Below are 72,089 nucleotides of genomic sequence, written 5' to 3'. Positions count from 1 at the left end.
TTCTCCCTTCTCATTAATGGTCAGCCCAGTTCCTGGTTTACTTCCTCCCGGGGTATTAGACAAGGGGATCTCATTTCCTCCTACCTCTTCATTTTGGTCTCCCAAAATCTCACCTCCATGCTTAATTTTGCCCTTCATAGAAACTGGATTCAGGGCTTTGATTCTAAGTTAAATATTAATTTCAACCATCTGATGTATGCTGACGATCTTGTTCTTATTTCTTATGCAACCAGAAAGACTGCCAAATGTATCAAACTTTGCCTTGCTATATATGGTCGTCTTACCGGTTAGCACTCCAACCTTCTCAAATCTGCAGTCTACTTCCCATCCTGGTTTAATAATAGGGTTAGAAAAAGCATCTGCACCATTCTTAACTTCACTCAAGCTTCCTTTCCTTTTTCCTATTTAGGGGTGCTTATTTCACCTAAAAGGATTGCGTTGATGTCTTTTAATCACATGATCAACAAAATCCGTAACTTGTGCTCTAATTGAAAGCATTCCAAGCTTTCCCAATCAGCCAAGATAATTCTCATCAATTCATCTATTCTTTCAATTCCAACATACTACTTTTCTGTTTATACTATCCCGGATACTGTTCTCAAAAAAATTGACAAAATTGTTAGGGATTTTCTCTGGTATAAAGGTGGCAATGGAAAGGGCATCCGCGTTGTTGCTTGGGCAAATCTTTCTCTTCCCAAGCCTGAGGGGGCCTAGGTATTAGAAATCTTTCTCTTGCTAAAATTTCCCTGATGGCCAATAATGTTTTCAAGTTTTTAAACGGATGCGATGTTATTTGGGTTGATATCCTTGTGTCTAAATATGGTAAATTTAATTTTTGGAGGGACTCTATCCCTTCAGGCTGTTCTTGGTTTTTTAGAGGTCTCTGTCATATTGCCAATCGCCTGAAGCCTTACTGCTCTTTGAAGTCTGTGAATCCTAATTTGGCTTCTTTCCTGTTTGATCCTTGGTGTGATAATATCCCACTTGCCTTTAATCCTACTTTCTGCAGTATGGTTTTAGACTTGGAAAATTCTCAAATCTCTGACTTTATTTCGCATGGCGTTTGGTATTTTCAACAACTTTTTAATTTATTTGACACCAATGTGGATTGTTTTAGAGATAAACTTGGACATATTGACTTTCATTCTCCTTGTCACTGGTCGTGGACTCCTAAGTCTTGCAAGATTAAGATCTCTCCTAAGGTGTACCACTTTTTTAATCACTCTACCCATGACTTCAACTCCTGGAATGGGTGAAGAAATATCTGGAAACTCAATGTGGCTCCTCGCGCTCAATACTTTATTTGGATCTGTTTTAACGGTAAGCTGGCAACTTATGATTTTCTCCATTGAATTAATTCGGGTCCTCGTAACTTTTGTGTTCATTGTGGCTTGGACTTTGAAAGCAATGACCACCTCTTGGTTCACTGTCCTAAAGCTCAATCTATTTGGCATGATGTTAGCATTCTGATTGGAAACAATTTTGTCTTCACTGATGGTTTTCTTGAGGGTTCCTGGATCACCTGCAGTCAATATACTTTGTTTCATAAATCTATTATTGCTGCGGTTGCTTGGTATATTTGGAAACATAGGTGTGAAATTATTTTCAATCAAGTTGTTCCCAATTTTTCTGTCATCACTGCAAAAGCTATTGCACATGTCAAGAGTTATTCTTCTGTGAATACATCTCCTGTTGGTCAGAGGCTCTTACTGAATAACTTTTCGAATGCGGATGGTCCTTTTCTCTTCACTTCGGCGATGCATGCGACTAGTTCTGAGGTAAGTGGCTTTGGTTTTTTCATTTCTAATCATAATAAGGTTGTTATGTCTTCAGGTTGTGGACCCATTGTTGGGAACTCTGCTAACATTGATTGAGCTTCAAAAGTTTTCAAATTATCCTTCATGAAGTTTCCAGAGCACAAATCCGTTTGCATCACGTCTTCACATATAATCGTGAGGTTTATCAAGAACTACAGGGAAGTCTCCTGTCTACTGATGTACCTGCTCACATCGTCAATCAGTGGACTCGGGACATTAACCAGTTGCTACCCAGTGTTGGCTCTCCTCGCGTCCACCAAGTCTCTCCTGAATGGATCAGTCCTGCCAATAAATTGGCTTTGCTTGGCAGGAATCTTCACACGATTTCTCTCTATCATCTGGGTAGAGATCTTCCGAAGTGGATTATGAAGGGCTTCACTTGTGCAGGTTTCCAGTTTTAAATTTTAGCTATTTTGTTTGTTGTATTGTTTCTTTCTTTTGTTTCTGCTCTTTTGTTGTTCTTTTAATTTGGTTTGTAATCTTAAGACTCTTGTAGACCTTTTTATTTGTATTAATAAAATAGCTCTATGAGCTCCTTCCCCATATGACTTGAATTTTAATAAAGGAGCCATGCATCTTCCATAGGACAAAACTTAGACTGGCCAAAATGAATAGTTTCTCACATTTAAGTCAGATCTACTCTTTAATAAATTGAGATAATTTGATCATACCTATTATGTTGTGCGATCAGTGAGTTGGCTTAAGGATTACCGAGGAGGAAACTAATGTACTTATATAATTTAGCTTGATTTTGATTAGTGTTAGTGCAAATGCACTTTAATTGACATGATTTGACACAAACACAAAATGACGTGGCAACCTTTGTGATGTGGCATAATTGATGACATGGCAAGGCATAGTGACATGACAAGGAGTCTTGGCTTGGAGGCAAATATTTTAGAAGATCTTGGAGAACTATTTTTGGTAATATGTTACAACTTGAAGACAAGATTATATCAAGACCATATTTAGATGATTTGATTGAAGACTAAATATGGATGGGGCTTAATTGAAGAAATGTCTATTAATGGTATGAATGAAGGCTATTGAAGGTATGATTTGAAGAAATCTTAATATGTATGATTGAAGACTATTAAGGGTAAGATTTGAAGATATTCCTATTGTTGGCATGATTAAGATGATTGATTGAAGATCTATTCTTCGGAAGATTTGAAGGCCAAACTTGGGTGAATTGAAGATCAAGTTTGGTAAGTTTCATGAAGACACACAAAAGACATGCACCCCTTGCTAGGGGACTACGTGGCGAGGAACTGAGGAGGTATGCTAGTTGCCGGCAGTTGGGATTGGGAGATTGGGCTGCATTGACTCGGACTAAGCATGACCGGAAGGTTGATAGGTCTTGAGGTCATTCGCAACGTAACCAGAACTCAGTCAAGTCAGCAGTTAGGGCCATGTCGCAATTCATGTTACAACAGGAGTTGCAACAACTAATTTTGGAAGGTTTTTAAATTAGTAGCCGCGAAGATTCTAAAAGAGCTATGTGCTATATTTGGGATGTTGAGGCGTCTATATAAGCTACCTTGCTCTGAGATTGTGTGTGTCTCTTGTGAAGGATAGTGTGTGAGCATTAGACAATTTAGAGAGGGTAGTAATCTTTATTTGTGAGAAGTGAGTGACAAGAGTTTGTACTCAATTATTTTCATCTTTTTTAGTGGATTATTTTTCTCTGGGCTTGGCCTCCCAGGCGTAGGCGAGTGGACACCAAAATGGGGGACCAATCTTGTGTGTCTTCTTCTTGTTTGGTTTGTGTGAGCTTTCTATGAATGTTTGAGTGTTTTTTAAACCATAAATCACATCGGCGGAACTAACAATTAGGATTACAATTCTATATAGGGATAAGATCCATAGTGTATGTTCCTGGAAGTTAAAACTCCAAATCTTGAATTGATTGGGTGGAATTAAATTAACGAAGTTCTCCCATTCTATCACTATATCACAAAGACATGGACCTCCCATAATAGTTGATGAAAACTGTTGAGCAAGCAAGATTTTTCTCTCTAACACTTTGTAAATTACCACATTGTAATGATTATTTTTTGTTTTTGGTAAAACAGTATATCCCTTTTTTTTGTTTTATAAAAAAAATAATAAAAAAAATCTTTTTTTAACAAAATATGAATAAGCCGCATGTGAAGGCATGCACATGCGTGGGGGAAAAAAACTTGATCACGTCAACTAGTCTTCAATTTTTTGGACGAGCACATGAATATTAAACATTTACTTGTACAATAAGGTAGGGGCGTGTCTCTTTATTTTTTAATCTTTGGTGAAGTTCCGGACACCAAAGATATTAGGTTGGGAATATCTAATGGTCGGAGAATTCATGGTGGAGGTTAGAGGAGGGCACGGGCCGTCCGGCAACCCGGCCCGGAACCGGCCCGCCGGGAATCGGGTTTGACCAGGCCCGTTGGGTCCAACCGGGTTTTAACCCGACGGGTTAACCCGCCCGGTCACGGGTTGGGAAAGGCCCAACCCGTAACCAGCCCGTCTACAGGCAGGTTACAGGTTGGGCCTTTCCCAACCCGTGACCCGGCGGATTGACCCGCCGGGTTAAAACCCGGGTGGACCCAACGGGCCGGGTCAAACCCGGTTCCAAACCGGGCTCCAAATACAAAAGTTGAGTTTTTTTTTAGTTTTTTAATGTCATTGTTTTTTTTAACCATGTTGGTCATGGGATTTGAACCCATGACCTTAAATTTGAATAGAAAAAACTCAACTACTTGAGCTACAATTTGCTTTTAACATTTATTGGCAAAACTTATATATAGACAAATGTAGGATATGGATCAAAATATTTTACATATATATTTAATTTATAAAAAATTAAGAAACCATATAATAAATTAAAAGATTATATAAATCAATATGTAAAATATCAGAGTATCAAACAATATATTTTCATAAATATTTTTTTTAAATAATTATCTTGTTAATCGTCTTTTGGCTCATAAGTACTAGGTCCCCACACATGCACATTCTTAAATTCTCTTAAATAGGAGCACTCTTATTTGTCACATATATATTAGATTATTTTGTTTCAATTTATAAAATAAAAATAAAATTACAAAAAATTGTTTTTAAATTATGTATATCAATTTATACAAAAATATATTAGTAAAAAAAGAATATCTTTGAATAATGGGTGACCGGTTACAAAATGTAAAATAACTACATGGGCTTTGATTCCTATCACACCCAGGAGGATACGTAGGCAATTTGATTCGACAAGTAAACAGATTAAGTGCAAGCCATTTATTTTCAAATTTAGTGTAATTTAAAATTTTCTATATTTTCTGAATTTTTAGTAATTAATTATCATCTTTCCCCAACTCTTTATCTTAATCTCAATATTTCTCAACTCCTACTTTTATCTTAATCTCAATTTTTAGTTAATTTATTTTTTTTTAGAAATTTTTTTGATTTTTTTCTATTTTTCTGAATTTTCTGATTTTTGTTGATTTTTTTTTTAATTTTCAGAATTTTTTAGTTTTTTAATTATTTTATCCAGCTGGCCAACCTTGTCCGGCCTGCCGAGCCCAATCCGGCGGGTTGACCCACCAACCGGCCCAGCCCGCCGGTTCAACATGGAAGCCGGGCCGGTTCCGGGCCCGGCTTCCATTGACCTGGACCTGCCGTGTCAGACGGGCCAACCCGGCCAGGCGGGTTCTAGTTCAGCCAAGCCGGGTCCTGGTTGGTGGGCCGGTGAACCGCAACCCGGTGGGTCAAACCCGCTGGGCCGGTTAACAAGCCCGTGCCCACCTCTAGTGGAGATGTTCAGATAAAATTGAGCATTATTTCGTAAAGATGTAACCTTAAGATGGCCTACTAAACCACGAGCTTTATCCCGATCAGACAGTTGGCTTAGAAGCGAAATTGAAAAAAAAAGAAAATATAAAAGAAATGGAGAATGAATGAATTAGGAAAATGAAGTTTCAGTGGTTACAAGAATTTTTTTTATATAGTTCATTTTGAAAAACAATAAATTAGAGATTGATGGTAAGAAAAGTGCATCTAAACCGGCTCACTTTAGATAATGGCTTTGTCAGACTTCACCAAAGAGAGCAAAAGCATGAGATTTTTAAGAGAAAAAAAAAACAAGAAAAGAAAAATTGGTGTCAAGAGAAAAAAAATTGGTATGCTTGAGGCCATCTCCAACCCAAAACTTTATATTTAACGCTTCAGGACTGAAAAAATACAGCTTCTACAGTAAAAACTTCTTCAACAACCATCTTTATTTTTAACTCTAAAATAAAATATTCTAAAAATATTCTCCTCACTTAACAATTTATATATTCATCCTATCAACAAATTTAATAATCTTTAAATCTTTTTTCATTTTTAACCATTAAATTTAAGTATTATACTATTTAAAATATAGTTTTAATTTTATATTTATCATAAATATTTATTATAAATATTTATTAAATATAAAATAAAATTTGATTGATAAAAAAAATGAAACTACAAATACAATTTTACAGAAAAGAGATCATTTTCAACAGACATTCCCTTCTGGATCTAATATGTTTAATGACATATTCGACAATATTGGTGGAAGTGGTGATAACATGCTAGATTATTAGCCCCATCTACTTCAAACTTCATATTTATATTTTGGGTGTTGTCGTTTTTTTTATCGATGGTAATGTATGTTTTAGTATTTTTTCCCTATGTTTTTATTTTATTGTTCATGTAATTTTCATTAATTTTAATGAATTAATATTTTGCAAATTATTTTTCTTTAATTATATATTTCTTATTAATTAAAAATTTAAACTTAAATTATAAGTTATTAATTTAATTAAAATATAAATTTATAAATTTAAATTTAAGAAAAAAACATAATTTAAAAAAATAGAATTTAAAAAAAGAAAAGAAAATCAAATTAGAAAATCAAAATAAAAATAAAAAAATTTAACGCTGCTACAGTGGCGCCCAATATCCCACACGCCACTGTAGCAAAAATAAATTTGGCGCAGGGGAATTGCACCCGGTTGGTATGCCCCTGCTCCAGATCTAAAGATTTTCCTTCAAATTTAGTGGCCGGTTGGAGATGCCCTGATGTAAGCACCTTTTTTTAATAAAAATAGTAAAGCTCCAAAAATTATTCCGGTTTTTGAAATAGTGAAAATCTGCGGAATTTACCGTAGCAATGTTACTTTTAACATGAAGATGGTATGCAGACGCACACTTGCCCGTGAACTTCATTGGCAATCCTATGCGAACGCAAGCTTGCCCGTGAGGCTTTCTGTCTACCAGGGCACTGTAGCAAAGTGCTGTTCACAGGTACTGTTCATTGTAACTTAGTAAAATCACTGTTCACATGCGGGTCCCATGCGGTCGCAAAACACCCATGAACTTCACTGGCGACCTTGTGCGGCCATGCATCCCGCATAAGCTGCAAAAAAAACCTTGAACAAGGTCCTAGAGGCTTCAAAGCAACTTCCCAAGCATCTACAAGTCTTCACGGCTTCAAAACAAGCTCAAAACACATTCAAACCCCTCAATTCTTGTTAGAATGAGATGAACAAACATACAACGATTCAAGACAACGATTTTAGAATGAAAACCCTACAAATCGAGGGAAAAACCATGGGACTCCTTAGAGCCTCTTAAACATGCATCCACTAGGTCAATAATAAGTTACAATGGATCTTCTCTAGCTAACTAGAGGTTTACATGCACAAGGGCAAAAGCATTCATAAGAGAAGAGATCTCTTTGACAAACTTCACCATCATCATCAAGATGGCTAACAAACAACAAGTAGGAGCAAAAGGAAGGTTCAAACTTAATCAATAGGTAGTGTTTCTTGCAAGGAGTCTCCTCTAGGAGTTTGAGTAAGATCCGGCGAGGTTTGGCCGTCCGATCTCCTTGCCCTAGCCCTCTCTTCCTTTTCTCCCTCTTTTCTTCTCTCTCTTTCTTCAGGATGAACACCCACCTAAAAACACCCTACCAAGGATAACCCATTCTCATTCTCAAAGAATGAGAAAATTTGACCTTGTGAAGTTACCTCCTTGCCCTCCATCTTCTCCACTATTGACCTAGCTTCATTTTTTTTATTTATTTATTTTTCTCATCATGGGCTTGGAGCCCAATTATTCATCCAACCCAACAAATGGGCTGGACCCAACAAGTATTTCGATCCCTTCTGCTCAGTGAAATATGAATTTGATATCTTGCTCTTTCAAAAGTAAAGGTGTGTGACAATTGAACATGCTCATCATGGTAAAGCTAGAATTTCCAGAAAAACTCTTCATATACATGTTTGTGACTGCTGACTTAATAAAATTTAGAGTTATTTGTTAAAAGATAAAATAAAATCAAGTAGTTTCATAAGAAATAGTCGATAGAAGTCGTAATTCATATATCATTTGATGTTATTTTGGTGTGAATGAAATTTAATTTTGATGGCTAGCTATCTATTCAGGAGATGGCAAACTTGAAATTTGTCACTTTATACAAATAGGTTTATATATTTATTGGCCAACTCAACCCAACCCACTCAACCAAAGTTAACCCAATCTCTCCAACCCCTAACTAAAATCACCATTCTAATTTTGATGCTTTCTGATATCAGTTTCTGATTGGTGGGGAAATGAAAGTGGGAAAGGAGATGACAAAAGAGAGTGATAAAATAAAAGAAAAAAAAAATTTATTAGTCCTTATAATTTTTCAAATTCTCCTACAGTTCCTCTTACATTTCAATTTTCCAGACAGTTTTTTTTTTAGTTTACTTATCTTTTAGTCCTTGCAACTCATGCTGTCAGATTATTTTATTTAAAAAATATAATTTTGCCCGCTTACGAAATGTACTTTCCGTTTATTAAGTATATATTTTTATTTACTATTGTGTGTTTTCGTGTAACTATATAAGTTTTTATTTAATATGTAATATTTTTGTTTAATATTTGTTTTAAATGTTCAATATTTTAATTTCTTGTTTACTATTTTATGTGTTTGCTTAAAAACGCTGAGGGCATGTTAGTTAAAAGTTTTGAAAAATAAGCTGTCAGAGGGTGTCAGAAAAGGAAGGGCTTTTTTAGGGTTATGAAATAGTCCAAGGATTTTTTGATCAAATGAGAAATTTGGAGGATGATATGAACAATTTCTCTAAAGTTAAATACATTAATAAAAAAAAAAATTAAAAGTAGTGATTTAATAATAATAAAAAATAATGGTTTCATAATTCTTTCCCTATTCAAAGCCTAATTATTTTTTTTAATCAGGTAAAAATAGATAAAAAAAAATTTATTGAAAATAAAAAAAGTCTATTACATGACCTCACTTTTATAATAGGAGAATCATAGTTTATTTTTGGTTTGTCCATATATATATATGTGGACAAACCACAAACCTTTAGATATTATGTTCGGAGGGAGTCGAACTATCAATTTTTTACTTCAGAGAAAAATAAACTATGATTCTCCTATATATATATATATATATATAAAAGTTACAAACAATCTTTATATAAGAAACTACATGGAATGTGCACCAACATAGAAAAAAAACCCAAAATATATAAAAGTAGAATTGATAGTGTATTCAAAGAGAAAGTAATAGAGTAATAGTAGCTCTTGAGACCCCAAGGAATATGACCCTCTCGTGTTCGTATGAGAGGAATTTATTACTTAACAGTACACTAGCGGCTCTGGACAACGGTGTGTTCTACATAATGACACACGCCATTGCAACCGATCAATTATAGTTAGAGCTTATTTGAAGGATGTTATATATACCCCACAAGCACAAGAAGAACACAACATCATTGATGGTGTAAGCTAGAAGGATAACTGAACTCATCCACCAAGCCCATGTATATCATAAGTTTGATATTAGTAGATGCAAAGCAGAATATAATCTTAAACAGAAGATGTTGCCAAATTTAAAAATAAGCAAACTAGGTAGTAATCATCTAGCTTAATCTAAATGCAGTGGATCATTATCTAGAGTGGATGCAGGGCCGGCCTAAGCATATGCTACAAAGACATGTACAAGGGATCTTGATTTGTTAGGACTTGGCAATTCATTTTTTTTAAAAATATATTTAAAAAATTCATTTATTATTATTATTATTATTATTATTATTATTATTATTATTTCATAGCCATAATGTTAATAATCTTAACTATTTGTTTTTAAAAATAGATAACTTATCTTATTTAATTGATTTATGATAATTTTAAACTGTATTAATTTTTTCTTATGATCAAGTCTAGGCCCTATGATTTTTTTAGCCCCCACAATTCATAATTTTTTTTAAAAAATTATGTTTTAATTTTTTATTTAAGACAATATAAAACTTGATTTATCTTATATATTAAGATATATATTATTTATAATTTGTTGTTTAATAAAATTTATTTAATATATTTTATAATCTTTCTTATTGTCACATTTTCACTAAAATCGGCACGAAGTGGATGTGCATGTCAAGATTGATGCATGCCATGTTCAGTGTTCATAAAAAAGAATATACAACAAATTCCAATTTTAGATTTTGATTAAATATAAAAATTGAGAAAATTCAAGGTTCATGACAAATGGATTCAATATGCTATTACTACTATAGGATATTATCATAGGATATTGCTACAATAGAAATCCATACCAGCTTGATACCATGAACAACAAAAGGACATCAACCACTTGTGTGCTGCTTCCTTCTTTTTTAAGTGATTTGCCTTTGCTTTTCGTGATTTGGATTGCAATGCATCTATACCCCACAAATAACCAATGAGGGCATCCAACATATCTTTGGTGATCCACTCTCTTTCCATTCCTTTACATTTTTTAATGTTACTAACACCATTCTCTTTCATTGCCATCTACTTCTCATCTGCCAACATGCCCCTTAACCATATTTTACAGGTTTTATCAAATACATTTTTGATTTTATTGTTATGTTATGGGTTTCATTTACAATACTGCCAAGAAGAAATATTGTTAAAAAAAATTCATACTTTAAACAAATAATAAAATATAAACAAAACAATTATATAATAAAATTTATACTTGAAATGTCTTCCACATCAATTCATTCACATCACTAGGAACTTTTCTGCATGTTGGCCATGGACTTTTGCAATGTTTTTTATAATACAAGAAACTGTAGTTGTGCCTTGCTCTCAACAAAAACACTAACACATAATCAAAGAAATATGTTACATACTAAACTAAATAAAGGCTTACAATTACAAATACCAGTAATCTAAAAACATGTCTGATAAATTAAACCTTACTCTTCATTTATTGGAGTTAGATGCACTCTGTCAACCAAATTTAGAGTGTAGGATCATCCCACACTAGACCCCTTACTATATGACTTTGTACACCCATCGCTAGGGTCAAAGGCAGATGAAAAATTTATTGGGTCCTCAAGAGCTGAAAAAGGTGTCTTAGTGAATAAATGAATGGTGGGAGTCAATGCAAATGATGCCCTAGTAGTGCCTTGAGGCACTTAATGATTTAATGAAGTATTCCCTTCATATTTACCTTGCTCCTTGGTGCTTCTCATGTTGCCATGTTAAACCCTACATGTTGCCAAATATATATATATATATATATATATAAAGCATTTAATGCTTTAAAAAAAAAAAGAATACTGCATAAATGTAAGGGATTGAAAGCATTATTTCTATTTTATAAAGTTCACAAAAGAAGCAACCAATAAAAAAGATAGATATAATAATTTGACACGACCGAAAATGCGTGCAAACCACAAGTGCATGGGTGTCAAAGTAATAAATCCCAGGTGAGTGGGTATCGTATCCACAGGGAATAGTGAATAGAAACACAACGATTGCTATCTAACTATGATGAGAATAAATCGATGGTATGATCAATGGGATTTATATAAAAAGAGATAAAAGAAATAAGAACGAGAGGCATAATAAAATTGAGAGGAAAGGCAATCGATATAAATGGGGTACTCGGATAAAAGTTTCATGTGGGATCATCAGCTGCCCATCTTGACAAGAAATTATCTATATGTTAAGATATCTATGACAAGGGCTATAGCTCAATTAGGTAGAGCACCTCATTTACACGTGCGCCAATGCTTTTCAAAAGAAGTCAGTTATACAATGAATATAATTCATCTTATTGAGATGAAAAATCGATGTCTTACTCCATAGGTGCAAAACAGACTATTATGCCTCCTAACTAATGCATTAATGAGTCATGAAAATCCTTCAATACACGGTCCCAAATGTAAGGTCAACCGTGACTAACTCTATACCATGTCCCGGAGGAGAAATCGAATAATCTCAACACCTCGCACTTGGATAGAATGGCATGGAGTTCTAGGGATTCCAAGTGATAAACCCTCTTCCTAGATATAGACCTAACTCTTTGGTCCAGGTGAGAGGTCCCTAGTCACAATTAAGCCCTAAGTGCTAAAATCACTTCAATGCTTCACTCCATTGCCTTTGCAATTAAGCCCCAGAGAAAGGTCATCCCTTACCCCATTCACTCTACTATGACCGCAAAGAACTCAAGGAAATAGAGGTAGAGTAAATCATGTCGAAGGGGAAGGGGGATGTCCGCTACCTCTCGACTCACCCTCTCAACCCTCTCCATTCTAGCTTTGTCTAACTCTCGTGGTGTGTCACTCACTCACAAGGGTTACCAAGGTGACCTCTCAACCCTAGTGTCACTCTAAGGGAGCATTCAATCAATCAAACATTCAAGATTGGAACTCAATTAAAACATCAATTAAGGAAAGCATAATAAAAGGTTTAATGAAACAAATACATCCTAGGGTTCACAAATCCAAGTACCCACTAGGGGGTTTAGCTCTCCATGGAGCTAGTTATAATCAACAATGAAATCGAATGTCAAAACAAGTAATCCATAGAAAAACTCCCTCGGTAGTCCTGTCGATGGTTTTGTGGAGAGGCCTCGTCTCCTCCAAAGGTCCCTTTATCCGGCCTAGGATACACCTCGCCGGATCGGTGCCGACGAAAGCTCTCCCACTAACCTTCTTCCAAACGGAGCATGATGTCGGAGCCGTAGAACCTCTCTCAATCCCTAGCTAATACCTCTCCAAAGCCTAGCCGCCGCCCTCTCTCAAGTTGGGGAAAAGATGGAGAAAAGAATTCTGAAATCGGGGCTGAAATCGGCCTTAAATAGGGCTGGAATCGAGCATCCACACGGGCCTGTGGATATTCCACACGCCCCGTGGAATTTCCACACGGGCGTGTGGATTCTCTGGAATTCTGATTTTCGGCCGGCTGTGGACAGTAACTACTACAATAAATTGCTACAATGATTTGCTACAATACTTACTAAAGTACCCCCGCCAAAAACACTCCTGAATCCACTTTTCATCGAGGCAACATAAACGGGCACACCTTTATGCTGTAGATTGCGTCACTTCTTCAATAAACGGGTTCATTGATGAAGATCTTGCTATCATTGCACAAGTTAGGATACGCAAATATGACTGCCTTCGTGCCCCTCCAACTCACTGTAATGGCTTGAATACATGGAGGTTGGCACACATTCACGTATCTTAGAGCCCTACTTGTGTCCTCGCATTTGTTGCTTCCAAAATTCTACCAAATAGTGCGTTCACGATCTACTTTTGGCTTCTTTTATTAATACTTAGCTTGACAACCCTACATGTGCAAAAAAACACAAATACACATCTATTAACGCTTAAACCTGCTAAAAGTAATGCTCATCATAAGGAAAGAACACTTGGCATTCTTATCACACAAGCACTTATCATAATTCTAGGGCCATTGAGCATGAGTCATAGATAAAACACAACAACACAATACATAGTAAGAAAAATATAAGAAAATACATTATTATCCTCTAATTAGTTACCAAAATATTAATAATATGACATGTCTAAATGTTAATCATCATCAAAAGAATCGAACTCATGCTCATATTCAATTTTTTCTTTAGACCCATCATCTACATCATCTTCTTCATCTTCCAAGATTATTGAAGGATTCACTTCTTCAAATTCACTATCAACTAGAATTGTTGAGTTCTTGAGTTCTTTTGAAGGAGCAACACACCTTGGAAAAGATATGTTAGCTTCTTGATATATCCCACTATCAAGGTCATTCCCATTTTCTATATTATTTTCAATAGGAGTAAGATTAAATGTGCTCCTAGCCTTCGTTTTGAGCATTACCACCAATCTCATCATCCTTTTAAAGTTAAGGGATAACACCTATTATAAACTTGTGTAGCTTGTGCAATCAAAACAAACTTCTCATTACTACAAAGAATTGATGTGTATTTAATTTCAATAAGGCCATGAGTGGCACATATTCTAACTTCTCTTTCTATGTCAAACCAGTGGCATTTATAAAGTACAATCCTATTTAAAATACCAAAATATTCTAACTCAATGGCATCCATCAACATAAAATAATAGTCCTGCTTATAGTCTATAGCAACCCCCTTTCATAAGCATCCATTGTTCACCATTTTTTGTTTCTCCCATGTTCCTCTGTATGGAACTTGAAACTATTTACAAATTATCCTTTGTAACATTGTACCCTACACCTTGGGCCATAAGAAATCTCAACAAGATGATTATCAAATCATTTTTATGCATCTGAACCAACTGAAGTGAAATGCAAAAATCAGTGGGTATTCATCAGGGTATAAAGTACAAAAGTTTTGTTGATGTTACAAGATGACTTATATAATTTTTGAACCATTGTGCAAATCTTGTATTTCACACTTTCTTTAATTCACCTTTGGTAATATTGGTGAATCTCTTTTATCCATTTCATCAAATATACTATCATTATATAGAAACTATTGTTAGCTTAATTATCATAATTATCATAGAAACCATAAGCACTAAAACTTATAGCAAAGCTTATCCAGTGTAGGGGGTGACCTCCATGCAATTCATTAGAACATATAGTTCTACAGTATAGTACTCATAATCTTTTAGACATCGAAGTAAGGGTTTAGCGGTGAGAAATCACCCTGGATGTGAGAAAATTGATAGACGTCCCATTGGTTCCATGTTGCCACCATTGTCATTGCATCGAATCCAATTCATGTTTGTTTCCACAGTGGGTTCAAAATATTATAAGCAAAAGGATGAAATTTCTTCAATAATGTATGCCTCACTTATGGATCCCTTAGTACAAGTAAGATTGTTCACCTACTTCTTGATATGATATAAAAAATCTGAGCATCATATATCATAAAACAATTTCAGCTTTTACCTCAAAAATATATTAAGTATATGCTAACTACAAGGAAATATATTAAAGGTAGAAACATACTACACCTCTCAAATGGATATATCTAGAGGTATTGGACAAGCCCACCCACCTTAACCTCATAAGGTAGGCATATAAGTAAAGGCTCCATGCTATCAACAAATCTGGGAGGAAAGATCTACTTTATTTTACAAATTGTTTCAACAATATTGTCTTCCAATACTACCATATATATGATCAACACATACATTAGTTGAACAAATATCTCTAAAGAAATGAGATTGTATAGTAATCACATCCCAAATTGAAGTAGGCACAAGGCCCCAAAAAGTGATCGGGAGTAATCATTACAAGAAAATATGACAATCATAACTTTTCATTCCATGTAATTGGCTTTAAACCTCACTTAAACAATGTACAATGTTTGATCCAAAATTATTAGGAAGTCTCAATGTTCGGTCCCGTGAGTAGGGGGGCTAGGGTATCCTTGATCTGCTCAACTTTAATCGTGATCTCCTGGGCAAATGGTGGTGGAAGTTCACCAGGGACTATAGCTGGTGTGGGGCGAAGGTTATTCAATTTAATTATGGTCTGCCTCGTTGGAATTTTTTTCCCTTAGTGCCCGAGTCGGATCTCCTTTTTTTGGAAAGGGGTTGTAAGTTGTTTACCGGCGTTAAGGTTTGGGGTATCTCATATTGTCAAATCGGGTGATGAGACTCTTTTCTGGAAGGATAAGTGGTTCAATGGTCTTGCACCCATGAATGTGTGGCCAGAGGAATTTAGAGTGCCTCGCCAACCGAATGGTTCGGTGCGTGATCTCTGCCACCTGCTTGCGTCAGCTCCAGTCGTTGCGAATCAGGATACGGGACCTTTCTGGGTCCAAATTAGGGATCACGTCGGTGACCTGGGAGATGAGAAATGGTGGTGTCTCACGGGGAACGGGGTCTTCTCAGTGAAGTTTTTTTTTTATAACTTTCTAAATGATGGTGGGTTGAGATGCCCGTTGGCGAAATTCTTCTGGCGTAACGCATGCCCCAAGAAAATTAATTTGTTCAACTGGCTAGCATGGAAAAATAAAATTCTTACACTTGAAAATTTAGCTAATAGAAGGTGCAACAAACTCCCAACTGCGACCTGTGTTATGTGCAATGCGGGGATTGAATCGGTGGACCACCTTTTCTTTGAGTGCCCTTTTGCATAATGCATATGGGTTTACTTTATTAAGCTGCTTTGTGTGACTAATCCTCCCAGCTCCATGAGTAGTCTTTGGACCTCGTGGAGGCTCTCGATCAATCCTTCGCTTAGGAACCTGGGGGACCTAATTGTTAAAGCAATTCTTTGGAATGTGTGGCTTGCTAGAAATGATCTTGTTTTTAATGCCAATACTATATCTGCTTTTCATGTTGTCCTGAAGGTTGACCGTATGCTCTTGTTCTGGTTCTCTGCTGTTTCAGATGGAGCCAAACAGAAGATGGAGGGGTCCATGGCGCTCATTTGCAGAAGCCTGGATTTCTTAGGCTCCCGTGCTGAGTCCTCTGGAGAGGTTCCTTTGCCAGAGAAGGACTTTGACCTGATTGTGGGGTATTTTTTCTTTGTATAGAGGGGTGGTGGACATCTGTATCCTGGGAGGTTTTGTGTTTTGTTCTTCTCTCTTGTAGTTTTACAACATCTAGTGGTAAGCTTTTGGTCTTTGTAGTTACTTTCTGCTTTTGATAATAGTGGTTTATCCACCTTTTTTTTAAAAAATTATACTTGTTTGTTTAATATCTTTGTGCATTTTGATTTAAAAATTAATTTATTAATAAGCATATTATATTTTATATTTTTATTTATAACCAATCGGACCTTCCGAAATTGGCCCTTTGGTTTTCCGGGTTCAAAAGTCTGGGTCGGTTCTGGCTGCATTAGATTTTAGCGTTTGATTACCTTGACCCCTTTTGTTCCATCAAACACACCGAAAACCGGTTGGTGCTATGTTTAAAACATTGGGTTGGTGGAGTGAATACGATGGGCTGACACGGGTACCATGGGCCCTCTTCATGATAAAGCTCAAAAAGTTGTTTGCCACGTGAGACGGCGATGTTCCCCTAATCACTTTCTTTAAGTACCCATCCCCATCATCATCTGTTTTCCCCAACCAACCTTTCCTCTCTGAGTTCTCCTGATCTCTTTTTCTTCTCGTTGCTAGCAATCTTGTCTAAGATGTCTGCTTACTGTGGCAAATACCATGGTAATCTTTATGTTTCTCTTGTTTTAGATGACTGCTGTTTCTAGATCTAATCGTAAGTTTTTTGGTTTGTGAAGTTGTGCTAGTTCTTTCTATAGATCTAATCTTATCATCTGTTTCTTTGATGTTTGACTTATGTTTATGATGCTTTTTTTTTTTCTTTGATCTCTTATGGATATGCTAAAATTTACCCAATTTTTCTTTTATAATTAAGATTGGGTGAATTTCTTTTGATTTGATATCTATCTTGATTGTGTATTGTGACTGGTGAGCCCAATTCTTATGGAAGGATCTATGGAAAGATTTTGTTCGTTCATGTTTGTGGGTAAACAGATTTTTGTAACATGCTCTAACCAGGCTGATTGTTTTGTTTTATTTTATTTTATTTGTACATCTTTTTCATTGTAAATGAATTTGCGTTTTATTTTTTTATTTTTATTCGAAGATTATCGTTTGTAGAATACAAAATTGAGAATACAATATTATTGGCTTAAATTATGTTCTTTTACTGCCTAGTGTGAGTTATCTGAGAAATATGCTCTCTGATCAATTATTCTCTGTTGGTTCATGCTGTATTTTGGTTATATGCAATTGTCTTTCTTGTTAAGCATGAAGGTCAACATGTCTTCTTTTTGTGAATTGTGATTATATGTGAAAATTGGTCATGGCTCATTTTATGTTGTCTTCTTTGATTGAAAGGACATCTTGTGCGTGTTTTCTTTTAATTGTTGATTGATACAATATGCTGATTGAGTGTAATCGGCTTCTAGTTCATACTATTAATATTTGTTTAATAATATTTTTTGCTGATTTGATTTTTGATTTGGAAAATAGACAATAAGAGGGAAGTTTGGCATGAGTTGTAGAAGCATGTCTGTGTTGTCAAACTATAGTCACTCTTTAATGTTGTGTCTTTCCTCTGGTTTGGCATGGGTGTGATGGTGTTTGAGTGCCTGCTCCTAAATTTGCTTGAACATCTTAAGTAGATTTAGATTGCTGTCTGGTTTGTGTACGGTGCTCTTGCATTTATGTGATCATATACTCTGCACTACTGTTTAATTTATTCAACTATTCTTGGAGTTTGTTTGCAACATGAATGCCCATTTTCTTAGATAAAGTCTTGAATCATATTATGCAACATGAGTGCACCAACTTGCTGTGAATAAATTCATAACTGGCAATTTGATTTAGTATGTCAGATCTCTCATTTTCCCTGCACTCATCTTTACTTGGACCCTAAGTCTTCAAGGTGGATCTGATAATTCCCTTCTTTTGCAGATGAACTTATTGCCAATGCTGCTTACATTGGTACGCCAGGCAAGGGTATTCTTGCTGCCGATGAGTCTACTGGTACAATTGGCAAGCGCTTAGCCAGCATCAATGTGGAGAACGTCGAGTCCAATCGTCGTGCTCTACGTGAACTTCTCTTCTGCACTCCTGGGGCCCTCCAATACATCAGCGGTGTCATCCTCTTTGAGGAGACCCTTTATCAGAAAACAGCCAGCGGCAAACCATTTGTTGATGTCCTCAAGGAAGGTGGTGTTCTGCCAGGCATTAAGGTAGACAAGGGAACCATTGAGCTTGCTGGCACCAACGGGGAGACTACAACCCAAGGCCATGATGACCTTGGCAAACGCTGTGCTAAGTATTATGAGGCTGGTGCTCGCTTTGCCAAGTGGCGTTCTGTCCTCAAGATTGGCCCCACCGAGCCATCCCAGCTAGCGATCAACTTGAATGCTGATGGCCTAGCACGGTATGCCATCATCTGTCAGGAGAACGGTCTGGTTCCTATCGTAGAGCCTGAGATCCTTGTTGATGGTCCCCATGACATCAAGCGCTGCGCAGATGTCACTGAGCGGGTGGTTGCAGCTTGCTACAAGGCACTCAATGATCACCATGTCCTCCTGGAAGGAACTCTGCTGAAACCGAACATGGTGACTCCAGGCTCTGATGCTGCAAAGGTTGCACCTGAGGTGGTTGCTGAATACACTGTGCGGGCTCTCCTGAGGACTGTCCCAGCAGCAGTTCCAGCCATTGTTTTCCTTTCTGGGGGTCAGAGTGAGGAGGAAGCCACTTTGAACCTGAATGCGATGAACAAGCTCAAGGGGAAGAAGCCGTGGTCACTTTCCTTTTCATTTGGACGTGCATTGCAGCAGAGCACTCTCAAGACATGGCAAGGCAAAGAGGACAATGTGCAGAAGGCCCAGGCTGCTTTCCTAGCTCGGTGCAAGGCAAACTCAGAGGCAACCCTAGGGGCATACAAGGGCGATGCTGCTCAAGGGGGTCTTGCATCAGAGAGCCTCCATGAGAAGGATTACAAATACTAGGCCAAGTTTTCTTTAATGAGGATTTTAGTTCCTAGTTTTGTCATGTGTTTATTTTCTCCCGCAGTTTTAATCCTGTCTAAGGACGGTTTGTCAATAAGTTGGAACTGCAAATGCATCATGCATGCAGCGGCACTTTTAATTGGTCTGGATTTTTTTTTACTTTTGTGGGGGTTTGGTATTATTCTATCTTTGCTACAGGAACTATTGTGGAGACTTCAGTGCCTTGTTCCATCCAAAGGACATTTAAGACTACTAGGTGGCGAGCAATCTGTTATATTATCTGGATCTTGGATTTGTGCGAGTGCTAAACTACTGTTATTCTTGGTTAATGAATGGAATGATCATTTCATTTGCATCTCTTAAGACATGTGCTGAAGGAAGATGCCCTGCTCAAGTCCGGATATCTTAAGACGAGGGTTATTATTCAGCGGCGGGGCAGCGATTTGTTGTACAGTTGGAACTTTTGGAAAAGTATTTGGAAAAGTATTGGTGGTAGAAAATTATGCAAGGCATCCTTACAGAGACATTTTCCATAGTATACAGTGTAGGCAGCCTGAATGGTCAGTTGTCGGGGTTAATGAATGATTTCAATCATCAATCCAATAAACATCCTCACAAAACTCTCATTTTATATTTTTAAAATATTATTAAAAGAAATATTATTAAATTAACGCTTATAGCCAATGGCACCACCACAAGGAAGGAACCTGTGGTACATTTTGATGACTCATGCTCTTGGCTTGTTGACATTAGATGCAGGCACAGGTCATTTAACCGGGCCTGCTGGTTCATGGGTCACTTTAGAGTGACCCGGATCCGGCCCTGACCATGATTCAAAACTGGCGGCCCTGGCCAGAATCTGCCAGTTCACGGGCTGTCCCACGTGGTTTTATTATTTTTGATTTTATTATTTTTAAATAATTAATTTTAAATTTTAATTTAAAAATTAACTAAAATTCTTAAAAACAATTTAACAAAAGAATGAGTTGCCTATGGTTATTTTATATGTGGTTACCGTATTCACTTTCATGCTCTAGGCCATGTGGGACTAAATATGCATAGCATGCTTTATTTATTATTTATATTATTTAGTAAAAAATAACTATCAAGCTAATTGGCTAGGTTAGCGTTGTTATAACTAATTCATGATCATTTGAATTTTGTTACAGTTGATTTTTCCCCAAACAAAATCAAATATAAATTTTTAAAATAAAAAAATATTAAATTATCACAACAACTACAAACTTTTACACTTATAGGGTGGGCAGGATATAGACGTATATGATATAAGGACTGTACAGAAATAGGAAAAAAATATATGTATGATAAGCTATATCCTATCATTATTATTACATGTTCTTTTTTAAAATAGATTATAAAAAATAAGTAGATCACATCAAAATCAATTTGAAAAAAAAATCATTGGACTAGAGAAACTAAAAAATAAGATATTAAAAAAGAGATTTAGATGAAAAATAATCTGCTCAAGCATAAGATCGACAGAGAAACACTTTAATCACTCTAAGTGCGTAAAATCCTACTTAAATAGTGAAATTAGTATTCTATACAAGTTTCTTGTCCCAAACATCATGCTTAAAAGATCAAAAGAAGATATACAATAAAACCCTAGTTAAGGGAGAGTAACCAAATAATAGGGCAAAAAAGTAAATTTATTTTTTATTATATCTTCCCTAATTCTGTCCTGACTTCCCCCATAGGATTTATTATATGTGGTCGGCATGATAAAGTGGGCCAATAGGATAAGACTATCATATCCTATTGGCACACCAAATAAAGGATAGTAGCAGAATATGATAGTCTATCATATCCTATCGTTCTTATCATATCCACCAAATGGGCCCATAATTTATTTTGTTCTTAAATACTCATTATTTAATTTGTTTAACAATGTTTTCAAAACTATATATTTGTTGATATATGATTAAATTAAAATATCTTTGAAAATCATGATTAAAAATTAATCACTCACTCAATTAAGAGATTTTACTAAATAATAATTTATTTTCCATAAAAAAAAGTTAAATGTGGAAATGATATATATTGTACACTTTTAAAAGATTAAAGGCTTTTTATAATGATAAATTGTTGCAATCATCTCATAATGAATATTGTTATCCTAATTTAAATTTTTTTCTTTAAAATAAATTGTCAAATGAAGATAGATAAAAAATTATAACTAGAAGAATTTTTTGAAAATTATGTTGGAGTAAAATCTTTCTTATCAATTTAATAAAAATTTAAGTTAATTATTTATTAATAAATATTTAAAAAAAATATAATAATTTTACATTAATAATATGTTTAAAAGTACACAAAATTTTAGAAATTCTACCTAAAAAATACATAAAAGTATTATAGAAAGAATTATAATTTTCAATTAACATGTTTATATTATTTTACACCATTAAAATTATGGTGGTTTTTATAATAATTTTATGTATAAATAATTTGATTCAAGTTGAATATTAAATATAAGATAAGACAAGCTTGTTTTTTTTTTATAATATTTGGTAGTAATTGTGGACTCCTTTTTTTAACCCGGTCTTTAATCAGGATTGACCTATTAAAAATCATGGATCACAAATCAAATTTTCTTTATTTTCGTATTTCAGATGATTGCAGGTTCATGACTTCTATTAGCGGCAAGCCCTTAATATTAATTACCGCAAACAATGTCGTGGAAATCTCCGATTAAGGAACAAGTGTGAATAAAAAATGACTGAGCAAACATAAAATTAATTTTTCTATTAATTTCAAAGAGCACATGAGTACGTATCATGAGCGAGAATACAAAAGTATTAAGAGAACTATTTTTTTTATCACGCTCTTCAAACTATTTTTTTTTCTTTTGCATGACTTGGCTGACGTTCTTGACTCTTTTGCTAAAAGCATATTAGAAGACCCTTTTAGCTTGGTGACTGTGGTCTTCTTCTATTTTTTTTGTGTTTATATCTTGACGCATAGCATAACTCTCAAGCTACGACCACTCTACATTTATGAGTTACCTACTTGATCATCTTTGTTTCTTTTATTGCTGAAGACTTCGGCTCTTTATGCTTGTGAAATCTTCAGTTTTCTGACTTGTAAAACTCCTTAAGTCTTTGACTTCTCTGTGTCTTAAGACTTCGAGGTTACATTCATCATTTATATGAAATATTTAGGTCTTGACTTTTCGATGCTTTTGAGCCTTGACCATCGAATTTTCAAGTCGTGGCCTTCAACATGATTGGGTCATTAACTTGACAATTTTGACTTGCTTTTAAAATGGATCTCAAGCTGTAATTATGAACTTGATTTCCGTTAACTAAGTCATCAATTGAGTTCTCCAATTCATCTTTGCGAATGAGACCTCACAATGGGTTTTAAGAAAATTTTGTTAACACTTTTTTTGTTTTGACTCAGATGAGCGTCAAGAGACCTCAAAGTGTGTTCAAAGAGAAAATTTTCATTTATTTTTTTCACTCGAATGAGTGTCAAAATACTTCAAAGTGAGTTCAAAGAGAGATTTTCATAAATTTTCATTTACTCTTCTTTTCGCTCTAATGAGTGTCAAATGACATCAAAGTGAATTCAAAGAGAGATTTTCATAAATTTTTTTATTTACTCTTCCTTTCACTCCAATGAGTGTTAGAAGACCTCAAAGTGAGCTCAAAGAGAGATTTTTATAACATTTTTTTACTTGCTCTTCCTTTCACTCCAATGAGTGTCAAACGACCTCAAAGTGAGTTCAAAGAGAGATTTTAATAATTTTTTCATTTACTCTTCCTCCACTCCAATGAGTGTTAAAAGACCTCAAAGTGAGTTCAAACAATTTTTTATCTCTACCCCCAAGAGTGTCAAGACCTCAAGGGTGGTTTGAAGAAATTTTATAAATTTTTCTCTCTACCCCCAAGAGTTTCAAAACCTTAAGGTGGTTTTGAAGAAATTTTATAATTTGTTTCTCTCTACCCCAAGAGTGTCAAAACCTCAAGGTGGGTTTAGAGAAATTTTATAAATTTTTTCCTCTACCCTTAAGAGTGTTAAGGCCTCAAGGTGGGTTTTGGAGAAATTTATAAATTTTTCTCTCTACCTCCAAGAGTGTCAAGACCTCTAGGTGGGTTTTGGAGAAATTTTATAAATTTTTTCTCTCTACCCCCAAGAGTGTCAAAGACCCCAAGATAAGTTTTAAGGAAATACTCATAAAATTTTTCAAGAGAAGAACCTGTAAAAATGGTCCCATGTCATTTTTCACATCAACCCCTAATTTTTTTTCTTTTTTTTTTCTTCACAAAGTTCTAGATTTATTCAACCAAACCCCTTAAAGCTTCACTTTTCCATATTTCTTCTTTTTCTTTTTTTGTTTTGTTTTGTTTTGTTTTTGTTTTTTGTTTTGCAATCAAATCCTCCAATTTCTTCATTTTCACATCTTTGACCACTTTTGCTAATAAACCCAAATTTTCATATTTCTCCCACAATTTTGCAACTAAACCCCTAGATTTCTCCTTTTCACATTTCCGCTCAAACTTTTGCAAATGCCTCCTTTTTTTTTAATATCTTCCTAGGTTTTTTTTTTATTTACAATTAGGTGTAAGAACTCCTATATGTCCCATTTGTTTAGAAATTTTGCAGATGAGTCCTCGAATTTTCTATTTTAATATAATTGTTTTTGCATTTTCCCACAAACTTCACAAATAAATTCTTGAAATTTTACATGCTTCTACATTTTTCATAATTCTTGTGAATATTCCCCTTTTTTTTTTTAACTGATAGCTTAAAGAGGCGATCCTTACTAAATTAAGGCTTCATTCTAATCATGACATGCAAGCATCAATTTGTACAAAAACTCTTAGATATCTCATATCCTGACTATGACAATGCATACATCTAAGATGACAGAAACAAAAAAAAAATGTCTGATAGTAATGATTGAGCTTAAACATCATGTATGAGTGACATGCACATTTCACATGCATGGTAACAAGTAATGTTACAATGACAAAGGAGAGGATGGTGTGTGAAATGAGGAAATATGGACATGAATGGGATGAGATTGCAGAGAGAGTCAGCAAAAAACTTGTGAATCTATACATGCTGAACATACTATAGAAAGCAAGCTCTCATTGCACAAGACAAGGCATCATCTTAAGTATGTAAACATGTGAGGCCCATCATAGTTAATGGTTAGTAATTGGATCGTGAAATTTATTTTAAAGTAAATTCTGAAATTAGTAAATAATGCAAATTATTTATGAATTTATTGTTTGCAAGATTTGTGTTTAGACATATAACTAAAGCAAGAACATTGAAGAAGTGATACTTGGGTGTTTTGAGCAAGGAAATGATAATGCAGAAGTTGGATGTTCAAGTTATGAAATACATGCCAAAAAAAACCAGTAGATTTGGATTTAATTGAAAATATTGTGCTAGATGCTGGTATAACGCTTGATTCTGAAGAAGAAGTTTATAAATTGTATGTCCAGTATGCGCGGCGTAAAGGGTTTGGCATCACCAAAAAAAGTACGAGATTAGGTGATGATGGAAAATTGAAATATTACACGCTAGCATGTGCAAGAGGTGGCAAACGAATATCTACTTCAAAAAACTCCTTCAACCCAAGGCTATCCACCAAAGTAAATTGTCTGGCAAAGATTAATGTCATTGTTGGCAATGATGGGTGATTTACCATTTCTAGTGCTAATTTGGAGAATAATCATGCACTTAGCCCACAAAAAGCTCGTTTCCAAAAGTGCAATAGAAAATTTGATGCATATGTGAAAAGAAGGCTTGAATTAAATGACCAAGTAGGGATAAGCCTAAGCAAAAATTTTCATTCCCTAGCAGTTGAAAGTGCGGGTTATGAAAATTTAACATATAGTGAAAAAGTTTATAAGAATTATATTGTGAAAGCAAGGCAATTTAGGCTTGGCGTTGGAGATGCCGTGGTACTTGGAAAATATTTCTCTTGCATGCAACAAAGAAACACAAACTATTTCCATTTGATTGACATGGATGTGGAAGGTCATTTAAGAAATGTCTTCTGGGTTGATGTGAGGTCTATAGAGGCTTATGAAGCTTTTGGTGATGTAATTTCCTTTGATAAAACATACTTGACGAATAAGTATGACATGCCATTTGCTCCGTTTGTCGGTGTAAATCATCATAGACAGACAGTATTGTTTGGGCGTGGCTTATTGTCGAAGGAAGATACAGAAACATATGTTTGGCTCTTTAAAACTTGGCTGGAGTGTGTATGTCAGGAAAGGCTCCTAAAGCAATTATTACAGACCAATGTATGGCTATTCATGGTGCAGTTAGATTAGTTTTTCCAAATTCCGATCACCACCTTTGCCTTTGGCATATCATGAAGAAGGTTCCCGAGATGCTTGGAGGTTTAAATGAATACAAAGCAATCAAGAATATTTTGAAATGCATCACGTATGAAGCATTAGATATTCAGGAGTTTGAAGACACATACTTGAAGATGATGGCGGACTATAACATTGAGGAAAATGAATGGGTGAATTCTCTATTCAAAATTCGTGATCGTTGAGCTCATGTATATGTTAAATGCATATTTTGGGCTGGAATGTCTACCACTGAAAGAAGTGAAAGTGTAAATGCATTTTTTGATGGTTATGTTGGTCCGACGACTTCACTGAAGCAGTTTGTTGAGCAATATGATAATGCCTTGAAAAGCAAGATTGAGAAGGAGAACAAAACTGATTTTGCTTTATTTAACTTGTGTTTTCCATTGATCACTAATTGCTATTTTGAGAAGCAACTACAAGATGAGTAAATTGTGCTCTCATTTTACTAAAGCCGCAAAACTTGGAGCAGAGTTAAATGACAAATGCATCTTCTTGATGAAATATGTGGATGAAGCAATTGAGAAGTTGATGGGCAACACAACTTGCAAGGAAAAGTTTACACCTATGTTGTTGGAGGAGACAAATGTGTCATATTTCTGACTTCTTTGAATGTGCGGAGTAAGGGTCGTCCACCATAAAAAAGGAAGAAGTTAAAAGTTGAAGAAATAATAATCAGAAACAAGAAAAAAATATTTTTATATAGTAACATATTCATTACTGTTAGTGCAACCACACTATAATTGGCATGATTTGACACATAGTCAAGATGACATGGCAACCTGTGTGATGTGATATAATTGATGACATGGCAAGGCATGGTGACATGACAAGGAGTCTTGACTTGGAGGCAAATATCTTGAAGATCTTGGCGGAGTTATTTTTGCCAATGTATTACAACTTGAAGACAAGATCATATCAAGACCATATTTAGGGTGATTTGATTGAAGACTAAATATGGATGGAGCTTAATTGAAGAAATACCTATCAATGGTATGATTGAAGACTATTGTTGGCATGATTGAGTTGATTGATTGAAGATCTTTTCTTGGGAAGATTTGAAGACCAAACTTGGGTGAATTAAGGATCATGTTTGGCAATTTTCGTGAAGACGCACAAGGACGTGCACCCCTTACGAGGGGACTGCGTGATGAGAAACTGAGAAGGTAGGCTAGTTGCTGACAGTCAGGATCGGGAGATTTGGCTGCACTGACTCAGACTAAGCATGACCGGGAGGTTGATGGGTCTTGAGGTCATCCGCAACATAATCAGAACTTAGTCAAATCAGCAGTCAGGCCATGTTGCAATTCATGTTACAACAGGAGTTGCAACAGCTAATTTTGGAAAGTTTTTAAATTAGTAGCCGCGGAGATTCTAAAAGAGGTATGTGCTATATTTAGGACGTTGAGGCGTCTATATAAGCTACCTTGCTCTGAGATTGGGTGTGTCACTTGTGGAGAAGAGTGTGTGAGCACTAGATAATCTAGAGAGGGTAGTGATCTTTATTGTTGGGAAAGTGAGTGACAAGTGTTTGTAGTCATCTATTTTCACTTCTTTTAGTAGATTGTTTATCTCCGGGCTTGGCCCCCCAAACATAGGCGAGTGGATGCTGAACTGGGTTACCAATCTTGTGTGTCTCCTTTCTTGTTTGGTTTGTGTGAAATTGCATGAATATTTGAGTGTTTATTTAAAACCACAAACCACATCGGTGGAAGTAATAAGTGGTATCAGAGACTTGGTCACCGTGTTCGCTTTGGTTTCAAAGTCGGTAAGGTCCTAACAAGTTCCACTGATGGCCGGAAAGGAAGGAGCTTCCGTCACACGACCACCGTTGCTAAATGGATCCAATTACCCATATTAGAAGGCATGCATGAAGGATTTTATCAAATCCATAGACGAGAGTGCATGGATTACTGTAGAAGAAGGATGGTCTTCTCCTACTCTAGTTGATGAAGACAAGAACAAGATCATAAAAAAGAAAAGTAGTTGGAGTATCGAAGACATGCGCAAAGCTAATGTTAATGGGAAGGCTCTCAATGCAATCTTTGGAGGAGCTAATGAGAGTGCCCCAAAGAAGTTTGAAAGATTCTTCAAACTATCCATGAAGGCACAAACTTGGTTAGAACATCTAAACTCCAAATACTAACAACTATGTTCGAGAATCTCAGGATGGGAGAAGATGAGACAATAGCCATATTCAATGCCATGTTAATTGATATTGCAAACCAAGCCTTTCAACTTGGCAAGAAGTATTTAGATAAGAAGCTAGTCCAAAAGACTCTTAGATCTCTTCCAAGAAGATTTGATGCAAAAGTTTCCGTAATTGAAGAGGCAAGAGATATCACAACCATGAGGCTTGACGAGTTGATGGGGTCCCGACAAGCATATGAGATGAATTTTAATCCTGAAAGAGAGGTAGAAGATATAGCTCTGAAGGTGGAGACAACAAGACAAAAGGAACTACAGTAGGATAGCATAACAGACAATGAAGATGAAGAAGATAATGATGTTGTTCTTCTGACAAGAAAGCTACATGTCATGATCAGAAAATACAAGACACAAGGCAAGAAATTCCAAAGAAAAGATGATCTGAATAAAGGAAAGGAAGAAGTCAAAGATCATCTCATGAAGATCAAGTGTAGAGAATGTGGTGGCCTTGGGCATTATCAATACTAGTGTGCTAACACTCTTAGGAAGAAAGAAAAGTCACTCAATGCTAGATGGAGTGATGATTTAGATGGTAGCATGGAAGAAGATGATGAAGAAAGTCTGAGCAACCATCATACATCCTTTCCTGCTGTGATGAATGGATCTAAGCTTGTCGCAGAATATGTTACAACATCAACTACAACATCCACTGAAACTAACAGTGAATATAATGAGGTAACATAAAATGATCTTCTCACTAGTTATAAACTTATGATGAACAAATTCAATGAGATAGTGTTGTAAAACCAACGCTTGGTGAAAAAGTTGAGTGTATGCAAACAAAAGTTTTGCCACGCTGAGAAGACCTTGGACTCCATGAACAAGCGTAAAGCCATGCTTGACGAGATTCTATCAATTGGAAGAACAAGTACAACCTGACATGGTATTGGGTATATTGGGGAAACTTCAAGTGTTAAGACAGAAAGTTCAGGAGTTGTGTTCGTCAAGTCAACTGCTCAACAAAACAATGAAGAAAAGTAAGTCAAAGTAAGGGAAGAACCGAAAAGAGAAGTGCCTACGTGCTTTCATTGTGGAGAGACTGGCCACATAAGACCCAAGTGCATCAAATTAAATGAAGACTTGAAAAGTGGAAGAATAGTTGGACATGAGCAGGTAGTCATCAAAAGGAAAGTCAGAGGAAAGATTATTGTAATCAAGAAATTATGGATTCAAAAAGATAACAAACCAAGAGAAGATGTAGAGGTCTGTAGTTCTGATTTGAAGATGGTGAAAAATCATACATGTACAACATTATATTACAACCAACAAGTGTTGACCAAGGACCTATGAAGTTAACAAGCAAAACGCTCCAACGAGTGAAAATCTCTTGATGTCTTTCAAAGTTAAAAAAAATCAAAAACAAAAGAAAATAAAAAAGGGGGAAAATAAAAAAAAATATATTAAAAAAAAGGAGAGATTATTTCTTTTGAAAATATGAAAGGATGCCTTGGAAGTTATAACTAAATAAAGGGGCATAAAAACCCTAAATCCCTATTTATTTCCACATTGTTTTTAAAATTAGAAGAAGAAGAAGAAGAAGAAGAAGAAGAAGAAGAAGATGGTGTTTGAAGATGAGGACGAAGAGGATGGCCCGCCATGCTCCTGCGACCCCATAAGAAATTGCTGCCAGAATTGAAAAAGTAAGGTTGAGAGGGACCAATTCTGGAGGGAGTCCATCAAGAGAAGAAGAACCAAAAGATTTGGTGAAAGTGATTGTCCCCTACGTTTCTTCTCAAGATGCTGAAGTAGTGGAAGCAAGAACATCATCACAGGATGTGCCCACTAGTGTCAAAGACAGAGATGATCTCCTTAGATGGGTACGCGAGTCATTTCTAGGAGCCTATATCTAGAGAAATAAAGAAGATAAACAGGATGATTCAACTACAGCTCCAGATGGAGAAGGTTCAGAGGATCAATAGGGTGGAGTTGAAGATACTGCAGAAAAAGAAGCAACCCCAGCATAAGCAGAAGAGGATATCGAAGAAAGAAGTACAGATGCTCCCACTAGTGCTGAAGAAGAGGCTGCTGCTATTCTAAGTGAAGTCCTGAACAACATTCACCAACATACTAATGTACCTGCAGATACTGAACATGTCATAGTACAAGTTACAACATCTCCTGCAACATCAGAGAGTTCACATAGTTTTGATAAGATCCCACTCAGAGATCATCTCTCAGAAATTTCTACTAAAAAGAAGATAGGACAGAAAAAAGAAGTCTCCCTGAAGTTGAAGTCTCCCTGAGGCTCAAAAGGAAATGCACTGAAGCTGCAAAACAGGGGGAGAAACCGCCTTCTAGTTCTAAAAAGGAAAAAAAGAAGAAAGCAACTCAAGTTTCTGAAGATAGTGATGAAGACAATTTTTTTTTTTATAAAGCTTCGAAGAAGAAATTCAAGACTATTGTTGAGAGAGGACTCGTTATTGAAAGGGTGATAGATTAAGTAGCTTTTGAGAAGTATGGGTTAACCGAGCTACTGTAAGAAAGAAATTTATACAAGTCTGCAATATTTACTGAAAGCTACAGGTTGTCATTAGTGCAAGAATTTTACAGTAATCTGTTGCCATCTGACAAAGGCATCACTAGAGTTTACGTTCGAGGAAAGTGGATTCCTTTTACTCCAGCTTGCCTAAACAGAGTCCTGGAGTCTAAACTAGAGGTCAAAGGTAACTATGAAGAAGTGCTTGAGTTGAATGAGGAGGTTCTTAAAGAGATTACTGGAGGAAGAACCGAGCCATGGGAAGAAGAGTTAAGACTTCTAGCCAGCCAAGTACAATGTTCTCTTTAGACTTGGCATCCAGAACTGGTTACCAGCCCCACAAAATTCTAGTATAGTGAAGGAGCCCGAGCTGTTATTATTTGCTGTTGGAACTAGCAAGAAGTTTAATCTGGGAAGGCTGATTTTCCAAACCATCGTGAAAGAAACTGACTGTGCAAGCTCCTCAACATCACTTGGGTATCTTGCACTGCTGTGCAGTTTTTGTTACAATATAGAGCATAACTCAAAAAGGGAGAAGCAGTCATAGTAGTGAAGAAGCTGAAGATTTCTCAGAAGTTGTTTACCCAGGTAAGAAAATTGATTTACCTGTAGGAAGGGTGTCTCCACCACCAATGCCTAAAGATGCAGAAGAGGCGAATCTGCTAGTTGAAGAAGAATATGAAAAGCTTTTGAAGGAATAGCTAGAAGACGTAGAGAGAAGGCAAAGGTCACTATCCGCAGAATTGTTCATCATTGCCCGCCAGAAATAGAAGATTTTATCTCGCCTGGAAATTCTCAAGAAGAAGAAGAAGAAAGGAGCTGATGGCCATGATTCAAGGGGAGATGATGACCAAGAGACTTGAAGATAGGGGGAGTTGCCGGAGAAGGTGTAACACGGTTTGCAACAACTCATGAAGACTTCGGCATCAATTGTGTCACAAAGGGGCAGAACATTGCCACAACACCAGGCTGACTAGATTTTTTTTATGTGTTTTTCTGGACATTTGAACATTTGGTGTTTTTGTTTTGGACCCTTTTATGTTTGTCAGTTCTTTATATTTAATTGTATTTTGTCTCACTAGTTACAGTTTGTAATATTCTCTCAGTACTTTGTTAGCAACTAGATGATATCTTGTGTCAGCCCTGGTTTCTGTTCTCTAGTTGATATTGTAACTGGAAGTTGTAATAGTGTCAATCTAATCTGTGTCCCAATCAGTGTTGTAACAGGTGTTGTAAAAGAAGTCAGTCTGGGTGCAGAAGTAGTTGTGTCAAATTATGCCAAAGAGGGAGATTGTTAGTGCAACCGTACTATAATTGGCATGATTTGACACATAGTCAAGGTGACATGGCAACCTGTGTGATGTGGCATAATTGATGACATGGCAAGGCATGGTGACATGGCAAGGAGTCTTGACTTAGAGGCAAATAACTTAAAGATCTTGGTGGAGTTATTTTTGGCAATGTATTACAACTTGAAGACAAGATCATATCAAGACCATATGTAGGGTGATTTGATTGAAGACTAAATATGGATGGAGCTTAATTGAAGAAATACCGATCAATGGTATGATTGAAGACTATTGTTGGCATGATTGAGTTGATAGATTGAAGTTCTTTCTTGGGAAGATTTGAAGACCAAACTTGGGTAAATTAAAGATCAAGTTGGCAAGTTTCATGAAGACGCACAAGGACGTGAACCCCTTGTGAGGGGACTGTGTAATGAGGAACTAAGGAGGTAGGTCAGTTGCCGGCAATCGGGATCGGGAGATTTGGCTACACCGACTTGCACTAAGCATGACCGGGAGGTTGATGGGTCTTCAGGTCATCCGTAATGTAACCAGAACTCAGTCAAGTCATTAGTCAGGCCCATGTTGCAATTCATGTTACAACAGGAGTTGCAACATCTAATTTTGGAAGGTTTTTAAGTTAGTAGCAGTGGAGATTCTAAAAGAGGTATGTGCTATATTTAGAACGTTGAGGCGTCTATATAAGCTACCTTGCTTTGAGATTGGGTGTGTCTCTTGTCTAGGAGAGTGTGTGAGCATTAGACAATCTAGAGAGGGTAGTGATCTTTATTGTTGGGAGAGTAAGTGACAAGTGTTTGTACTCATCTATTTTCATCTCTTTTAGTGGATTGTTTATCTCCGGGCTTGGCCGTCCAGATGTAGGTGAGTGGACACCAAACTGGGTTACTAATCTTGTGTGTCTCCTTTCTTGTTTGGTTTGTGTGAAATTGCATGAGTGTTTGAGTGTTTCTCTAAAACCATAAACCACATCGGCGGAACTAACAATTACTTCTTTAGATTTTTTTTGATGCACTTTTTTTTGTATGTATAACATCCATGTTATTATTAGCAGAAGGCACAAACAAAGGGAGGTGCAACAGCTAAAAAATTCACATAAGATGATCATTGCACACAAGAGAGCGTGGTAATTCCCTTGCAATTGTCATTAATGTCCAAATTAAGCATTTCAATCATTTAAATTTTTGTAATGATTTGTTGGACTATAATCTCTTTTCTTAGGTGAATTCAAATTCTGTATCGATCAATCTGGATATGCATCAAAGTTCTTCTCTAGGTTTTACAAGCCAATGCAATGATCTCTGATTAAGGTGAGTTGCAAGACATATGTATTTATTTTTGTATTCAATACTTAGTGATTAAGATTGTTGATGATATGAAATTGTGTTTAATTTTGTGTTCATGTTTGTGTTCATGTTCGTGGAGGAAAAACTGAAATTTTGTGTTCATGTTTGTGTTATAAGTAAAGATTTTTGTGTTTATGTTTATGTTATTGTTGTAACATTTGTCTTGTTATTTATGTTTAGGTTTTGTGTTGTTTATATTTGATGAAGAGATGAACCAGGACATTGTATTAGTTATTGACTATTAAAAATGTTATCAAATATTCTAGTCCATTATGAATGCTCATTACTATTACTTACTTTATATTGACCTGCATCAAACCAAAAATTGATGGATTGGGTTATAGGTTTCATGTTTTTCAGTTATATATTTACAGTATAGTCAAACCACTAATATTGACTAGTTTTGTTGATTATGTCTGTTTTCATTTGGCTTAAAAGGATGATTAATAGCATTGTCGACTCATTTTGAAAAAAAAAAATGCAGTATAGACTGACAATGATTTCTGCTGTGGCACTGCACATGGAACATTGATTTGCATATCCAATTCCAAATGATCAATTGATTTTCAATATTTGACCATAAATAAAATCCTGTCCAATTCCAATTCAATATTCTTGATAACATTGGATTTTGTTTTGCTTCGTCGTGCTTTCAAAAATTTTGAATTGTAAAACTTCTAATGTTGAGTGATTTAGCATGATGTAAGACTCTAATTCTTTATCGTTCAATATATCTAATGTTCTATTTTAAGGTATATTGTGTATATTATGGATTCTGCAGCTGTTTGAGATGGGTTTAGAGCTTTCACTGGTACGGCTAAAAGCTATGGCAAAGTATGCTTTTGGCTTGGGTTTGGTTCAGGTGTGGTGTTGGTGGCCTTGCACTTATGAGAAGTCTTGCAATGACAGGCCCTGACATCTATAGTTGCAATTATTCAATACAACATCGTTTTATAGACAACTGCAATTGCAGTTTCTGATATGCATGATATTTTGTCTGTGCCATGCAAACAGTGCAAGTTTGCATACTTAATAATTGGCATGAACTGGATTCATCACCCATGAAAGCTCCTCGACACAAGCATCACTGGATGCCTTTAATTAAAATATATGAACAGTTTTGTGGTAGAAATCTACATTTCATGATTTTGCAATTTCAATCTACATTAGTAAACATAAATACCATCTTTATCTACAATTTGCACTTTGAGAAAGATAAAAATCATCAACTCATAAAGATCTTACAAAGCCAAAATTAGTCTCAAGTTTTATCATGATCATATGGCTCCAAACTTTAACTGATAATGATGTCAAATAAGCATCAAACAAGTCTATAATCATCAACTCATTAAGATCTTGCATATATAATAATTACATGCCAAAATAATTAGCATGATTAAGCCCGACCAGCACTTCCCACCAGTTGCATTGCAGCAATGCAGCATTGCAAGGCTCAATATCTACTCCTGCTTGCTATGTTTTATATCATTGTACCAACAGCCTCATATTCCATTTGAATATGAGAGTTTCGACAACTTTATGGTTCAAAGCTACGAGGGATTGAACATAAAGCACTTGATAACCTTTTACAAACAACATAACCCAATATATTGCCTCGGCATCTCATTATTTACTACTCGACGGGGATCTGAGCCAACCAACGATCTATGGGTCAATCTTCCACGACATTCACAAGTTCATATTCCACCAATGAAAGGTTGTTGTTCTCTTTAACCATAAATTCAGCTGGGTCTGTGACTTCAACTCGATCACATTTACCAATTGCAAGCCTCATTGATCCTTTGAACATGTCTATCTTCGCATTGTGAAGTATTATAGTTGCTCCAGCCTTCAGTAGCTCTACTATGCATAATAAGCCTTTTGTCAACAAATAATTACCAAACAAGGAACTAACATGGTTGAAAGGCAAGTATGGGTAAAGTGGTATACTGTATTATATAAACTAATGAGGAAGCTAAAAACTAGAAATTACGTAGTTATGAAAATAGGTCATCATCTAGCACAAATAAATGATAAGCATACAAAGCATGGACACTGGTAGTTAAAACAAGTTCCAAGTATGATGGGGAAAATGAAAATGGTAATGAATAGGAAATTTAATTAAAAACTAAGAAGTAAAGATTGCCATTCTCTCTTCTTTATACAAGCTCATTATACTCTTCCTCATAGAGCTCAAGAGCCATGAATTCTGGTGTCCTTGCGTATATCTAGCCAATGCATTATACCTATGAAGCCAATGTAGTACTATATATATATATACAGATATGTATATGCACAAATACATAGATGAATAAATAGCATACCTATGACACTGTGAGCACAAGAGAGAGGGGCTTACACATCCATATCGGTCAGAAGAGTCTGTCTCAACATAGCCATTAGCCTCGCCGGCAAGTTCCCCTTGCCGCCGCATATCAAACATATATAAACTATATATATGTATATATTTATATAAAAGAAAGGTATAGTATAAGTCAAGTCAGACGAAGAAGAAGAAGAAGAAGAAGAAGAAGAAGAAGAAGTGGAGAAAATAATTGAGGTGCGGGGAAGGAAAATTAGGGGAATAATAATGATAATAAGAGTAGCAGCAAATCAATTAGGGGTAGATCCTGGGTTTCAGAAAAATTCAGAGAATGAATTCATGTTTCATCAAAGGCTCAGATCTTGCCCCTCTATTCTTTCACATAGATAAACCTAAATCAAGGGCTGCAACTAAAGTTGCCACGCCACCAAATCTCCATACTCTTTTATAGGGAAAATCATCATGGCCACAAGATCATCTAAAAGAGTAATGCTATATAGAGCGAACCTAATACCCAAACTAGCCATGTTGACAAAAAGAAATACATGATGCAACAAAATGATTTATGCTAAATATATATAACATATCAAGCAACAGAATGAAAAAAGAGGCTCAGATTCAAAAGTGGAAATTTTCTTCCACCCTTCCCTCTCCCTCTACAATAATAGTAGCAGTTGCCTACTAGGCCATCCAAGCTACTACGCTGTCGTTGTAGAGAGACGAGGGCATGAGAGAATTTCTTAGGGCATCATCATTACCTCTGTACCTGATTTCAAGGCGAGACGAGACTCTCGGACAAGGGCACTAGAGAGGGGAGCGGCGGTTGGGAGCAGAGGCACAAGAGAGAGAATAGAGCAGCAGCGGTCAGGAGCTAGGATACGTGTGACAGAGAAACCGAGAGCTACCACACAAGAGAGGAGGGGGGATCGCTGACCAGGCATTTGTCCCTGAATTTCAGACAACCTAGGACAAGAGTGAGAGAGGAGATGGGAGCTACCACACAAGGCACGAGTGAGAAGCTACCGCACGAGAAAGGAGAGGAGAGCGGCGGCTAGGCTTTCATCCCAGAATTTCAGAGAACCTAGGGCACGAGTGAGAGAAGGACAGGGATCTAGCACACGAGAGAGGAGAGGGGAGCGGCAGCCTGGCTTTTGACCTAAGAATTTTGGAGAACATTTGATATGAGAGAGAGAAAAAGCTAGAGCTATCGGATGAGAGAAGAGGGGAGAGCGGTGGCCTCATTTTATTGCACTAGAGAGAGAGAGGGAGCGGTAGCCAGCCTCTTTTCTTTAGCTTGGAAGATAAGCTAGGGCACATACACAAGAGAGAGAGAGAGAGAGAGAGAGAGAGAGAGAGAGAGAGAGAGAGATTTTGTCTCTCATTTTATTAGATTTTTTTGTTTAATTTAAAAAAAACTAAAAGAGGAGAGAGAATCGCTGCCACATCACCAGCCACATCAGTCGTGTGGCTGGTTCGTGTGAGCGGTTCGCTCTATATAGCATTACTCCTTACATCATTCCATCGCTGCCTTAACACCGTTTCCACTGCTGTGATGAGAATCTAGATTGAAAAGTAAATATCATATAAAAGATGTCCTTATTAGGAATACTAAAATAGGAGGGACCATATGTGGATTAGGAAGTTTTGGAGGGATTGTCTATTACTTCCTTGCAAAAATAAATACCAAATACAGATATCCACTCATGCAAAAACAACCAAGCTTGCCCTCCAAACATTATCACCACCATTGAAATTGAAGAACCACATGCAAGGAACATCTTTGCCAAAATTTCTTCTCAATCCAAGAGTGCAATTGCTAAAATTCCACTTTTAATAAGGATATATAGAGAGGTCTCGAAGCAAAAATCTCCCCAAAATTTTTAATTACTCTATGCTGTTATATATGCAATTTATGATTTGTCAGGCTTATATATGCAAAGGAGCCCAAAGGGTTTTTTTCTTATATAACCTAAAAAGGGACAATTATAATCGTTATTTATTTTTTAAACAACCAAAAAAAATAATGATGAACAGTCTATGAAAGGGTTGTTTGTGTTTAAGATCATCAATTTTAGTAACAATAGACAATGCATTCACGGAATGAAGCACAACAAAAACAAAAGCCCATATTTTTTGTTTATTTGGTTCTGTCAAATTTAAGAACAACCGTAATTAGGGTTTTTTAAAATTTGATTAAACATTACAGGAAAGGACCTTGAGGCCTTTTGTATAGTTGCAAGTGGCCATGATGGCCCTGTAATTTTGCAAGTGACTTCATGGTCTTTCCTTTTGAAACATTTTTCCATGAAGGAAGAAATGCATTAAATTCCTATGAGAATTATGTGTTACCGATGTCTTTTTGTAATTTATAATTTTTAAAATGTACAATGCATTTAATTGTTAATCGAGTAAAAGTATTCATATTTTTTAACCCAGAATAAGGTAGGGGGTGAAAAGGTTAGTTGCAGGAATGGTCATCAACATGGATAGGTAGTTACATGGAGCAACCATGACGATGGATGACTTCAATGTTCATTGCTGCCTTCTTTCATGTATGAAGCAACTAAAATGGAACAATGCTTGGGGCTCATAAAAAACAATATTTTTTCCTAATAGTGTGCAGGCATACACTCATGGTCAACCTCTTCCTCAAGAACTTGGATGGTTCCTAAATGGAGGGCAAAGAGCAGTTTTGACATCATGGGGCATACTTTCTAACTAGATTATGAAAAGGCTGGAAGAGCTGCATGCAAATGCACATGGAGAGAGGGAGAGGATATACACCATTATTGTAGATAACCTCTCTCCCTTCCTCATAGTAGATGGAAAATCTCTCTCATGAAGGCTCCGAAAGGTCAGAGATCATTTAGGAATGATAGAGAGTCAATCAGCTAGAAGTAGATTCTCAACATGTAACATATTTGAGATGAAGAACTTCAACACACATTGTGAAATGAGTGATACATCTCATCAAAGATGTTTGTAGACCGGAAAAGAGAATGCAAAGCACTTTGGGAACACAAAACTGAACACTGGTGGATATAACTTATTAATGCAGGAAAGACCATGTGAGGGATCACTTGACTATGAGGGATCTTTTAAGATAGGAAGAGAGTAGTCATAATTACAGGAGAATCTCAAAAAAGCATACTTCGTCAAACTATTAGACCGAGCAATAACTACATGGGTATTTGATTTGAGGAGCTGGCATGCGATAACTCCATATTGGTAGGCAGAGCACAACAACGTAGTCTCCAAGAAAACAAATTACATTGAACAGTTAGGTAAAGTCTTGCGAGTTGTAAGAATGGAAATTAGGGAGTGTTTGGTTCGCCGAAGTGGAGGCCGAAGTGATGGAAGTGGAGGCCGAAGTGACACTTCCATTTGTTTGGTTCACTAAAAGAGAGACCGAAGTGCGGAAATAACTACTTCCAAAACCTTTCACTTCGCTCTTTGACTTTGAGAAAATTTTGGCCGAAGTCCACTTTGGCGTCCCACTTCGGCCACGTGGCTTCATGTGGGTGATTAAAATAACCCTTATTTATTTATTTATCTTTTATTATTATTTTTATTATTTATTATTTAATTTATTATTTTATTATTTAAATTATTATTATTATTATTATTTATTTTATTTATTTTATTTATTTTATTTATTTTATTGTTTATTTTATCTTTTTATCACTTTTTTTTATCTTTTATCGATTCTTTTTTAATTATTTAATTATTTATCCTTTTTTTTTCTTTTTTATTGTTTATAAAAAAATATTTTTTAAAAAATATTTTTTAAAATAATTATAAGATCAACCCAACGATTACAAAGAGGTAATTTCACTCCATTATGAAGTGGTGATGAGAACTTCATTTCCATTATTTTCAAATTTTAATTTTCACTAACCAAACAAAAGAAGTAGTTAATGATTTGACACTTCCCTTTTGAACCAAACACATGGAACTGAACACTTCCACTGAAACTTTCACTTCAACCTAAGTGACACTTGAAGACTTCCACCACTTTGATAGACTACTTCCGAACCAAACACACCCTTAAACTCTTTCAGAGTCTTGATAATGAGCCTATGAATGATATTAAACTCTTTCAAAGTCTTGATAAGGTACCAATTCCTTTAGATTTTAGACCTAGAAGGACAGAGATTGTAGAATGAGAAGAAGGTGGCTACAGAAAGAATGATTGAAGAGAAAGGCAAAAACAATAAACCATTATTATTCACACCATTCTAATATTCTTTGTCGGAAAAAGGTTATCATGGATAACCTCTCTTGCCTCATCCGGTTATGATGGAAAACCTCTCCCAAGTGGAACAGATGGAATAAACCAATGGGTGCCCAAGTAATATGGGAAGCCCTTTCGCCACATGTTATTTCTAATTAAGAGAGTCATACTCAGTAGACGCAGTCTCAACATCCTATACCGGGTGGAAGGCAGCATAGGCAGCATGTTGTCACCACTTTTGTCCACACTTTCAGGGAATAAAGGGTTTTTTAAGTGAATAATCTTATAATATATTAACATAGTATTAGGTCTAATTAATTCATTAATCATGATATTTTTGGTTGAATTTCATCATTTTGGTTCGGGCTATGCTTTTTAGTGCTTTATATGGAGATGGTTGGAATTAGTTATCAACTATGAAATTATTTAAAGCATTCTATAAGAAAAGAGATGAAAAGAAGATGTGGAGATAAAAGATTCTAAAGCAAAAGAAAGACATCAAAGAACATGACCCGCCAGTGTTAACCACCATGAGCATGGAGCATAATGAGGGATCTTAATTTAAAAAGGAACACGGCTCATCCATGGTGCACACCACACCCATGGCGCATCGCGGTCGAAGAAAACCCTAGCTTATTTCATCCTATATAAGTCCATGGAGTTTTTCAAAGGGGATCTTTGGCTGTCGTGGTGAGAGTTCAAGGTTGAGAAGCATCATAAAGCCAAAGCACACACCAAAAGACAGAGGAGATCAAGAATTAATTGAAGATCTATCGACTTTCAAGCGTGAAACTTATCGATAAAATAGAGTTTTCTTTATTTTTATTTATTTTTATTTATTGATGCTTAGTTTGAACATCATGGACTATAATTTCAATATGAGTGAGTAAATCTATCTTTCTAGGGTTAGGGATTAGCCCCTTGATGGGAAAATTTTTTTTTATATTGACTTTTTTTTTCTACTTTAATGCTTAAATTTTGTTTGATTCAATACTTTGATAATAAATGCTTATGAATGTGATGAATCCTAAATGCATGATCTTAGACACAAAAGGAATGACTAAAAAGTAAACTATAGTGTTAGAAACCCAAGATTAAGCCTAAAACCACATATTTGGATTTCTTGTGGATTAATGGTTATCACGTAACTTAAAGGGTCTAATTATATTTAATTAGTACGAAAGTAAGAGTTGATCTGAGTTAGATACTATAAGATTTGTGGAAAAAATGTGAATTCCTTCATTGAGAATAATTGGTAGAGTACAACATAATTTATAGGGTTTACAATCTTCTAGAAGATAGCTATTGACAACTATTTATAGCTAATAAAATCTGTAATATATTAACTAAGGAAATTATCCTTCAAATATGCCTAGAAAATCTTCTCCAAAATAGGAAAAATCTAAACTTGGAAAGATTTTCATAATTTTATCAAAGTAGGAAAATATAAACTAGGAATGATTTTCATAATATTTTCAAAATTCAAGACTCCACCTCAAGTTGGGTTGCAGATATCTTTCAAACCCAACTTGCTAATACAAAAATTAAAACTTGGTTTAAATAGACCCTTTGTAAAGATGTTAGCTGTCTGTTGAGATATGGGCACAAAGGGTAAACAAACTGCACCGGATTTGAGTTTCTCCTTGATGAAGTGTCTATCTATTTCCACATGCTTGGTTCGATCGTGTTGCACAGGATTATTAGCAATGCTAATAGTTGCCTTGTATCATAATAGAGTTTCATTGGGAGCTTTTATCTTCAACTGCAGATCTCCTATGACTTGTTGTAGCCAAATCAACTCACATAATCCATTGGCTATATATAGCTCTAAATTCAGCCTTTGCATTGCTGTGAGCAACAATGTTTTGCTTCTTGCTTTACCAAGTTCCCCCAAACATAGCAATAATAGTAAGCCGTAGACCTTCTATCACTGACTGAACCTGTCAAATCAGCATCAGTATAGGCTTCAATACTCCGGCTTTCTTGTTTTCTGAACAATAGACCTTTCCTAGGAGAACCTTTAAGATACCAAAGTATTCTATAGGCTTCTTCCATGTGTGTCTTCCGAGGAGGGTGCATGAATTGACTTATCAAGCTCATAGAAAAGGTAATGTCGGGCCGTGTGTGAGATAGGTAGATAAGTCTACCAACAAGTCTTTTGTATCGAGAAGTATCAACACTATCTTCTTTGCTGTCTCCCAACTTTTTATTAGGATAAACTAGGGTGTCAACTGGTTTGCACCCACTCATGCTAGTGTCTTTAAGAAGGTCTAGTATGTATTTCCTTTGATTAACTATTATTCCTTCTTTAGACCTAGCTATCTCCATCTCCATAAAGTACTTGAGACTTCCAAGGTCCTTGATTTCAAACTCATCTACCCAAATTTCTTTCAATCGAGCCATCTTTACTGTATCATCACATGTCAAGATAATGTCATCTACATAGACAATAAGAATTGCTATGCTTTCCTTACTTGATCTTCTAAAGAAGAATGTATGGTCTGCTTGAGCTTGTGAATACCCTTGTCTCTTTAATGAACTAATGAATTTCTCAAACCATGCTCGTGGAGATTGTTTCAACCCGTAAAGAGACTTTTTCAATCTGCATGAAAGGAGATAATTTTTTGTATGATACAAAATTAGACAATGGATAGAGAGGACACCTAGTGCATGCTTTGGTTTTTTCTTTCTTTTTTTTTTTTTGAGTGCAATAGGTAAATCAAGATCATTATTTTTAGGAAGTGGATTCAAACCTGGAATTTCAAAGTTTGGCAAAGGGGGTTTTTCTTGACTATGCTGCAAGTTATCAGACAATTTTCACAAATTTGGTTCTCTTCTTAAGAAAACTATCCCAAATCTGTTCATGGTATTATTTTCAGTGCTAGTTGGATAGATATTAGGTGAATCCATATTTTCATTACTTAAAACATCGGAAGAATTATTTTCATGAAGATCCATAATGTCAAACCACCAGAATTTTTTTGTAAATCAAACCTATTCCTTGGAGAATCCTGGGTCCCATTTAAAAGAGGTAAAGAATCTGAAGTATGCAAGGTAGTTTCATGAGAAAGTTGTTCATTGAAAAATAAATCACTTTGATTTTGACTTTCCATATTTTCCTCTCACCTAAAAACCGAATCTGCTTATTCTTTCTCCCCATGAAGATGAGGCTAGAAATATGAATCATTCTAAAAAAACTGAACATCAAAGGTGACAAAATATTTTTGCTTTTCAAGATCATAACATTTGTACCCTTTTTGGTTTGGAGAATATCCAAGAAAAACACACTTGTTAACTTTAGGATCTAATTTACCTCTGTTTAATTCCTTATTGTGGATAAAAATTGTGCAACCAAAGATTTTAATTGGCAAAGTGGATTGAATTCTAGAGTGTGGGAAAATTTCGGAAAACTTTTGTATTGCATTGTAAAGTGTAAAACTTTTGAGGGCATTCAGTTAATCGACCATTATCACTTCTCAAAATCTTAATTTTAGTCTCAAATTAATTACAAACCATGTTGTAAAAGTTTTTGAAAATATTTTTCACTTCATATTTATGTTCCATTAGATAAAACCAACTTAATTGTGTGTGATCATCTATAAATGTGACAACCCATGTTTTTCCAGAAATTGTTGGAATTCTAGATGGTCCCCAAACATCACTATGCACAAGAGAAAATGGTTTTGAAGGAACATATGGCCGAGAATTATAAGGAGATCTATGCATTTTTGCAAATGCCCAAATTTCACATTGAAAGTAAGATGGATCTTTTTGAGAAAATAAACCTGGAAACAATCATTTTAAATAATGAAAACTTCAATGTCTAGCCTAAAATGCCATAGCATAATATCATTCTCACTAGAACCGGAAATAACACCTAAACAAGTAGTTGAAACAAAATCTTTTGGAAGAGATCCATCATTGAAATAGTAAAGTCCACCACTTACTTTAGCATTGCCAATCATCTGGCCCTAGGCCAAGTCCTGAAATTCACAGTGAGATGGGAAAAAAATTAGCACGACAATTTTGGTTAAGAGTTAATTTACTAATTGACAGTAAATTACATGACAATCTAGGAACATGTAATACATCTTTTAATATTAGAAATGAAGAAATTTTGATGGAACCAATCCCGGCTTTGCCCCAGTATGAGCTATCTGCCACCTTAATTTTTTTTATTTCCTGCACAGGGACTACATGATGAAAATAAATATGAACAACTGGTCATATGATCAGTGGCACCCTAATCTATTATCCAAGGGCCAAAAATATTGGAGGATAGAAAGGCAATGGGAGCTTGATTACCTTGATGAGCATAAGAGGCAGAAGAAGTGGCAGAAAGATTAGAAAACTATGGAGATTTAAAGAGTATAAAAAGGTGCTTGATTTGTTCTATGGTGAATGGAGATTGAGACTGTCCTGCAGTAGAATTAGGCTTTGCAGTGGTCTCAGACATAGTATTTAGAGCTCTTCCTCCTTCATGTTTTTTCTTCCAACTTGGCTGCTAGTTTTGTGGCTTCCTATGAAGTTTCTAGCAAGATCCCTTAGTATGCCAGTGCCGTTTGCAATGCTCACACCAATGTTTTTAATTTCTTCTTATTAGAAGCAATATCAATACCATGGGCAGCTAAGGCCAATCCTTCAAGTTCTGCAGGTTGTGAAGAGGGGCATAACATGACTCATTTCCGTCCTTCTTCTTATCTGAGTTTGGAGAAGACCTCACGAATAGAAGGAAAATGGCACTTGCCTAGAACACATCCTTTAATATCATCAAATCTTGCATTTACACTAGCTAACTAGATCAATTTCTTCATGTTTCTTGAACCATGCCAAATCCTTGGGATTTTCCCATTCATCATTATAGCATAGATTAAGTTCCTGCCAAAGAGCCAGCAAATTATTGTAATATATGGTAATATCAGTTTCTCCTTGCTTAGAGTTCCATAACCAGGTTTTCAACTCATAAGCCTGTGAATGATTCTCCACGTCTGAAAAGGTCTCATGAACTGCATCCCATATTTCTTTGGCAGACATGAAGATGTAGGGTTTTCTAATAGACGTGATACACTCTCTGCAAGTGTACGGGTCGTGAACAAGTAGTAAAGTGGTACCCCGTAAGGGGTAGGGTTGTGGAACCTCAGGGACTGGACTTAAAGTATTAACTCTTCCACCGATGTCTAGTGGAGTAAGAATTGGCTTGGTTAAAAGAAAAGAATTAAACAAACAAGGAAATAACAGGTGGAGATGTCGGGTGATTTAGATGGAGATTTTGCCAACAAGAGCGCAATGCCCTGGGTTGATTCCAATGAGCTATAGCATGCTGACTTGCTTCTAAAGCTTACCACGTACATTTTAAGATTCAAGTGTGTGCTCAAAAGCAATGTTGCATATATGGTTCTCACATACACCAACTTTTGCCAAGATAACTGTGCATATTAAAAACATCAAGTTTTGCAATCACACAAGGTAACTACAACTATGGTAATCCATACACCAAGTTTTATAAAAGTAACTGTGCACATCAAACGCATCGAGTTGTGCAACACAAGATTTAACACATGAAGCAAAAGAATTCCGTAAACATTAAATGCAAGTAGTCAAAGCATACAAAGCATCATAGTTCACATCCTGGGGCACCGTGGATGGTTAGCCCCTCATGAACGGGTACAACAAGGAAGATAAAGAGAAAGAACCAAAGGAAGTAGACATGACTCCCTTTCTTCACTAGATAAATCTACTTAGCCGAGCTCCGATATGCTAACCCCACTTTCCTTGTGCCTCCAACTCATCTTTGATCCAATTAGAATGTGTGGTGAAGAATGATCTTCACTCTCCTCAAAGTCCTCTGAGTGGAGAAGAGAATCCCCGAACCAAGATGAGAGTGAAACTCTAAAATCTGGAGTAAAAAAGGCAATTTCTGACTCGACAAGGCCTAAGCACGGTTGTGCTTAGACCGTGTTTCCACTACAACAAAATTGATGATTAGTGACAATTTTAATTTTGACATATTGGTTTTTTGTCACAAAAAAATACATAATGTGACGAAATCATTATTTAGTCACTCATTTTACTTGTTTGATAATTTTATGTGACAATACTTTAAATTGTCACATGATATTGTCACAAAATGATTAGCTCCAAATGCACTTGTACTTTTAGTGACGGTTTAAATATTAAGTGACAAATATAGTACGTCATTAATATAATATTTTTTCGTGACAAATTTTAAATTTGTTGTTTTTAAACTAAATTTAAATAATGTTACTAATATTAACATATATTATCAACGACAATTTGAATTTTTATGTACCTTAATTTATTTTTTTGTGACACATAGGTTTGTCACCAAAAATATAAGTAATAATGATATTATAATATTGTTACAAATAAATATCGCATTACTTGATGATATTGAATAATGTCACTATTTGTTACTAAATTTAATGACACTAATTATCTCTCACTAATAATCAGTAGTTAAATGCTAAATACCATTGAAAGATAAAATGCTAAATGACGTAAACATTCTTATATGCTTTACAATTAATTTAGGAGAAAAAAATATAACAAAAATTATTTATATAAATTGACATAGATATGAGTAAGGACATAACAATAATTTTTTTAGGTGGGTCACGCAAAACGTTAATAAACCAAACAACAATTTTTTTTTATAAATATTTTTATAAAATATAATTTTCAATATCATGCTTACCAATTTTTCGAATATAAAAGCAAATAAAAGACTTTTCCAAATATTTTTTCTAAAATCATATATTTTTATACAATATAAATAGCTTTTGCAAGTTAAAAAACTTGAGAAAGCAAAACAATATATTTTTTGCAAAAGAATATAAATTTTTTCATGTTATATAAACCAATTTAATACCTAGGGGCAAGGGGATAAAAAACATTTTTTTTTGCAAATATTTTTCCTAAAAATATAATTTTTTTTAAACTATATTTATCAATTTCTACATTGTTTATTTTCAAAAAAAATTGTGAAGATAGGGATGTAGCATCCCCATATTCGTTTAATTTCATATTGATTTAGTTTAAATTATTTTTTTATTCAAATAACTCTATTTATCTCTTTTTGAATTTTTTTATATTTAAAGATTTTATTAGAGATATTTTATATTAACACCTTCATATACATTATAATTTATTTTATTAATAAGGACTAAATTATAAAAGACCTTTATATTATTGAAGTAATTTTTATATAGATATTAAAGAAGTTTTTTTATAACTACAATGATTAATTTAAAAATTCAAACTTCATTGATTTAAATTTGTTATATGCTTTTTTAAAAAATTATTGCGAAAATATATTTAAACGATAATTTAAAAATTCAAGTTTCATTGGTTTAAATTTGTTAATAATTTTTTTAAAAAATTTATTGCGAATTTAATTAAAAAAACATATAAAAAAATATGTTAGTTTTTATATAGAATTTGAAAAGATTTTCATTCAATAAAAAGATATATCCCATAAAAATTTTTAAATAATTTTAATTTATCTAAATTTAGTTTAAATTTGTTAATAATTTTTTTAAAAAAATTATTGCGAATTTAATTAAAAAATATAAAAATATGTTAGTTTTAATATAGACTTTGAATAGATTTTCATTCAATAAAAAGATATATCCTATAAAAATTTCTGAATAATTTTAATTTATCTAAATTTAGTTTAAAGTTTATAAAAAAATTTAAAAACAAAATTCTATATTTAAAAACAAAATTCTATATAAATCTCTATCTCAATTTCTATTCTTTCTCAATCTTTCTTTTCTCTCTCATCATTACTAAGGTACATTATATTTCTCTTTCTCAATGTCTATACTACTGTCTATTTTTTATTTTATTGTTGCCTCCATCTTAAGGCACACTTCCACTGTTTTTAAGTTCTTGATTTTTTTTTATAATGCTTGTGTAAGTTCCTACTTCATCAAAGATCTCATGAATCTTTTTAGTATTTGCATTAGTGTTCCAAATGCAATTAGTTCATAAATTTTTTATAATTGCTTGATTCGCTTCTAATTTTATGGGTTTTGTAGTGATAATGGTTCCGTTGGAGAAGGGAATATTTGAATGGGAAAGAGGTTGACATCGGCTACAATCATTAGATTAAAAGTTTTCTTTCCAAAAAGGTTGCTAACAATATTGATTCTTGTGTTTTTTTGATTAATTTATGTATTTTTTTAATTATCATTATTTTTATAATGGAATTATTGTTATAATTTCTATAGTTGTTTCATTAGCACTTTGAATTCTTAAAGTTTGTCATTAATCAATTAATTTTTTTGTTATGACTATCTATTGTGCTTTTTATTAATTTTTTGGATGCATATTAGTATATATGTATGTATATATAATTATATTTTGAACTTTACTTTTGTTAATTTACTCTTCTTATAAATTAATATTTATTATTTTAAAAATATTTATTTCAGGTTTTAATGAGGCAAGCTCTACATCAACAAAACACCATAAACACGAATGCCACAAGAGTTGCATGAAGAATAGTTATCTATTTTGATATGATTTACTTAAGATTATAAGTTTTTAATGTTATTGAAATTTTACGAAATTGAAATTTGTTAATCCATAAGGTTAACTATAAATTATGATAATTGTGTTATTTTTCTTTTTGCAATAATAATATTGATTTAATTTTATTTATGATATATTATCAAAAATTAAATTTTTGATAATTTATATAATTTATTAAAAATATTCACTAAAATATATCACAAATTACAAATACATCATAAAAACATGATTGATTGTGACATTATAAAAATATTACAAACTATATAATATTTAATTAATTGTGATATTACAAAAAAATTAATTTATGGCATATTTTTATTAGTGACGCATTTTCATCATCACGAAAATAGACTTTTGTCACTAAATATTATAATTTTTTAACAATATATAGTGATGTTAACCACTTTTTATGACGCTATTCTATTTGAAATGGTGACAAATATTTTTATTATTTATTATTTGAAAATCAATGGAATGTCACAAATGATAAAACTTTACCTTATATTTAGTGACAATTCATAACATTTTATGACAGTTTGACACAACATTTAGTGATAAAAATGCATGTCATTAATGATTATAAAAATAGGTAAAAATATGATAATTTCGATCACATAAAAGGTATCATTATGTGACGTAACATGTAATCGTCACATTAACCCTTTAGCTGACGGAGCAAAGGCGACAAAATGTGGTGACGGCAACAAAGCGTCACAAAAAAAATTTAGTGACAAAAATATATTATTTTATGACATTATCACATATGTCAATAATTGACAAATTTGTTGTAGTGTTCTTCAGTTAGGCTTTTGAGTGAATCGACTGAGCGCTCACCTGGATGTTCTAGTGGGAGGGAGCACGCTCATGCTCTGACCATGTTTGGCCTAAGAGCACCCTCCTGCTTGAGTTTGCTGAGCAATCCTCTAAGTAGAGATAATCAGTGGGACACAACACGATCGTGCTCTGCCCGTGTTCAGCTTGAGCACTTAGCAATCATCTTTGTTCTTTGCTCATTTCATCCCCGATTTCACTCCAAATTGCATCGAACCCCTAAATCTTGTACATGGAACAACTATACCCAGAATAGTACTGAATAGAGGTGGGCACGGGTCGTCCGGGAAAAGCGGCCCGCCTGCGTTCGCCCGCCGGTTCAATAACCCGCGGGTCGGTTCGATTGACTCGTAACCGCCCGTCATCAGAGCGGTCCGGTTACGGGTTGTGGTTTTCCCAACCCGTGACCCGGAGGGTTGACCTGGGTCAAAAAACGGTTGGGCCCGGCGGGGCGGGTCAAACCCGGTTTAATGTTTTTGTTTGTTTTTTTTTAATACTAAGAACTTGTTGGTCATGGGATTTGAACCCTATCTTTAACTTGGATAGCAAAAACCCAACCACTTGAGCTACAATTTGTTTCTAATATTTATTGGAAAGAATTATATATAGATAGATGTAGGATATGAATCAAAATATTTTATATATTTAATTTATAAAAAATTAAAAAACCATATAATAAATTAAAAAAGTATACAAATCAATTAGTAAAATATCAAAGTATCAAACAATAAATTTTCATAAATATTTTTTTAAAAAATAATTATTTTGTTAATTGTCTTTTGGCTCATAAGCACTAAATCTCTACATATGCACACTCTTAAATTCTCTTAAATAGCGCACTCTTATTTGTCACATATATATTAGATTATTTTGTTTCAATTTATAAAATAAAAAATAAAATTACAAAAAATTGTTTTTAAATTATGTAAATCAATTTATAAAAAAATATATTAGTAAAAAAAAGAATATCTTTGAATAATGGTTCACACCATATTATTTTGATTTGTAACTTTTTTTCAATAACAACATGACAAGCACAATAATAACCCTATTGTCAGAGACCAAAGTAAAATCTAGAGCCAACCCTAATTATAATAAATAAATAAGTTGATGATAACTTCAATTTAAAAAATAAGAATACTACTTGATATATATATTTTGTTGCACTTAAAAAGGTGTGCTAATAATTTAATTTGATAGATAAATAAATTAAAAATGTAGCTTTTTTTATCCTTTTTAAAATTATTTTGATATGTCATAAAATTTTTTAAATTATTATAAATTATTTTAAATTTTTTGTTGTTTGGGATTAAATTTAAAAAAAATATTTTGTAACTTCTTTATATTTATTTATGTTTTAAACTAAAACAAGAAAAAGTTGTAGGCCAATTGGTTAATGTTATTTTCCCATGTGAGAGGTCCTAGGATCAAACCCCATCCATGACACATTTTTTTGTTATTTACAAAAACCCGTCGGGTCAAACAGGCTTGGCCCGGACCCGGCGGGTTCTGTGATAAGCTGGGCCGGGTCAACCCGGCCCGGCGGGTCTCCCCTGTAGCACGGGCCGGTTTCGGGTCCGGCTTCCAGTGAACCAGACCCGGCGGGCCCGGTTAACCGGCCCGTGCCCACCTCTAGTACTGAATATACACAAAACCATGCTAAACGATGAGTAAAATGATGAATTTAGGGTAGATAAACATAATATGAAATGCACTCATCAAGACGCTTCCATGGAATTAAGGAGCCAAGTGGTGATAAGGGAGTTTTATCCCCATTTTCGGAACAAAGGATCAGATTCCTCGGGTTTTTGTCTCTTCCTCTGTTAAAAAACCCAGATTCCTCCTGCCATCTATGGCTAGTTTCACCGATTAAGCCCACTCTAAAAAATTCCTGCCATTCAATCTAACAGTTGTGATGTGGATGGAGGCATATGCGTTCAATTTAGTGGTAATGGATTTGACAGAGGTTACTGTGGGAGAAGGAGACAAAGAAAGAGGACTGATTTCTGAATTTTTCACCATGGTTGATAAACAAAATTTCAGTCCTAAATCTTAAGCTCTGGTACCATATAAGATTTGAGGAAAAAAATGTTAATTCCTTCATTGAGAATAATTGCTAGAGTACAACATAATTTATAGGATTTACAATCTTCTAAAAGATAGCTATTGACAACTATTTACAGCTAATAAAATATGTAATATATTAACTAAGGAAACTATCCTTCAAATATTCCTAGAAAATCTTCTCTAAAATAGGAAAATCTAAACTAGGAAAGATTTTCATAATTTTATCAAAGTAGGAAAATCTATACTAGGAATGATTTTCACAATCTTTTCAAAATTTAAGAAACCTCTCTATATTCTGAAAGGAAATAGTGAGTACTTTAGGGTAAACCACTTTCAAACAATTATATTTAATTGAGAGAGTCATATAAGATATTTTTTTTATCATTAAGGTGACACCAAATCCTAGAATCCTTTGAATTCTGAATTCTCGCTCCTTGCCAGTAGTCATACTTCAATAGTTTTATCTCCATTTATAATTAATTCTATTCATCTTCATTATTCTTATTTGGATTTGTCTAGATAACCTTTAGTTGCAAGATATTAATAATCGACATCATAGTACTTGTGGGAATGATATTTTATTAACTTCTTGATGGCCCATGCACTTACAGTATGCATCAGGCTTATAAAAGGCTTACGACCTAGTACCAATGGAATTAGCTGCAATACAGTGAATGCCAATGCCTGGAAGTTATATGGACACGGATAGGGTCGGTGACATGACAAGATGACATTTTTCACTATGGATGTGGTGGGCCATGTGCTAGACATTTACCTTTTCATTAGCTTAGCCGAGTAGAGATATTCGCTGACCAGTGGTAGGTAGTAGCCATGTTGTTATGCTGACTTCGTAGAGAGTGTGCTAAGAGTAGAAAGAACCTAGTATTATGGTTAAGGAAGAGGCGAGTCAGAATCAAGACACTCCCCTAGCCAATGAGTTGACTGGTTAGCTACGTACATTGTGGTTAAGGAAAGATGCTAGACAATCGCCTAGTCTATACACTAATCTGGTAACAACCTCTAAGCAATGGCAAAAACATGGTACACTACAAGTTGTGGTATTCATTCAATTTGCTAAGGAGATAAATATCTCACCTGCAAAATAAAGAAGAAAATCAATCGAATATACTCAGTTAGAAACTTTTACAATCTATAAAAACAACAAATAAGATGTATCAGATATAAGAAATACACTACATTTTTACCTAATTAATGACCCAAGATAAAAGCACACTACAAAAAAGAGTAAAAAAAAACAACAAAAGAAAAGTAAAGTAAAAGAAATTGCATTAGCAATACAATTTATCATCTTCCCTGGAGGAGAATATTGCTTTCTTTATCAAAGTTCATCTTTGATGCATAAAATTTGAACAAATATGAAAGATTCTTCATGGAAACATTAGCATTATAAATGGCATTCAATTCATTCACATAGATAGTTGGGTACATATGACAATTAACATCATTGATAGTATCCACGTGGGGGCTATCATCAAAATTAGTTATTGGTATTTTCACCCAGAAGGAACCGTTCCATGGATCACTTGATGGACAAGGTACATCCAAAAAATATTGTACAGGTATGGCACAAAGGCTCCATGCATTCCTCCTCTAGACATGGATGGTCTCTTGGAAGATGGCATGAAAATATGCTATCACCAAGTGGTACAAGCTATGATTGGAAAAGGTTGATGAAAACTATTAAAACTCTACTCCTCCCTTATAAGATAGGGGAGGGTGACAGAGAAGCACTTGATAAGGAGAGATAAGATACCCTATTATGATGAATAATCTTATTCACCTCATATGATTATAATCGAAAATCTTACTTGAAAAGAGTACTTGGAATTGTTGGAGATTGGTCAAGAGTAACAACAAGCCCAATGAACCACCATTCATAGAAGAAGGAAAAACTCATCACCCATAGTGAAATGAACGACACACTCTCTCATAATGTATTTTTAGCTCAATTGGGAGAATGCAAAAAGCTTGGAGAACAATAAACTAAATACCGATTGTTATTAATGATAAAGGGACAACATATTATGCCATGCAAAAAGTGAGAGATAAACTTTAACGTTACATGGATTCAAGGCAACATATTTTGCTAAACTATTAAGTAGAGCTCTATAAGCTATAAGACTCAAGAGAACTGACTAAGCCAACTTGTTAGGAAGAGTATTGTAAGTTACAACACTATCACGAAAGCATACCTTGCTGAACCTTTAGGTGGAGCATTTGAAGTTGTAAGTCTCTAGAGAACAAACTTTTCCAAAATGTCACACAATGCACTACAAGCTATAATAGTATTAAGAGAACACACTTCACTCCATCGCTGAGCTATTAGGTAGACACTTGAGGCCTTACATGCTACAAAAGATGGGTAGGATGTTAGTATTGAGAGAATAGACTTCACTATGTGGTTGCATAGCACACCAGAATGGATAAAAGTATTGAGAGAATAGACTTCATTGAATTATTAGATAAAAGTATTGGGAGAATAGACTTTGTTGAACTGTTAGAGAGTGTGCTGCCATTTGTGATAATATTAGAAGAACGAACTTCACTAATTATTAGGCAGTGCACTACATTATGTTATAGTATCCAGAGAATATATTTTGAAGAATTATGAGTCAAGTTGCACTAACAAGGTGTAAATTTCAAGAGATGACTTCACTAACCTATCAAACTTCGCCACCGGTGACATCTCTATAAACCATGTCTAGTTGTTTTAATTCTCTTCCTTGTCAATGGAGAATGCAATATGGAGCAACTTGTGGTTAAGGTTGGGGTGCTATACAGCCAATAGGAGTCGTTAATGACCTAGTAGCATCTACGTTGAACGGTTGTTGTAGCAGTGTGATAAGTGCTTGAACATGCATATTTTATATATCATTTGCACTATATCTAGCATGAAATTTTATATGTGTAGTGCCAAAATAGTAAAAAATTGCATTCTTTTGTTCACCATAGGGATCTAATTGCATTTCAAGACCCAAGAAGTGAAATAGAGGGGATTTAAGGTAGATCAGACAAAAATACAACTTTCAGAACAGCACCATGGCCTCATCACGGCTATAGTCTGATCATGACAATGTGCAAATCCATAAGAAGACATCACAGAAGTCACAACAACCACAACAACGGTCGTTATATATATAACGGCCGTCATAAATGCACACTATGCCCAGAGCCAAACCGTGCCAAGACGTGACATATGGCCTAAGAAATTAACTTTGATCACAATGGATGTTGTGACCCCGTGGCGGACTTAGGATATAAATAACCCTAGAATTATTATTTTGGAAAGGATTTTTTTGCCAAATTTGGTTAAAGGCGGCTAGATTTCTAGGGAGTAGTGCTGCTGGAGATAAGGTTAAACCTAATTTCAGTTAATTCCAGTGAATTTCTCAAGAGGGAGTCAATGGGTATTGATAGTGGAGGACATGCTAAGAGATTCAATGCCTTCTTGGCATCCTTGAGATCTTGTCAACCTCAACCATCAGAGATCTATTGGAGGGAGTTAGTTTTAGGATTCTTTATACTTTTCTTGTGGATTCTTTATTATTTATTCATTATTCTATGTCCATAAGAGGATCTAATTCGAGGGGAATTGTATGTTGATGTACCTAGGCTTTTACTTGTGAACATTCACTTTAATTAACAATATATTCTTCTTTCTTGTTGATTGTCATTCAATGTATGTTTGCTTTATGATTAATGTATTGATGTTGCAAGGAAGAGATTCCCACTCATTAGAACATCCATGCTTTCTTAGGTCAATGCACGTGCTAAGAGATTAGATATAGCTAGATTTTTTTATTAGGATTTGATTATCCCTTTAGCGGGTTCTTGATATTAAGACGAACATAGGAGGCTAGGTTGGAAAAAATTCTATCTTAAGTTCCTAGTGCTTCAAACCTGGATGCCAAGAGATTAGGACCAATAGGCCTCTGTATTCCCCTAATCCATCACTAAATAACATTGCCATATTTTATTTTACATCAAAAGTAAGTGTTGAGTGGATCCTCATATGGGTACCCACTCCTTCCAATTGCACCTCAAGTTCCTCAATTGTATTTTAGTAGTTAATATGTAGTGGTAGACTTATTCTACTAGAAGAATCACCATAGATGTTAGGATATTAATTAAGTGAAAAGGAAGTAAAAGGAACCTCTCACCGTTCCCTGAGGAATACGAACCTCGTGCGCACCCACGAGGTATTACTTGACGACCCGTATACTTGTGGTGTTACACGCATGAAACCATTCGCGTGGTTTGTTTTTGATCAAGTTTTTGACCTGGTAGTGATATGGAACAACTTGTGGGTAAGGTTAGGGTACTATACATAGAATTTTCATCAGAACTTAATTATGACATCTATATCGTACTATCATATATGGAATTACCTCCAGCCGTAGCAAGATGTAGAAGACAATGAGAGTCTTTAAGTCCATGTATGAAGAAATTAAGGGCTTTTTCAATCTATCCCGTTCTCTCCTGTGGATGGGGCTCGGTATTCTTGAGAGTGTTAGATCGAGGACCTTTAGTGCTGTACTATATATAATCCTTACCATCAAAGGATTAGCTCTACTCAAAGTTTAAGTAGATCATTATCCAAAGTGTCAATTAGAGTTAACTTAAGATTCTATTAGATAAAGTCATGGACCACTTTATTTAGTTTGAATTCAGATTAGATTAATATCATCTCGAAGTTAATGCAAAATAGAATTCAAACTAACATTCTCCCAATTGGTCCAACATTATCATAGGTAACTTAATATCCATTCGCATTAACCCATAAATCCGCATGTCTACATCAAAGAAATAAATTACATGAATCATGGCAGTAAGTCATCGTTATAAACTGAGTATTACTTTCCATGTATTGCGATGCAATCTCTTTCTTTAATGCAAACCTATATATGGTATTTTATCCTAATGAATAAGCCAGATGCTTATTCGGGTCCAACTCATAAATAAATATGCATATTCTTAACAATTGTCATTGCTCAAACTTAATGTATACACTTGACAAGAAGACAACCAAACACAATCACAAGTTTTAATAAAGATCCATGCTATCTAATATAGCTTATCAAATAAAAGTTTACAGAAAAGAACCAAGTCCTATCTGTTCTGCATATGATCCTTAAATAACTAAAGTTCATGCATTTCATATAAGGATTGGCATGCATCAATTCAGTGTTAATATGTTCCGGAACAAAATAACTGAATAATCAAACTCAATGGTCTGGAGATAAAAGTTCTCTATCGTAGCCCAAACACGAAACTCTTCAACTATATACCCACCAACATTATCTCAACATAAGAAATAGAAACCAAAGAAATGTATTTCTTCAAAAGATTGCTCTGTTGGCAAATATAAGAGGTAATTGAATGTTTATTTGAGAAGATCAACAAGGCCAACAAAATCATAATCCCAGTAATCAACAATATCAAAGTTGATAAATATAAGCATGTAGTCATACTTCCTTACCAGTACCTCATCACTCTATTTATGGTTTTCTCAAAATCTAAAAGATCATAATGACATCTTCATAACATTCCAATAACAACTGCAATGGCAGGCTTTCAACAAATTTGAACATAAATAGGGTTTCTCAAACTTAAGCATATGGAATTGTTTCTAATTGCTCTCTTTCAAACACACCACTATTAATAATAAACTATGCATTAGGTAAATAAATTTTCATCCGATATCTCTCACAAACTTTATAGATATAGATTTCTTGAGACCAAACTATAATGCCTCAAAATAACACTTTATGAGCTCAATGTCAATGACATAAGACACCTTAATTATATCATTCAACCCAAAACTTTTAGAGAGTAATTACTTCACCTAATACACCCATAATATATCTACATAATCTTAAATATAACTAAAATATACATATGTGCTCCCACTAATATGGTATATACTAATATGGTTTATATATGATTCGCATTATTCTCTGCAAAACTAAATGAAGTGATAAATCATAAAATTTCAAAAACTACCAATGGAAGACTTATTATAGAATTATGTAAATTTCTTAAATTGCACATCCAAAATCTTATCTTTAATAAAGAGAAATCCTATAGGTCATATACCTCTTTTACAAATTTTTCATTAAAAGGTCGATTTTCACATCTAAGTTAAAATGAGCAACAAATGTCATAATAACATGAAAAACCAATTAAAAAAATGGGAAAAATCTCTTGTAATCTATTCCATTTATATGACTAAATCCCTTAGCAAAATAGTATTATCTTGTATCACATAATGTTGCCTAATGAGTACGTTTAATTTTCAAAACTAAATAGTTTCTACCCTATATGGAAACTCAACAAGATCCCAAATACTATAACATGCTATAGAATCAATATCATACTTTATGGCTTTATACAATCTTTTAGTTTTACTAAAATTAATTAATGCTTGTGAAAATTTTTAAAGTTACAATTGGCTCAAAATTATAGATACACAACATAATCACTAGATAAAGCTTATTCTAGTTGATCTGTTTAAAGTTGCATCACCATAACCTTAAAGAGGTTGTTTCCTAACAAATTAGTCAATAACTTCTTTTAGATATAACCTAAATCGATCTACTAGATCATGACTTAGATCCTTAATAGAAGTTATTCAATATTTATTTCAACTTCAAAGATGTTATCTATAACAACCACATGATTTTCCTCAAAACTTGATAGGTTAATCACTACAACTGATCAAGTCATTCATAACAATTTATATTTGTCGAATCTGCAATTCTAGTGATATAAATTAAATAACAAACTTTATAATCCATTGACTTTTAGGCAATCTTCAACAGAATACACGTAATAGTCATTGGGTCTATATTTTCTCTCATATGGATTATAAATTTTATCTGATATAAGAAATCCAAATGCACATATGTTACAAACAACTTTGCAAACTAAATTCTTCTTGGCATTTTAACTTCATTTTATTGGTTTACCTACCCTGTATGTAATCCATACTAAAATTCAAAGTTTATACATCAAAAGTATCAACTACTCGATAATAGATGATTTTCCTTATGGAGATTATCCTAATCTTCATAACCACAATATAGAAGAATTTCATATATGTGAGATTAAGTATACACACACTATATTTAGAATAATCCTTCTTTATATGTCTCAATTTACCATAAGAAACATATTTATGATTCTTTATTATTCTTAACTTTAATATGTATTGTCCTTTATTCTTTTCACAATTCTCTATCATCAAACTCCTTTAATTATAAAACACAAATGGTCAAAAACAATGGTTAATATGTGTTATAAGAGATTTTAAAGTAATAATAAGAGAGTTATTGATGGAAAGATACATAAGAAAGCTAGATTAACTCAATCTCAAGAGATTCAAATGAGTCATTATCCTTCTTAATGATATGCTATTTTGCACATTTATTAATAGTGAACTTTATTGATGATAACTCTAATATTAGCATACTAGAAATGACTTATCCAAAGTTCTAAATTAGAAATCAATAGTCTTTAGCAAATCCTTAATATGTTCACACTTAAGAATTGAACTATGTATACCAGTAGTTATGTGATTTTAATAAATATTATTCTCAAGTAATCACATCACTCATAATAATTATACAAGACAATCACCCTCTAAATACTTGTATCCAAAACAATATGTAGTTCAAAGTTCATAATAGTGTAAACATTGCCCATATACTTAAATAGATAAGAATTCATCTTTTCAAACTATATAGTTATCATCACTTAAATAGAGAACATTCAATGATCATATGAAAGCTTTGGAACTAAAACTATTATAAATAAAATAACCATGGTTATACAACACAATGTGAGGTAAACAAACAAATTGGTATGCTTACCAATGCAAGCCATACCTAAAACATGAATCAAGTGTCATTCATAATATGCTTGTGGGAAAAGATATAAACAGATAATAGATTCACCTTTATTGCTAAACCTAATGAATAATTAAAATTTCTTAATACCTGTGGGCGACTTAAGAGATAAAAATTATCCATTATTTATTTTGATTGATTGTGGAAATATAATAAAATCCTTGTGGACAAAATTATTATACCAATCATAATTAATCACAACTTTCCACCTAATAAAACTAGTGAATAGTTAAATTTCTTAATACCTGTGGGCGACTTAAGAAATAAAACTATTTACTATTTTATCCCAATTAATTAAAAAAATATATATAACAAAATCTTTGTGCGGCAAAATTATTACATTACTCTGCTTATATAAATAATCTAACATATGTACTTATCGAACTCAAATCCTAAGTTAAATAAAATTTAAACTTGTTTTATTACTCTGCTTATGTTTTGGAATTATTTAAAAAAAAAAAATCCTAATTTTAATCTTGATTGATTATTTGATTGTCTTGGACTAGAATGCAAATCCCGAGGCAAATTCAAAATGCAAATTACGAAATTACCATTGAGATCTTATCTCGAGTCAAATAAAAGAATGGAAATTACAAAATTGCCCTTGAGAATCTATCTTGAGGCATAAATGCAAATTACAAGATTGCCCTTGAGAACACATATCTCGAGGCAAATTGAGTTAATTGAATTTAAAAAATGATAAAATAAAAATAAAAATAAAAATAATAATAAAATAAATAAATAAAATTATTATTTAAAAAAATAATAAATCAAAATTTTCAAAATTTGAAATTAATTAAAAAAAAATTGAATTGACCTTATCCTATTGTGGTTGTGATTCCACGGAGGGTTGGGATAAGAACGAGAAGATCTGAGATAAGAATGAAGGAAAAAAATCTTTTAAAAAAGGGGGACGAACCAAGATATATATATATAATATAATATAATATAAAAAAATATTTCTAACTTCAAATTTCGATTTTGAAATAATATATATATATATATATATAAATATATATAAATAATAATAATAAAATTTAAAAAAAATAAAATAAAAAAATTAATAAAAATAAAAAATAAAAATAATAATATATAAATAATAAAAAAATTAAATTAAATTCAAATTTAAATTCGATCATATCTATTGTCGTGATCTCACGGGAAGGGATCGGAATAAGGATGAGAGGGATCTCTTTTAAAAGAGAGGAAGAAGGAAAGAAAAAAAAAGAAGGGAGAGAAAAAATTTGAAAACAAAATTTTGAGGAAAGAAGAGGAAGAAAGGTGCAGATCTCTCTCTCCCCGTATTCATATATATATATATATATATATATAGAACTCTCGTTGTTGCTCGCCGTTACTTGTTGTCGCTGCGCCGTCGCTGTTGCTACCGCTCGTCCCTGCTGTTGTTGCTACACCGCTATTGCATGTTTGAGTGGCTGAAATAGTGGCGCCAAGCATGCTATCCGCTCATCACTGTTGCTCGCCATCACCGTTGCTACCGCTCGTCGTTGTTGCTGTTGCTACACCGCCGTTGCTGCTTGAGTGGCTGAAATAATGCCGCCAAGCATGCTGTTTGCCGCTGGCCGCTGCTACTGCTACTGCTCGCCGCTACTGGTGCCCGACGTTGGTGCCATCATTGTCATCCATCATCACCGTCACCATAATTACTACCAGCTGAGAGGAGACTAAAAAAAATAAAGAGAAAAAAAGGAGGAGGAAGCCGGGGGAGGACCGGCCTAAACAATAAAAAAAATAAAATAAAAAAAAGAAAGAAAGAAGATTTAAAAAAAAAAAAGAAGAGAAAAAAAAGACAAGAGAATGAAAAAAGAAGAAGAATAGAACAAAAGGTCGCCGCTGGATGCTGGTTCTATTAGGCTGATATTTTCTTGCTTTAGTGAGGATGCGCAAAAGTTGGGAGGATTCAGGTTATTGCATTTCAATCCCTGAACAGAAAAGAGATGCATGTTACACCTTTTAGCACTAGTTCAAGTATAGAGGACATTGCAGATTCAAGAGAGACCAAAGCTATAAAGGTTGGGGAAGGATCTTCAGCATTGGAGAATTCTTATTCTCATTTGGACATCAATTATTCAGGGAAGCAAAGAGATAGCGGAAATTCTCTTGTAGCGTATGCAGGTGATAGCATGTTTGACACAATAGCTGATACAGATTCTATGGACATGACACCAAGCATAAATGAAGCTTTGCACCGATCAAATCTAGAAGTAAGTGGTGCAGAGTATGTTAGGAAGGAAGTACCACTCAAAGTTGTGCCAGCTTTTCCACTGCTAAAGCTTGAACATCCTTTAAATTCATTCACAGATTTGCAAGAAGAATTGTTCAAAGAGGACCAAGCAGCATATAAAGAAGATATTTCACATAATTTACAAGATGGGAAAATACACCCTCTTACTTTCATTCATCTCGATTCGGCCTACCAGGCCATACTGTGCAAGTTGATGGAATATTGTTTAAGCCCAGCGATAAGTGCACTACAAGACACTTTGAAGGAAAATGAAATTCGGTTATCCATATTAATGAAGGAGGTCAAGTCATTGGAAACTGAAGGCCATGTCCGGGAGAATGAGTTAAGCTTCGGACCTCCATGGCGTGCTTGCCAGAGGAGGGCGTTTTGATTTGTCTACAGAGGTCCATAAGATGTGTCTATCCTGTATAACCTGATCCTTCCAGCCAGTGCACCATTACCACCCCTCTGTTACCAGTTCATAAGGCTCTCTCTGTGTTATGGATGATTTCATTTCAACCATTGAATGGGCATGCGTAATTATAGAAAAAATGTCCGAGCTTTTAAAAAGAAATGCCAATTATATAAAAATTGGGGGGAGCATGGATACGTGCATGACATTAAAAAAATAATAATAAAAATATATAATAATAAAAGAATGAGAAAAGCATGCATACGTGCATGAAATTGAAAATAATAATAATAATAATAATATATATATATATATATATATATATATATATATATATATATATATATATATATATATATATATATATAATAATAATAATAATAATAAAAGAATGAGAAACATGCTCACATGCATAAAGGCGAGCCCGCCATCTAAAGAAAAATAAAATGAGTGGATAGTTCCAGGCATTTTAGAAGAGAATATATAAATATATATATATATATATATATGAATTGAGATAACATGCACTCTCATGTCAAGTACAAAAGCTGCATATTACTTGGCTTCTGTGCTGGTTCTCGGTTGATTGCAATTTTCATACTTAAAATTTTTGGAGTTTATTAGTTGCTACCGTGAATCCAAATAAGAGCAGTGAAAGCTTTAAAATATATTTTAATATATTCATTGGGGTTTTATTAAGCTTGGAAACCAATTGGAATATGCCATCCTCCTTTTAGTATAAAAGAAAAATCTCAATTCATGTGGCTCATGCATGCATAAAATAAATAAATAAATAAATAAATAAATAATAAAAAATAATAAAAATAATAAAAAAATAATAAAAAAAAGTTGATGATAATAATAATTTGAAAAGCGTGGCCCATCATATGAGAGAGACATAAGTATGATATTTGAACAACGTTTCTTGCGATCCAAAGCAACACCGTGGGTTAGTCAATGATTTAAATTTATATCCCAAAGGCAATGATAAATTTCAAAGTGATAACAAGATGCATAGCGCATACAACCGCTAGTCAAGCATGTAACGTAGTAATAAGGCATAAGTAGCGGCGACTTATTCATTTCACAACGGCAAAAAATTATAAGGCGGTCATGAAATATTTATTTGAAAGAAGGCAATAAGGCATGCGACGCGGTGATAAGGCACAAGCAGCAGTAATAATAAAAAATATGTGTATATATATAAGTGATGTAATAAATATGTTTATATGATAAAATGACAAGATTTATAATTCGCAAATCTTCTTATTCTTTTACTTGTACTTTTGCCCTTAATCGGAGGTTCCTAAGATTTTAATTTGGGGTAATTAATAATAGAGGCTTGCCTCTATTAGAAATGGAAGAACCACAAAACAAAAAAAAAATGATATTTGTGCTTCGATATATCATCTGGTGTCTTCTTCATGATGCCAGACGCGTATTTTCGATCCCATAAATTCTGACACGCCCGGTGTGACTTCATTTCTCCTCCCATCTTTGAGGCAAAAGTACAAGTGAAGGCGTTGTTCCTACATCCTATGAAAGAAATCTAATAATGTTTCTTTTTATTTTACAGGAAACCAAGAACAAATGACACTAAAAAACTAAACCACCTCTGGAAGCCCGAAACTCACAATTTTCCTTGGCGAAGGAACTGAGGTTCAATTGCTCATCTGCACCTTCAACACTAAAGCTGCAGGAGCTGAGCTGACCTTTGGCACCATATCTGAGTCGGTGCAATTCGTAAGGAGACCCGCACCTTCGAAGGAGAACCTGACAGTCCCACGGCTTCCATCCAAAGGTCGTCGCCCTAATGTGATTGTTCCTGCAACTGGCGAGGATGCTGCTGTCAGGGGAGCACCAAGAGTATCTGCATTTGAGAGGCTATCCCACCCTAAAAGGGTAATTTCTATGAATGATGATGATAATGAACCCGCTTTCACCATTACAGCAAAGGGGCGGGAAAGTGGACTTTTCCACTCATCTGATGAAGACACACCAAAGAAGAAAAGTGTGTTTTCAAGGCTCACACAAAGGAAAGTCAAAATTCCAAAACAAAAGTTGGATTTTGTGTCATTCCAAGGATACAAAAATAATCAAACTAGTACCTTCAACTACTCATTCGAATCTCTTAACTCGGTGAAGAAGAACGCAACCACTGCAGACCTACGTCCCCAACTGAGTGAAAACAAGGGTGGTAGACCTCCAAAGTCCTATCACAGGAATTCCTTTGGTCAAAACCTTTGTAAGACTTACACAACATCAAGGAAACTGCAGTCAGAGAAGATAAGACCAAAAGAATTCTATCAAAAGAAGAAGTAATTGATTTCAACAGCGCAGAAGACGGTGTTTGACTGTTTAGCTCCTACAAGAAATCAACCCAAGGTTAACAAGTCTAAATTTCAATGAAGAAGGGAAATGAAAGATGAAGAAATGTCTGATGCAAATATGAAAATACACACTTGTCGGATGGTCACTGAAGCAAGATGAGATCCCGCACCCGAACAAGAACAGCCGGGACCTGTTACAAGATCCTGTAGAAGAGCAGCAGATTCCCTAAATGGAGAAGAAGGTTCCAGCCATGTGCCACCACATAAGGAGCAAGGGATAGGGACTAGCCTTCCACCACTCCATATACCAAGGAAACACAAAGAAGCACATCCTCTAAATGAAGAAGAAGAGGATGAACATGTCTTTGTTCCTCAAAAGGGACACCGTGAGACTGAATATCAAAGACTCAATGACAACATGGCAATGGTGATGGGGTAAATGTTACAAATGCAGAAATAAATCAAAGTCCTAATGGAAAATTGACCTGAACAAGTAGGAAGATCGAGGAGTCCAACTCGACGGCCGAGAGAAACTCTTTGGCCAGTTGAGCAAGGGGTAACTCCACGGTTCCCTAAGGAGAATGTGCAGAGGTCGAGAAGTCCAACACCTCATCCAAAGGAAACCTTCAGGCCAGTAGAACATGGGGGAACCTTTTACGTTCCCGTTCAGGAACAATCGGCTGTAATGACTCGGGAAGAGATACAGCGAATGGTAGTTGTTGAATTAAATCAAGCCAAGGGAATTGAGACATTTGCAAATGGAGACAAGCCATATCCCAGCTACCACCACCTGGTGTCTTACCCCAAGGGATATAATGTTCTTAAATTCAAGCAATTTACTAGGATTGGCAATCCTGACCAACATTTGGCTCATTTTGTGACGGCTTGTGGAGATACAAGTGCGAAATCGTCACTACTTCTCAGACAATTCTCTATAAGTCTCACAGGAGTAGCATTTGAAAGGTATGCAAATCTGTAACCTTAGTCGATTCAAACATGGCAGCAGTTAAAAGATGCATTTCGAGTACGGTTTGAGGGCATAAGTGACAAAATCACAATTGCTGACCTCGCAGCCACTCGTCAAAATAAAGATGAAAAAGTAGTCAATTACATTATGAGATAGAGGAAGTTGATCATTAAATGTGAACAACCACTTGATGAGCAGCAGGCAGTGGGTTTACTGCTCGAAAACATTGATAGTTGGATGTCACCTTTCCTAAGTACATCTGGCATCACTACATTCCAAGGCTTAATCTCACAAGCTACGAAATTGGAAAGGACCAACCTGAAGGTGTTGTCCAATTTCCAGACCCCCTCAAGGAATGATAGAGACTAATCCAAGAAGACAGAAGGTATTAAGTATACTGCTACAATCTTCAATGTTAAGAAAGGGAAAAGCATGGTGGAGCCCCATAAGCCAGAACAAGCTAAGGCACCTAACTTAGGTAGCGCTGACAATGAGTCAAGACCTCTTTCTTCCTTGAAGGATAGGATGAATAAGAAGTATTCCTTCAGAAGAGATAAAGTACATAAAATCTTCAAAGATGGTTTGAGAGAAGGTCTACAGCTCCCTGAATGCAAAAGACTTGAAGAACAAAGCAAGACAGATCATCCCAATTACAGTCCATATCATAGGGTGTTGGGACATACAATAGAAGATTGTTATGTTTTCAAGGACTGGACCGAGCGATAATACCAAGAGGGCAAAATCACACTCTCAAAGAATGTCTTATTCGAGCAACTAGCTGAACATACACTCTATGTGACTACCCTAAACCCAGAGGAGTCATTTCAAAGGGAAGTCACAGTGGCTGGTAACAAAGTGATATTTACATCGACAGAAGATGACAAACCTTGTGCTGTTCCATAAGAGTTATGGGAAGTATTTATATCCAAAAGATCAATAAAGATGTTAAAGAAGTTGGTTGAACTGCCAGGGATCATTTGGAAATGCTCTCAGCAACCTCATAAAGGTCACCAGATAAAACAGTTAAAGAAGAACAACAAGAAAAGAAAGCAAAAGCATGAACAATCAAAGCACAAGAAATCCATTATTGAGGAGTATATAGAGACTCTTGAAGAATATGAACAGAAGGAAAGAGTTCTAATTACCCTTAGAGATTATTTTCCTGAAAAAGTGAAAGAATTACTCGGGGAATTAACTGAGAAAATTAAAAATGAAGAAGATGTGCAAGTGGAGACTTGCAGGGTTATTTCAGGAGGGGAACCTCTATATAACCCAGAAGATGATGACGAATATGATAGCTTCTCTGAGCCAGAAGAGTCATATGATCGTTACGGCAGGCCCTATGTCAGTAAGAAGCAGAGAAAAAAGATAGCATTCAGGGAGAGAGTAAAGAAGGCGAACGCCAAGCTCTTGGAGCCCTACCCACAAGTAAAAGAACCATATTACACCCCGAAGAACCCAAAATATAAGGTCTTGAGGAAATTCATGCCTGCTGAAGACATCCCTGCTTTCATTCAAAGGGTGACAGAGGAGTCAACTAATAGGCTACGACAGTTACATATTGAAGATGTTGACTGGGATGAATCTGGGACATATCCTCCAGAATCATCAGGACAAAATTTTGTCTCAGAAGTCGTGGATTCTCCAGCTATTGCTAAAGCAACAAATGTTAAACAAAAATTTATCAAAAAAGATAAAAGGAAAGAGCTCTTTAATCAAGCTATAGAAAATGGATTGGATTTGCCTAAACCCAAAAAACGTCGAGTGATGCATCTTGATAGTCATCCAAACTACTGCCAATATCACCGGCTTGCAGGACACACCATAGAAGAATGCCACGCTTTCCAAAAATGGTTGCAAGGACAGGTTTCTTTGGGAAATTTGATACTCACAGAGGATTACTTTGAAGAAAGAGGTGAATGTTATGCCATAGTTGCTCATGATGATTCAGAAGATGAGCTAAACTTCCCAGAGGAGGAAGATAAGGCACCACAATGGGTACATCAGATAAAGCTTAGAACTGGGAAGGAACTTCAACTAAGACAGGTTCCCAGTTCAAATAATCGAGATAAAGGGAAGATGATTGAAGAAGAGAATGGTTCCCCCAAAAAAACCCTCGAAAAAGTCAAACTACAACATTTTGGCACATTTGAAGAAAGTCCCAGCACTCCTTAGTATGTATGATGCATTGATGATGTCAGCTGAACTCAGGGAGTCTTTAATACATGCCCTATAAAATCTTGAGGACTATCAAGCATACTTCACCGAGGTTAACATGAAAGAAGCCCTGTATGCATCCCATGCATCTTCAGTGTCCTTCACAGTTTTGATTGATCCAGGGTCTTCTTTGAATTTAATGACCCTCAACACTCTTCGAGCATTGGCTCTTGAAATATGTCACTTATCTTCGGAGAAGATCATCATCCAGGGTTTCAATCAGCACAGCTAAAAGGCATTGGGATCGATCACTCTCCCCCTCAAATTTTGAAAAATATCATCTAACATGAAATTCCATGTAATTGACGCTGATACTTCCTATAAAGCCCTCTTAGGAAGGCCATGGATTCATGAAAACCAGTTGGTTCCTTCAACACTACATCAATGCACAAAGTATTTGGTGGATGGGGAAGAGTTCAGAATTGATGGAGAGATCCAACCCTTTGGCATCCATGAAATACACTATGAGGATGCGAGGTATTATCTTAACACATCCAAATCAACCAAAGGGGGCAAATTGCCACGCCCAGAAGAAGAGTCTTTGATCAAGATGGCCAAAACTACTCCTATGCTCCAGAAAAAGAACCAGCGCCACCTCACTTTGGTAGCGACACTAAGTTATCAGAAGATGAGAGTGATGCAAATATATACCAAAGTAAGGGTCAAGTTGAAAGATCTACTGAAGAAAATGCATTGTACATTACCAAGATTCCTGATAGGCTATACAAATCCCTGGATGACTTGAATGTAAATATAGTTGAGCATCTAAAGACATTTTATGTGTCAGCTCGACATGAAAAGGAAAGAAGTATTTTCTTTTATAAGGACAAAAGCAAAAAGATCTTGAATGATGATATCCTAAATATTGAAGAAATAGAAGATGATGAAGCTCAACCCATAAACTTCCCAAGTCATTACTCCAACAAGCTCAGGACAATAGTTGATAGATTTGGGAGCAAAATCAAGTGGTCAAGGAGCCCACATCAGAGCTTTCATAGATTGTGGCATCCTGCACAGATAGACAAGAAAGGAATAGACTATTCTGAGTTTTTCGGGCACTCATGTTACATGGTAACATTGCAGAAGGAGGAAGAGAAATAAAGATGAATAATGCACCACTCGAACTACAAGACGGGGGGCAAGCAACAATAGATGAGTTGGTTGAAATCGACTTGGGAAGCCATGATGACCCAAGACCGACTTTCCTAAGTGCACAACAATCAGAAGAAGAAAAAACATCATTCAAGGCTCTCTTGAAGGAGTATATTGACTGCTTTGCTTGGAACTATAATGAAATGCCAGGGTTAGATGATGAGGTAGCTGTTCACATACTGGCCATTGATCCTAATGCTACTCCAGTTAAACAGGCACCAAGGAAGATGAAGTTTGACTTGGAAGAAAAGGTGATAGAAGAGACAAAAAAGCTGATTGAAGAAAATTTTATCAGAGAAGAGAAATACCCTGATTGGATAGCTAGCATAGTCCCTGTGAAAAAGAAGAATGGGCAAATACGGATATGTGTAGACTTCGAGGACCTACATAAGGCATGTCCCAAGGATGATTTTCCCCTCCCAGTTATGGAGCTCATGATCGACAACACCTCAGGGTACGAGATGTTCTCCTTAATAGATGGATATTTTGGATATAATCAAATTAAAATGCATCTGGAGGATCAAAAGAATACTACTTTCCGAACACCCATAAGCATTATTGCTATAGGATAATGCCATTCGGACTGAAGAATGAAGGATCGACATATCAAACAGCTATGACCAGAATATTTGATGATTTAATTCACAAGGTTGTCGAATGCAATGTGAATGATCTTGTGGTTAAAACAAATTCCAAAGACAAGCATCTTGATGATCTGAGGAAAGTTTTCACACGCCTCAGAAAATACAAGTTGAAAATGAATCCCATGAAGTGTGCTTTTGGAGTCCTCTCCAGGAAATTCTTAGGCTTCATTATGAGGCATCGGGGAATAGAGATAGATCTCTCCAAGATAAAGGCAATCCTAGAAATGCCTCATCCTAAGACACTGAAGCAGCTGCGCTCTTTCCAAGGGCGTTTAGCATATATCAGGAGGTTTATCTCCAACCTCTCTGGAAGATGCAAGCCATTATCTAAAATGGTCAAGAAAAATGCTACTTTCAAATAGGATGATGACTGTCAGAGAGCATTCGAGGACATTAAATAGTACTTGCTGAATCCACCAGTGCTGGCAGGCCCGATTCATGGAAAGCCTCTAATCTTATATACTGCCGCATTGGAATTGTCTTTGGGAGCTATACTGGCCCAGAATAATGAAGAAGGCAAAGAAAATGCATTATATTACCTTAGCAGGATATTGGTAGGAGCTGAGAGTAAATACACGCCAATTGAAAAGTATTGCCTAGCTTTGGTATTTGTAGTCAAGAAGTTGAGACACTACTTGCTAGCGCATAAAGTAATACTTATATCAAAAATAGATCCACGCAAATACCTTATGACGAGGCCGTTGCTTACAAGAAGATTAGCAAAATGGGCACTGATTCTGATGGAATTTGACATAACATATACTCCATAGAAGACTATTAAAGGATAGGTACTGGCAGACTTTCTAGCAGCACATCCTCTCCCCAATGATTCACCACTTAATCTTGATCATCCTGATGAAGAGACACTAATGGTGGAAGAAGCAAGGTGGTGGCTATACTTTGATGGAGCGTCATCTATAAAACCGGCACTTATGTTCCAAATTCCAGAAATTAAAGCTGGGATAGGACTCATGTTAGTCACACCAGAAGGGGGATCCTCAGATATGCTCTTTGCCTCACGAAGCCATGTACAAACAATGAGGCAGAATATGAAGCTCTCATAGCTGGTTTGGAACTGGTAATCAAAATGGGGATCCAAGACATACACATATTTGGAGACTCACAACTCATTATCAAGCAAGTCAAAGGAGACTATAAGATATACAAACCTGAACTTCTTAAATATTATAAGAAAGTCAAAAATCTAATGAAGAAAATCCCCCAAGTGCAATTGAGGAGGGTTTCAAGGTCAGAAAATGGAGAAGCTGATTCTTTGGCGAAAGTAGCCAAGGAGCTGGCGAATCCAAATTATGAAGAAATCCATATAACCATAAGAAATAGAAGACCCATTAGTACGATCCCCGATGAAGTCGAAGAGGAAAGTACTGGGGGCAATGCGGAAGTCTTCACTCTCGAAATGCCAAAGGAAGATTGGAGGCAACCGTTCATATAATATTTGAAATATGATAAACTCCCTGAGGATAAATCAAAAGGTCTTCAGATAAAGTGAAGAGCCCTAAGATTCACCTTCATAAATGATATATTATACCGCAGATCATATGATCAACTGCTTCTGTGGTGCCTCTCATATGAAGAAGCCCAAGAGGTTATGCATGATGTGCATTCCAGGATATCTAATGCGCACCAATCCGGACCCAAGATGTGACTCAAGATCAAGCGCTTAGGGTATTACTTGCTAACCATGGTTGGAGATTGCATCAATTATGCTAGAAAGTGCCATCTATGTCAGATACATGAAGATTTTATTCATCAACATCCAAATCCTTTACACCCCACAGCCTCCTCATGGCCCTTTAAGGTTTGGGGCACAGATGTAATCGGTCATATTGAACCACCATCATCATCGGGACATCGGTTCATATTGGCTGTAATAGATTATTTCTCTAGATGGGCATAAGCAATCCCGCTGATAGAAATCAAGACTGAGAATGTCCTCAAATTCTTCAGGGAAAACATCTTATATAGATTTGGGACTCCAATAAGAATTATTTCAGACAACGGCCCCTCCTTCAGAAGCTTCAAGGTTTGGAGATTCGCACAACATCATAAATAGATTGGAGATATACCTCCATCTACAGCGCCAGAGCAAATGGATTGGCAGAAGCATTCAATAAAACCCTGAGATACTATGGGCATATTGCACTACCTATAGGACTCCGATACAATGCAAGACTCCCTGAGATACTATGGGCATATTGCACTACCTATAGGACTCCGACACAATGCACACCATATTCTTTGGTATTTGGAACTGAAGCGGTCTTACCTCTTGAAATCAAGATACCTTCCCTGATAATGGAATTACAAAATGAAATTTCTAATGAAGATAATGTTCGGCTCCGCTTGGATGAGTTGGACTCTCTTGATGAAAAACGATTAGGGGTACAACAGAATTTTAAAGTCTACAAAGCAAAAATGTCTTAAGCCTACAACAAGATGGCTCATTTTCGGACCTTTACCAAAGGAGAGATGGTCCTTGTTCTCAAAAGACCCATCATCACCAACAAAAAGGCCAGGGGCAAATTCAAAGCAAATTGGGAAGGCCCTTATGTTGTGGAGATTGTCTATGAAGGAGGAGCATATCAACTTATCGACGCCAACGGAGAAAGAACTATGCCACCCATCAACGGTTGTTTCCTAAAGAAGTATTATGTTTAATGTAAAGATGTTTGCCTATGACAGAACGTCTGGTCCCTCATAAGGGTTGACTAGTCATGTACAATTAAATGTATTTCTCGAGGCAAAACATTCATTTTTATGCATTTTTGTATTTAACTCACTTTTGTACTAAAATTCGTTCAATGAAATAAAGAGACATGTGTTTGTCTATGACGGAACGTCCGGCTCCATGTAGACCGGTCA

At 35.1% G+C, this 72,089-nt stretch overlaps 2 protein-coding genes across 3 annotated transcripts; one reads left to right on the top strand and one right to left on the bottom strand.

Moving 5' to 3' along the window:
• The first annotated feature begins 17,136 nt into the window (after positions 1-17,136).
• Positions 17,137-19,760, top strand: LOC120275719 (fructose-bisphosphate aldolase 1, cytoplasmic-like). Of its 2 annotated transcripts, none has more exons than XM_039282399.1 (2): positions 17,137-17,277; positions 18,553-19,760. In XM_039282399.1, exons 1-2 carry the CDS (start codon positions 17,250-17,252, stop codon positions 19,599-19,601), a joined length of 1,077 nt encoding a protein of 358 aa, XP_039138333.1. In that variant the 5' UTR covers positions 17,137-17,249; the 3' UTR covers positions 19,602-19,760. The 2 variants fall into 2 exon arrangements, with proteins under 2 accessions (XP_039138333.1, XP_039138334.1); XM_039282400.1 differs by lacking the exon at positions 17,137-17,277 and adding an exon at positions 17,290-17,329.
• Positions 19,761-34,972: 15,212 nt separating this feature from the next.
• LOC120276112 lies at positions 34,973-35,734 on the bottom strand. Its single transcript, XM_039282845.1, has 2 exons — positions 35,625-35,734; positions 34,973-35,249 (listed from the first exon to the last, which is right to left on the bottom strand). Exons 1-2 carry the CDS (start codon positions 35,732-35,734, stop codon positions 34,973-34,975), a joined length of 387 nt encoding a protein of 128 aa, XP_039138779.1.
• Positions 35,735-72,089: the final 36,355 nt, after the last annotated feature.

This window comes from Dioscorea cayenensis, chromosome 14 (genome assembly GCF_009730915.1).
Source record: "Dioscorea cayenensis subsp. rotundata cultivar TDr96_F1 chromosome 14, TDr96_F1_v2_PseudoChromosome.rev07_lg8_w22 25.fasta, whole genome shotgun sequence".
Lineage (NCBI taxonomy): Eukaryota > Viridiplantae > Streptophyta > Magnoliopsida > Dioscoreales > Dioscoreaceae > Dioscorea > Dioscorea cayenensis.
This window is presented reverse-complemented; position numbering and strand designations above follow the sequence as displayed.

Coding starts and splice junctions, on each gene's coding strand:
- LOC120275719 (XM_039282399.1), top strand. CDS start 17,250: ATGTCTGCTTACTGTGGCAAATACCATG. Junction 17,278..18,552: donor TTACTGTGGCAAATACCATG/GTAATCTTTATG, acceptor CTTCTTTTGCAG/ATGAACTTATTGCCAATGCT.
- LOC120276112 (XM_039282845.1), bottom strand. CDS start 35,734: ATGCGGCGGCAAGGGGAACTTGCCGGCGAGGCTAATGGCTATGTTGAG. Junction 35,250..35,624: donor TTGTGCTCACAGTGTCATAG/GTATGCTATTTA, acceptor TATATAATACAG/TATACCACTTTACCCATACT.